This window comes from Pogona vitticeps, chromosome 3 (genome assembly GCF_051106095.1).
Source record: "Pogona vitticeps strain Pit_001003342236 chromosome 3, PviZW2.1, whole genome shotgun sequence".
Classification (NCBI taxonomy): domain Eukaryota; kingdom Metazoa; phylum Chordata; class Lepidosauria; order Squamata; family Agamidae; genus Pogona; species Pogona vitticeps.
Genome location: NC_135785.1, coordinates 141,305,902 through 141,377,990, shown reverse-complemented (window position 1 = coordinate 141,377,990; position 72,089 = coordinate 141,305,902). Strand labels below are relative to the sequence as shown.

Genomic DNA, 72,089 nt, shown 5'->3' with positions numbered 1-72,089 from the left:
AGCTCCACGTTTGGAGAGAAAGGTGAGATATAGATCTAATAACAAGAATACTTTTTATTCCATCCTACAAATCTTATTTCACAGCTGTGTCAAAATCTGCCCTCCAATTTGTTGATTTTTTATTTTCTTCTGAAAGAGCCTTCATTTCCCTTTTTGCCTTTTTGATGCTTTTGAATGTCTTTAGAATTTCTTCTGCTGGTGTTTAGACCTTTCTTTACTTTTGTGAGATTGTCCAGAGTGTCACTCACTTTCTATTCTGCATTTCTCCACCATTCCACAGTCTCCCCAGCTGCCTGTTCTTTCTGACATGAAAAAAAAGCCATGTGGTGGAGCAGTTACATTAGGGTGCCCTCACTGCAGCTACACTGAAATGTAAGAAGCCAGGGAGAACGCTAGAGATATAATTGCACCAACACAGGACATAAACACACCCCTTCTCCAGCTCATAAGCATAGTGAGTATAGGAAACACAAATCCTGCTTTACAAAAAATCCCTGAAATCTTCTCCTGTGAACATCTCCATTTTGAAAACAGCTTCTTTTCTATATAATTAAATGAGGATAGTAAAGAAAAAATTTAGAGAAAATTTTCATCACAGCACTTTTCAGAACAAATGCATGAACTAATGCATGGAGCAACACTCTATGGCTACTGATCTCTAACTGTTACAAAGCAAGAAATGCAGTGGAGAAAAGAAAAGTGCTATTAGGCCAAATTGAGTGGTTTCGATATTTTTGACACATGCCACAAGTTCATATAGATGCCCTCAGGCAACAGAAAACTTAAAAGCTTGTGTGATAGCAAGTTTTTTTTCCTTTTTAACAAATATACTTTGAATTTTATGACTTGTCTCCCACATGAGGCGTAATAGTTTCAATGTTCTAATTAGTACTTGTGTATATTGCCATTACTTTGTCTCTTTAATCACATTATTAAGTCTGTTATGGAGATTCCTTATAGAATCACACTTTATAATAGTGGTTCTAATTTGAATATGTCCTTTTTTATGTTGTCTGAATCTGAAACATCATAAACTCTTTTTATGGGCCCTTTGATAGTAGACACTTTCCTGCTTTATGCTTGATTAGAACATACAGTACTAAGTAATAAAGAAACTTCCTGAAGCTTTGGAATTTTACTGCTAGGAAATATCTTGGCTTCCTCAGGCTTTGGCTTCCCCTTTGACACGATGACATTCAGTCAGAGAAGGATAAGTCTCTGTTTTTCAGAAATGTTCAACAGGAAATTTAAAACAAGGGGAAAGTATTTTTGCTCCTCATTTTCTCTTCCTAAACAAATCTACCTCCATCCTTTGTGATTCATTACATCAAACATATTTGTTTGAAAGGCTCAGAATTATGATGTGGGCAGAGATCAGGATCCTGGCAAACCTTATCCTCTTGTTACTCAATAAAGGAGGACATGCTTTACATGCAGATGTCCTTAGCTCAGCTCCTAGCATCTCCAGGAAGAGATGAAAAAGCTGTGTCCAATCCTGTAGTTATACTACAGGTACATGTCAATAATATCAGGCCAGATGGTCAAGGTTCATGGGTGTGTGTGCATGTTGGTTGGCTTGGTATGCCTTCAGCAGTCCCAGTGGGGACTCCTTAACTGCCAGCTGGGAAAGACTGAATGTTATGCCTTTTGCCTTCCTTGTGTGTAACAAAGCAACAGGATATTAGTCAGTGTAAAGCCTTTTCCTATGTTGATTCCCTTTTAATACAATTAGGATTACCTCAAGGGGAGCACTGAATTTGAGACTGAGGAATTCTGGGGTAGGCCTTTGCCTAACATTTAATGTTTCATTATAAAAAGACTCAGAGCTCTTCCTACAATTTCCCCTCTTCCAAAGGCTTGCATTAGTGGGCAGCCACTGCAGCTGAGAACCTATCATGGAGATTAAAATAACTGGTTAGTATTTAGATTATTAGTTGTTCTTAGTACGCATTAACATAAATGGAGTTTAAGCTGTGTTTTTTTTTTAAAAAAACAACAACACCAATTTCAATAGGACAATCACCTCCTCTGGATGCAATATGATGTTTCTAAGTCTTGGCTTCTTTCAGCCTGCATGCCTCTCTCTAGATTATAGCCTGTGTTTGTATTGCCATTAATTTAGAGGGTTTTGTCCAATTCAAAATATATCTTGAGGCATATTCCTTGGGTCTCACTGCACATATGACAATACTCCAGGAATATGTAGACATGGTAATTATGGTGTTTGTTTGTTTGTTTGTTTGTTTGTTTAGTTAGTTAGTTAGTTAGTTAGTTAGTTAGTTAGTTAGTTAGTTAGTTAGTTAGTGTGTGTGTGTGTGCTTATACTGCCCAGTTAGTACAAGGTGCTACTCTGGGTGGTTAAGAACAAATAAAAAATAAACAAGAAAGGAATAAAATAATAAAAGCAGAACAAATCAACAAACAATATAAAAAGAATACAGCAAGAACATTTAGCAGTAGTCAAACAGGCAGCAGAAATTTGGCGAATTCATAGGAGGATGTATGAGTTCAGTGAAATTATTCCCAGAAAGTGTGGATGGTCCTACAGCTGACAAAATGCTATCACTAAGGATAGATTTTTTTTGGGGGGGGGGATTTTCTGAACTTCAGATATCATAATTCTCCATTCTGAGAGTCCTACCTGCCTTACGGGAACCTTGCAATTACCTGAATGTGATACATATGGGCGAAAGAACTATATTAAATGTCAGCTTTCTTATTTTCTGTTGGAACTATTCTGGAATTTCCTGAGCCTTAAATCTTTTGAATGTGCATTTGCTTCACAAACCTTTTGATTACTTTTACACTTTTTGAAACTGGCTTTTTGAAATTGCTTGTGACATCATCTCTTTTTGATTTTTTGTAACATCTACAATAAAATAACAAAAATCTTAAAATAGATTATTCTGGAATGTTTGTTAGTACTAAAGGACTGCCCCTTTTGGGTCCCTTTAAATTTTATGCCCCTTCTGGGTTGCTTTGAATTTTGTGGGTGTTTTGGTGTTTCTACTTGACAGGGTTGGCATGTAAGTTAAAGCATGCAAGCTTGTGGGTGACTCAGAGTATTGGGTGAGGGTACTGGGCAGGAAAATTTTCTTCAGCCGTCAGCACACTGACCCCCTAGAGCTTACCCACAACAGAAAGGCTTTACTTTCTCTTGACAGTCATCATCATCAAGTCCATTCCTTTCAGGGGGGCACTGTGGGGAATCAAACTCTGAACCTCTGGCTCATCAGCCAGATACCTGGACCACTGAGATGATGATCATGATGGTGGTTTTTCTTTGACATCTGTATTGTTTCTTGCTGATTAAGTGAGGAGGAGGGGGATGCTGATGTGATGACAAATGTGAACTTTGAAGTACTGCTAATGACTGCATAGGTTGGATTATGTTTGATTTTTCTATCCCTTGTACTTTGTTGCTGCCCACTTTTGAAGTAGATAATCGTCTGTTTCCATGATCCAACTCTTCTTGAATAGTTTTGAGGTCTCTGCAAATCTTTAGATGATTGAGCGCTAGAAACCCAAAGGGGGAAGGAATGAAATGAACAAACCAAGAGTCAGATACTTTTCAGTTTATGAAAGGGGCAGGTGCATGAAAGACCTGGAAACAAGTGAGGAACCCCTCCTCCTAAACCCAAATGCAATTTTAAAGATTTTTCCCTGCAAATCTCTGTATCTGGTTAGCAGCTGTACATGACTTTACTGAGATTACACCAATAAAAGGAGTTGCCATTTTTCTGTTGCATTAAAATGTAAGCTCTGCCTGGTAAAATTACCATATCCACTCTGATCCTGTTCATTAATTATAAGGCGATCAGACTATTATATTTCTCCACAGCTGGACCATGACAAATGCTTTCACATGACATAGTAAGCAAGGATGAGGAAGAAATTTGTTTTGTCTGAATTTTTAAATGAGCTTTTCCAACTCACACTTCCCACATGAATATGCAGCTTGAAAGATAGTTCTGATCTTTTGGGCTGCATACTTTCTTGAATTTTGCAATGAAGTTATTGGCTCAAAAACTGCAAACATTCAAATTATATTAGGGAAAATGCATACAAAAATATGTTCAGTATATTAAGGATAAAATATAGAAGAATGTTTATACATGAGAAAATGGCACAGGCAAAAATGTGTGCAGTAGGAAAGGTTGCATTGATATGTTTCATATTCATACACTGCATGAAAACTTGAGGTGCATGTTTTTTAAAACTTCCATTGGAGATGTGTACCTTTTGGGTTGGGACAACTTCTATTAATTAGCATGCCAGTGTAATGATAATAAAATAAAATGATGGACAAAATGAAAGACCTTACAGATCATAACCAACTTGCTTCTAGACGATTTGTAGTCCATTGTATTTGAATATTTTAAAGCATTTTTACATATTTGTATTTATCCAGATAATGAAAAAAAACATGAAAATGTAGAAATTAACAGGTTGTGACATGGGATAGGAGCTGATACTCAACATCATCTACTACTGTTCATCCATCAGGGTGATGGCAAAGCTCCTTCCCTCTCCCAAGGATCTGTGCAAAAGCTTAGGTCCTATTCTTAATGCTGCTGTGTCCCACTCAAATCCCACATGTTGTCACAAATTTTAAAAAATGGATAATTAACTGGATTAAAATCAACGGCTGCCTAAAAATGATGAAGAAAAATTATCCAGTGAACACCACCCTGCCTCCTGAAAATTAAAGTGATGCAGAGAGTAATCACTCTGTGTTCTCCAACTTCCTTCCTTTACAAGGCACTTCCTTCCAGAAACTCCATGGCTTTGTTTTCCAGGAGAGCTTGGGCACTTCATTGGGGTGTGAACTGTTAATCTCCTTGTATTTTGGGCTTCTTGGTTGTTCTATTCACTGTATCACTATTGTTTTCCCAGTGAGTTTTTTTTTAAATAGCTTTTTTTTAATGCCTAAAGAAACATCTGACAACTACACAGCTTTGGGCTTCACTTCAGATCAGTTTGAAAATGGACAACTAGATCTGCTTCACTTCATTTTTGGAATAATTTCACAATATATGCCTGATTTCCACCATGTTAAGGCATGGCGGACATGAGCTGAACAACCACTTTATGCAATCTGTACCTCAGGCACAGAGAAGTGACCTGAGTAAAGATATATACTCAAGGACATGATGAAGCAGCAATTTCAATTCAGGTCTTAATGAAAACATCAATGAAAATTAGAAAAAAAGTATTAAACCCTAGTTCAGTTTGAATAGGCATTGCCCATTTACTTTTATATGATCATTATTGTTCATGGTTCAGGTCTTCTGTTGTGTTCACAATCCTGTTGAACATTAAGGGCCTTCCTTCAAAGAGGGGAGGCTTCAAAGAGCAGGGTAACACATGCCATCTGTCCCCTTTCCCAGTACTTGCTGGAAATAGAGTTTTCCCTGGGTATCTTTACTAGGAAAACTGTAATTTGACCTAAAGGACTTATTTATTATAAATCTTGCTTGTGTATACACTTTATTGAACATGTAAAACACCAGATTAGTCCATAAAGGGGCTAAATTATTAGACCAGGAACTAGCCACTAAGGTTAATGAAAATATAATTAGTGCTGCTACAGCTACATACTGTTGAAAGGAGGGTCATAAATCCCATTAATCCCCTTTTCATTCAAAAATTATTGACCTGACAGGGCAGAGTGGTTTGGTCCATAATGCCCATAGAGTTGAAGGGTCTTCTTCATGCTACAATTTTTCTTTCTTCCTCTGCCTCACAATGAATCACATTTGAATTGAAGAAAGAAAGAAAGAAAGAAAGAAAGAAAGAAAGAAAGAAAGAAAGAAAGAAAGAAAGAAAGAAAGAAAGAAAGAAAGAAAGAAAGAAAGAAAGTTTGTGTCTAATTGTTAGGTAAGAGCCAAAATACATACATACATACATACATACATACATACATACATACATACATACATACATACATACATACATACATACATACATACATACATACATACATACATACATACATACATACATCCTCTTTTGCATTCACATTATTCATATATATATAGGCAGGGCCTCTGAAACTATTGGGATTTTAAAGAAGGCTTCTGAAGATCTTAATGTCTGGTCAAGCTCATTAACAAAACAGGTGGTTCTTTAGATGGCCAAAGTATTTAGGAATTTGATCATTACAATTAACAGTTGAATTGGGCTCATTAAGCAATTGACATCCAAAGCAGGTATTTCAGTATCAGGATCATATGATCATGATATGCATCATAAGTTAGTTACTTAGCTGCTACATGCTGCACCAGTAGAAGATCTGAGACCATCTTCAAGGGTAGCCCGATATAGAACACATTGTAGTAATCAAGATCTTGAGTAACGAAATCATGAGCAACTGTTCCTAACTCTGCAATAGTTACAGCTGGTTCACTAAGCAAAATTGTGTAAACACATTCCTCAACATATGACCACCTACAGTGGAGAATCAAGTACATAGGGTGGTCAAATTATAAACCTGACCTCCAGGGGGAGTGCAACCCTTTCTAGAACAAGACAAACTCAATTTCCCAAATCTGACTTTCTACTGATCAGCAACACCTCTGTCTTGTCCAGATTTGATTTCATCTTGGGCACTCTCATCTAGCCCATTATCAAGTTCAGGTGATATTGAAAATTTTGGAGGACAAAAAGCAGTAGAGCTGGGTGTCATCAGTATATTGGTGACACTTCATTCCAAAGCCAAAGGACCTCTCCCAGAAAATTCATAAAGATGTTAAATAATATAGGGGATCATCATCATCATCATCATCATCTTAGAACTGCAAAGCTCTATAGATCATTGAGTCCAGCCTCTGTCAAGGAAGCACAGTGGGGAATTGAATTCCAAACCTCTGGCTCCACAGCCAGATCCTAAACACTGATCTAACCAGCAGTTCAGAATAAGGTGTAGCCCTGAGGGCCACCACAGGTTATAGGCAATGATGCTCTCCCATCACCACTTCTGGTATAAATCATGACAGGAAGGATAGGAATCACTGTAATCACTCCAATACCCAACATAGCCAGGTTTAGCCACAGAATAGTATCAGTCTGATATCTTATTGTATCTTCCTGCTCAGCCTATCTTCATGGTTGTCTGATGCCATTCCACAGCAAGACAGACTGGAAGGACTAATTGGTAGACAACGACCTAAATTCTGTTGTTATTCACAACTACTTAGACTCTTTTAACAAATGGCATTTACAGACAGTTGACTTACAGAGTCCCATTGATTCAATTGGTCTACTCTAGTTGGAACTAAAAAGTGGATTTAGGCCAAGCTTTCCAACTGAGCCAGAGATTTTTTTCTGGAAAAATCAGAGCCTGGAGATGCTATTCATACTTCTCTCTGCACTGATACGTATTTTGTGGCGTTAAGCAGCTAGAGCCCTAGAAAAATAAGAATAGTGTAGGTATGCCTGTTTCTTCAGTCAGCAAAATGTCCTCACCTTCCTCTTGTGAAATTCTGCACATCATTCCTTAGTTATCCCACAGAAATTTATGCCATTCTTTATAGGATTCTTTATCAGTTGTTGTTGTTTAGTCATTAAGTTGTGTCCGACTCTTCATGACCTCACAGAACAGAGCATGCCAGGCCCTCCTGTCTTCCGCTGCCTCCTGGAGTTTGGTCTTTATCGGTACCTCAACAAATACAGTGGTGCCTCGCACAACGAGTGCCTCACACAATGATGAATTCACATAACGATGTCTTTTTCTGATCAATTTGCTGCCTCACACAGTGATGTTTCCTATGGGGGATTTTCACATAACGATGTCCTTTTTCCCTCATTTAAAAGTGCCTTAAACTGTTAGGAAACTGTTTTAAATGCTTGGCATCGATAGTCCAGCTTGTGAAAGGCATGCAAACTTAATTTGGTGTTGTTCTGAGTCTTCGTTCATTTTTGCTGATTTTTTTTTTCTCCATTGAAATGTATTGGACGGACCGCTTCACAGAACGATGTTTTCACACAACGTTGATTTTTTTGGAACCAATTAACATCGTTGTGTGAGGCACCACTGTATCTACTTTTGTGCAAGTAAACAATGAATGGTAATCAGATTGTTTCTGAGCAACAGTGTTTCTCCGAAAATAAGACAGGGTCTTATATTAGTTTTTGCTCCGAAAAACACATTAGAGTTTATTTTCAGGGGATTTTTTTTTCATGTACAACCATCTACATTTATTCAAATGCAGTCATGCCATCTTCTGGTTGCTACACAATGGTGGAGGGCAGGGTTTCATTCAACTGGGGCTTTTTTGGGGAGAATAAGGCATCCTGATGAGCATCCTGAAAAATCATACTAGGGCCTATTTTCAGGTTAGGTCTTATTTTTGGGGAAGCAGGGTATGCACCAGCATTTGGTGATTTAGGACAGAATAGTGAACAACAGAGGCTGTGATTACTTTCATCCTTCAGAGGCAAATGTACCCAGGTAACAAACATGACTCATTTTTTCATGACTCTTCCTTCATTGGGAAATTTAGTTTGTTATATTATATTATTTCATTATAGCAAACAGCATTGTGAATTTAGGATTATGTTAACTGTCTTGTGATATGGGTCCAAAATAGAAGTAGTTTTGCATTTCTTACTGATTTTCTGCATGAAATTAAGGTTGACAGTCCTGCTGTGCTTGTGCTTGAAATATTTTTCAGAGGCTTTGTCACTCTGATCAATTTCAGGTTCTTCAACTATTTGAAACTGACGAGTATATCATTGAAATTGACAATAGCAAGGAAGATGCAAAAAAATCCTTCAGGCACAAGCAGCATAGGGTCATCACAATTAACCTTATGAAGAAAATTGGCAAGAACGGAGGGGACAGGGGAACCAAGATTGCTCAGCAATTATCTCTGCTGCTACTTCATGAAATCTGGGAAATTTCACTGAGGTGAAAAATTTAAAAATTGTCATCATCATCATCATCATCATAATAACAATAAATGCTGGGTACTCATTAGTGAAGATGAGGTCCTTTTTACCCCAGTGGACATGATAGCATAACCAGAAATGACACTAGGCCACTTACAGATACAATTAATGGGAAAATTTATTTAACACAGAGAACAGAGAAATCATGAATGTCTTAGTTGAGAAAGGATAAAACATTTTCAAGTAGAAATCAGAATAGCAACATTCCATGAAGAGAATGATAGCATTCATGAAAACCAAACCACTTGTTGCACACAGGAATTTCCCCATGCAGAGCAGACTAGGATTCACTTTTTGCTAAAGCCATAAAAATAAATATAATCCTGAACAAACTACATTAACTGTTTTTTGAATGAAATCAGCAGCATGCAATATCAAGGCCTATGAAGTGAGCAGCTGCTTATCTAGCATTACCTAAACTCCCTCCAGCCCTGACTGTTTAATTATTTTTTAATATTTGTATATCTACTGTTTTCAGCTTCTACATATTGTCTTACTAATGATCTAAGCACCCTTGGGTTCTTTTTAAGGAGAAAGGAGAGATATAAATATTCTAAATAAATAAATAACATCCCAGGTTCATAGGGTAACAACTTCACAGGGTCTGGACATCATGTATCCATCTCCACAGTGTCCCATTGTTTTCAATTGCGTCAGCACTGTGACGTTCCCAGCATCCCATTTTCCAGATAGCTAGCATTTCCTGCCCTAAATGGGGGCCAGACCTCCATCTGATCCATCTTCTTGCTCACTTTCCTAGGTTGTTCCCCTTTTGAGCCCCCTGTTTTTGATACATAGGTGTCTTCATGATAGGACCTGAGTAACAATTACACTTGTACAATACCATATCACTGATCTATCATATTCTCCCTTTGAAGATAGGGAAACACAAGAAGTGACAACAATCCCCTTGGTGTTACCTACCAACAGGTAACAGATAGTAGATTAAGCAGGTGCACAGATCTTTTGGTCATAATGGACAGCTGTATTGGACTGCCGATATAACAAAAATATTGGTTATGCTTAAGTGCACACCCTAGGAATGGTAAGGTTTAAACAAAATCTGTGTGGGTTCAAGAAGGTCCTGAAGCCTAATTAGAACTAGAGGATATATATTCTCCACATACACATTCCTTTTCTATTTGGGATTCATTGGCGAAAGAAAAGATTGATCCCATTACCAATAGAAAAGGGTTTTGAATTGGGTCTGGATTTTTTTTTTAAACAGTGACTACACTATGTATATGGAAACCCAGTCATATTTTTGAGTTTCATAGCATGTGATTTTAACCCCTCCACCAGGTGCTGTTTATTTGAACTAGGATGTTATACAGCTGTTTTATGAATCAACATGGGCAGGCAGGGGAAAGAGACAGTGGTGACTGCACATGAGAGGAAGACAAAAAGGTAAGATGCCCAACTCTCTTGCCTATTTGCCAGGTGGAAATCACCCAGCAGGCAGGCAGGGGAGAAGGCACCTCCTTTAGGAAACTGAGAAGGTCAAGGGTTGGATGGATGGGCTGGGTGAAGAAGAACATAATCTGTACAAGAAACATGTAGAAATAGCTTTAAAAGTCCAATCTGAAGTGAAGTGAAAGATTCTGGTGTGCTCTGTCGGGTCCTTAAAAACCAAACAAACATGGATGAGTAGTTATGCTGGCCAATGACTCTAATAAAGATTGAATGAATGGATGGGTAGAAGCCACAAGAGATGTGCACAACAGTTCTAAGACCATGTGCGTACCACATGACTATAAATTCTTTTTATTAGCACTGCAACATATTCTGAGGTATATAGCCAATGCATCTAAGCTCCATGTTATCTTACTTCAGCACTGAAAAGAACTGTAGGCCCAGGAAGCTGATGGATGAAATGATCCTGGAGATCATCATGGAAGCTTTCAGGTTTTAATGAGAGACTGTCCATTACTGTCCTATACAGTAGTTCTTTATGCTAACTGAAAGAAAGTAATTGTGCCAACCAACATCCTTTGTCCATGAGGTCAAAAAATTGTACACAGCCTTAATCTAACAGGAGATTTCCTGGTACTTAGTCATGTTATAATATTTTAGACATATTACCCATCAAATTAGGTATGCACTTAGACATGTCACTGATCCTTTTGAGGATTCAATTGAAATTAATTTAGCTTTGGAGTCAGTAGTGCTTCACTGTTCTCTATTAAATAATAATCATTCATTAATCCAAATGGATCTCTTAATACAAATAGGGGAATGTTCTCCTATCATCATTCAACTGGATCAAAACAGAAAATAAGTTGTGAATAAGGAGCAAAGGTGGGAGTGACTGGAGAAGCACTTTCCTTGAGGGAGCTTCTAAAATTTCAAAGAACTTCATAAAGTGGCTTACCACTTCTATAAAAATAAAGTTTGCAGAAACTGCCATCAAATAGATTCCAGGTGAGTTTTAAATAATTGGTATTGTCTTAGGGCAACTTAAAATGGCCAAAAAAAAAAAAAAAGATTACATATAGATTAAATTCAGGATCAAGGTGAGTTGTATCTTTTGTTTGGTTTAGAAACAAAAAAAAAAATGGAATAGAAATATATTGACAATACCTAAGATCTGCTGTACAGGCCCTCTAGTGCAGAAAGTTGGCTGCCTTACAGTCTCCAAATGTTTTGAATTAGAACTCCCATGGTCCAAAGTCAGCATATCTGACAGACAGGGAGCAAGAGATGCTTAAAAGCAGCAAAAAAACCCAACAACAACAACAACATTCTTCAGGTATATGCATAGTAAAAGATAGAGAAAAGAAATAGTGGCTCAGCTACTCAGTGGGGATGGAAAAATGATGACAGTTAACAAGAAAAGGCAGACGTGCTCAATTCCTCCTTCAGCTCAGTCTTTTACCAAAACATAATCTATGACCCTTCAGGCAAATGTGAAGTACAAAAGGAGGGAACAGGGTTGAAGCTGGAGACTGATAAACAAATAGTCAAGGAATATCTTATTAATTTGAATATGGTCAAATCCCTAGGGCCAGATGAACTTCATCCAACAATATTGAAGGAGCTGGCTGAAGAACTCTTAGGATCTGCTTTAGCCCAGTTGTTTTCCAAAAGGAAACATAAAGACTCTCCAGGCAAATGTGAAATAGAAGTAGAGGGGATATGATAGCATCTTGAGACTGATAAACAAACCATAGAAAAATACCTATTGCTTCGAATGAGTTTAAATTTCCAGAGCCCAATGCACTGCATCCAAGAGTACTGAACGGGTTGGCTGAAGAACTCTCAGGACCATTGTCTATTATTTTCTTGAAATTATTGAGGATGGGTGCAGTACCAAATAGTTTAAGCAGGCCCTATTGTTGTCTCTTATCTTCAGAAAGGACGAAAAGGAGAAACCTGAGAACTATGGAACAATCAGCCTGACATCAATCCCAGGGACAATTTTGGGCAGGTTATAAGGTGGACACACTGCAAGAACCTTGAAAACAATGCAGTAATAACTAGAAGTCAACAAGGATGCTACAAGAACAAAACCTGCCAGACTAAACCTATCTCATGTTTTTGATTGGGTAACCTTTTGGGTAGATGGTGAGGATTCTGTATACATAGTATGTCATGATTTCAAGGAAAGTTTTGACAAAGTGCCCCATGATATTCTGATTAGCAAACTAAGTAGGTGTAGGCTGGATAGGACAACTAGGAGGTAAATACACAGTTGGTTGCAGAATTGTATTCAGAGAGTGTTTATCAATGGCTCCTTCTAAAACTGGGAGGAGGTATCACAAGTCTCAGTCCTGGGCCCAGTGCTCTTCAACATTTTTATCAATGACCTGGATTAGAGGACAGAAGAAATGCTTATCAAAATTCAAAAAGTTCTTGATAGGCTTGAACACTGGGCTGGAAACAAAATAGTGAAATTGAACAGGGATAACTGCAAAGTTTACACCTAGGAAAAGGAAACCAAATGCAGAGTTACAAGATGGAGGATACTTGGCTCAGTAATATGAGTGAGAAGGATCTTGGAATTGTTGTAGATCACTAGGTGAATATGAGCCAACAGTTTGTGATGCAGCAAAACAGAAGTACAGACTCCATACCACATGATGTTTTCCTCTATTTGACACTGGTTAGGCCTGATATTGAATACTGTGTCCAGTTCTGGACACTGCACTTTAAGAAGGATGAAAACAAACTGGAACAAATCCAGAGAAGGAAGACAAGGGTGATCAGGGGACTGGAAACCAAGACCACACAGGCTGGCTCTACTGAGAGAAGGCACAGTGGGGAATTGATCTCCTAACCTTTGGGAGGCATCTTTGCAGCCGGATACCTAAACCACTGAGCTATCCAGCCAGCTCTGGGCATGTTTAGCCTTGAGAAAAGAAGAGTGAGAGAGTGCTGGCATTTTGGAAGCAACTCACTTTTGTGACTGGTTGCTTTTGTAGCAAGTAATATTTTGCAGTAAGGCTCTGGAATAAAGTTTGTTTGGTTTTTTAAATCAACTATGGCTATTACTCATGGGTTTTCAATGCAAAAATTTAGGATGGTTACTTATCACTCCTTGTTGGGTGAGGAGTTTGGCCTGACAAGTGAAGGGGGAAGGAGAAAGAATCTTAGGATGACTTATTTTCTGCCTGCTGTTTTACTTGTCTCTCATTGTTCAGTGAGTGAGGATCATATTGGATGACAATCACAGGGCACTTTTCCCAGGGTGGTAGAGAGCCTTTTCTTTTTCTTTTTCTTTTCATTCTCACCTCTTTCCCCACCTTTGCCTTTTCCATTTCTCAAACTGGGACTGGGACTGGGATTGGGTTACTGTTCAAGTCCTACGCTACTAGTCATGAGTCATGCTCCCACTGAGTTCTATGGGATTTCTATGGGAAGTCGATTCGAGTGCTTTCTTTAGCTAGCAATATTTTCTTCTCAACAAACATCTTGGATCTTGCAGGGTGATTAATGTTAATGATAAGGACTTGATGATCAAGCAAAGTCCAGAATAACCCAACAATTCCTTTTTAAAAGGGACATTTCAAGGTTGCATCACTCTTAATTGTAAGCTAGCATCTCATCACATTTTAGGGAAGGATTTTGACTCCAGACAAAAGCACCAGAGGTTTCAATTCATGTTTTCCTCACTGAAATGTTTGTTTGTTTATTACTTTTCTACCCTGCCCATCTAGTGTCAAGACGCTGCTCTGGGTGGCTTACAACAACAACAAAAATAAATAAAGAAAGAAAGAGCAAAACAGAGATTAAAAACAGCAAACAAAAAAAGAAAGACCCACAACAATAGCACTATCTGCTTCTAAAGAATACAAATCCGACTCTCAAGATGGTGGTAACAGTAGCATCAATAAACAATAGACAGACTGTAACAGAATTACACAATTTAATAAATTATTGAATGGAATAGAATTAAATATGGAGAAGATTTTCAAAGGCCTGAGTAAATCGTTTTCTAAAACCTAGGAATGAGGGGGGCCTGACACACCTCCACTGGTAGAGAATTCCACAGAAATGTAGAATTCGCATCACATTCCCAGTTGTGACAGTCCTGTTTCTATTTGGCATACTTGTCACCCTTGCAAAACTGGGATAGAAGCCAGACTTTTTCCCCATAAAATTAGGGAACCCAAATATGCATAACATGGCAGCTATATTAGAGAGGGAAAATAGGCTTTTGTGCAATAGCTAAAGAATCACACACATGCTCAGAATCCTATACAACTTCTTTGTACTAACTAAAGCTCACTGTCACAATTTAATTTCTTTGAGTCCAATAACAATGTAAAAAAACATCACATAGACTGAGATTTGCCTTTACAAACAAAATAAATTACCTGCTTTTTCAGTCTTGCTGCAAAACGCAAAAGAAGCATCATGGGGTTGCAACTTTTGTGCACAGTATTTAATTAGTCAACATTTCAGAAATCTGCCTTTCCTTTTTTTCCTTTCTAATTTAGATTTTTCCTCCTTGCCATTGGTGACATCTACTTTTTCCTTGCCACAATGATTTGAATGGTGTTTTTTCCTGTGTGATTTTTTGTTTTGTTCTACAAAGGGTGTGGTTTTGGGTGGTGATCTGGTGATGTACTAAGTTGGGGCATGATGTTTAGGACAACAGAAACACTCATCCCCAAGACTCTCCCTAGTCACTCTGAAATGTTTAAAATATTGAGTCTATTCCTAAATTATTGCATTGCTACATTGATTTTATGCTGGTTCACCTCTGCAGAGTCTCTCCCCCCCACCAAAAAGTAAAAATAAAAAATGAAAATGAAGTGTAGACAACTCTGAAGAGCTTCAGCAAACTACTATGTTTCCATGGTATGCGTGTATATGTTTGTATATGTATGGAGAACTTTGGAGAATTATTTCTTTTCCCCTACCCCCATGAAACTTTTCTGTTGAGGATGGAAAGGCTGTCAGGTATATTTTGTCCCACAACTGAATTTTTTAAATATCAAGTTCTTTCCATTCTAAATATGTGATATGCAGGTTTTACTAATATTCTAGAAAGAAAAATTTAATCCATATGTGCTTGTTATAGAGATCAAATATGAAGCTAACCTTGGAAATGGTTGGCAATCTGAACTCTGCATTAACATGGCGGAATACCAGGGATTCATGCAAAGAGCATGAAGAGTTAAGAACTCAAAGCTCTGTGTCTAGATGAGTGAATTGGTCAGTTTTCATTTCTCCCACATTATAACTGGGTTTCTTTCTGTCCTGAATAGAATTTTGTGAAATGCCTATAAAAAGGAACATACATGAATGTTTGTCCTACCTCTATTTCTATCTCTATCTCTCAACCATTTGCTTCCCCATCTGGAATAAGTGTCCACATACACAGATGTACAAGAATAGAGTCACTGCATATATGAAAAGAAGTATGTATAGGTTGACAAAAAGCCTGACACATGATGTTCTCCTCTGCCAGTGTGTATCACTTGGCCGCCCACATGTGATGTTGGAGTGATCAGGGTAAAACAGTACCCTAATGTCAAAATGGAATAAAGATGCTGGATTTTTTTTTGTCTCTGTGTTTTAAAGTTGTGCATACAAAGAAGAGACCCAGATTTACATGGTTATCCTGGTTGTGGCTGGCATAGAGGTCCTGGGCCAGAGGTGAGCGATGCACAGGTCTGGAGATGGCAGGATACTTCCCACGAGGTCTCTTCCCATGATGTTCCCACCAGGAGGCCAGGTGCCAGGGGCGTTTCTCCCTGCTGGTTTGCCATTAGCCTGTGGGACTATTTATTTATTTATTTATTTATTTATTTATTTATTTATTTATTTATTTATTTATTTATTTATTTATTTATATTTCTATCCCGCCCTTTTAGACAAAGTCTACTCCAGGCAGGTTCCATTAAACATTGTAAACTAAAACAGTTAAAAACAATTCAAAACAATAGTGATTAGTAATGCCAAGTAATGCTCAATATGGGAAAACAGAAAATTATAATAAAAATAAAATCAAGTATTGACAGGAGGGAAGGCCTGCCTAAAGAGCCAAATTTTTAATTGGCTTTAAATTTTTATTTTTATTTAAATGAATGAGTGATAGTAGGTGGATTGGAGTGCAGCAGGCTTCAATGCAGTCCACTTGCACAGCATAAAAGCAGAGCTTGGAGGCTGCTACATCATTCTAAGGCCTGTCAGTCTTCCTTTCTGTCCCCTTGTCATGATAGTGCTATGATTATACGGGTTTAAAAAAATAGCTGCCTGGACTAGATTTTGTTTCGGGTGAAAATCAGTGCCAATTCTAGGTGTCTTGGCTTTGGCCTCACATTATCCTTTATTTATATTTTCGCCCATCAAAATACCATTTCTCTTTCATAATGCCACAGTTTTCAGTCCCATCCTGTGAATACTCAAGAGTACGTGGTCCTGTTTTGGTACACCTTTATTACCAGGCAAGTGGTAGTATACATTCCAGTCTCTGTTTGGACCTATGGTTTTCAGGGATTTTTGCAATTAGTGAAGTTTAACGATGGTGCTGTGCAAATTTTGACAGAACTTCTGTAACGGAAGGGAGAGCCTTCTGATGCAAAAACCTTCCCCTCCAATTTGCACTTGGTAGAAATTGGTCTCATACCTATTCTGCATTATTTTACTCCCAAGGAATAACAATTTTACATTCCTGGCTGAATTTCTGACAGCACCTGGCATACGCATAAGCCTTAGAGAAACCCAATACTGGATTATGTGTGGGTGATGCAGAACTGCAATCCAAAGTTGTAGCAAGGTCACTGAGGGCTGTTCCTCAATCTGCCTAATGAGCTACTTACTGTTTCAGCATTCAAATGTGTGGTTGCTGACAAAGGTCTCCTGGATCATGGTTTGTCAGAATTGCTATTCTCACCTGACTTGAAGTGTTCCAGCCATCTGTACTCATTTCTTAGCTTACTGCCCTTCTTGCTCTACAGTATTCCTACATTTATGAATTTTCTCACTTCACAGAACTTCTGTATACCACAGCAAAGCACAGTACCTGAATGTGGATAGCATTAATTTGTGTAAACAAAATTTAATATCTAGGAACTTACGTTAATAATATTATATCTTAAATGCCTGAATTAGCAGCTCCAGAGTGTGTGCTGAGATGAAGGGCGCCAATAGACACACTGCCCTTCTTTCTAATGTTGTGAAATCCTCTTTGTGTAAGGACATGTGCATTTCCCACAACCCAGAAGAGTTGAGGTCCAAGTAGTATTCAAGCAAAGGGCCTTAATCCATTATGAAAATTTGTTCCCAACAAGCTTTTCTCAAAGTCTGGACTTCTGTTCCAGACAAAAACCTCTCAGGCTGCAAAAAGCAATTCTAAGTTCTTTGGCACATATCAAATAACTCTTTGAAGCATGCAGGGCCAGATCCAGTTTTTCAGGGATAAATGGCAGTATATCCTCATGCCAATGAGTTCCATTGTGACAAGAGGTGGGCAGCCACATCTCCTTTCTTGTCCTGTCCTGTTTCTTCCAAGGGAGGAAAACAATGGCAGGGATGAAGAAAGGGAGGCAGAGATAAAGGCTTGGATGAGGAGGCAGAAAGGATGGCATGAGGAGGGAAGCAGAGCAGTTTTATTGCTAAGCTGGAACAATTACTGGGTGCCCTTGGCAGCTGCCTGATACTGTAACAATGCTTCCAGGCTTGGAAGGTGTTATATTTGTATAATTTTGCTCTTACTTCATAAGGAGAACTCTAGATCATCTCTGGGGCATGCACTGCCATTGTAATGAAATTTTCTTTCTAAAAATTATGCTTAGATTCTAAAATCTTAATTAGTTTTGGTTCATCATAAATATTAAACTAAGAAGAGAGCAAGCCAAAAAAAGTCTTCAGACTAGCCAAACAGATGTATAAACACAGCTGCTTTATGTATTGATGTGTAACTGAATACCACCTGCAATTTTTATTTGATTTGTTGAAAGAACAATGTAATTCTGTGATCTTGGAGATAGTGTCCCAAAGGTCATAGGATAGTTGGTTCTCCATTCCAAGGCCGGTGCTAAAGCACTGACCTTAGAGAAGGGAACTGATTTTTGATTCACCACCCTGGCTGCTGGAAGAAGCTACAATTTGGATCTTCCTAACATGGGACTATCATAATCCAAATAATAAAAAGTGGACAGAGCAGATCAAGGGTGCTCCAATTTAGCAATAGAATTGCTCTGCTGCCTTAATTCCTGAGTGATACACAATAGATAGATAGATAGATAGATAGATAGATAGATAGATAGATAGATAGATAGATAGATAGATAGATAGATAGATAGATAGATAGATAGATAGATAGATAGATAGATAGATAGATAGATAGATAGATAGGGGGGATGCAGGGATTATAGAACTACGAGAAAGGAACAATAAGTAGATTGGCTGTCTCCAGTGGGTGCTGCTCTGCTCCATAGAAACAATTCAACCCAAATGTGTTTGAATTTGTAACTTTTTACTGGACATCTCACTATGCATTTTTCTACCACATGTTGGAACATTTGTGCGCAAAAAAGGAGAAAGAAATGAAATTCCATCTTTATGTTTGAAATTTATGGGAACACAATTAAAATGAGAGGGGTCCAAAGGTATCAAGATAATTACATTTTTCTAATCTTACTAAACAAGATAAATTACCTGCAGGCCCTCTTATAAAAGATGAAATCTTCATAATAAGTGAATTAATCAAGCAGCAGCTTGCTACTGCACATGCATTTATAACGGGAATGATTCAAAGAGTTATTTTATGAGCAAATTAATGGAAACCGGCTTTTCATTCTTCTGCACCAATTGAAAACCTCAGCAGCCAGCTGCCCACTTGTCAAGAAAACAGAAAGAAGCTGGAAACAAAGATAAATAAAAACACCTTTTCCCTGGCACTTTTGAAGAGAAAAAACAGCTCTCATTTACAGCAGCCATCTGTTTGTTATTTAATATGGGTGAATTACATGCTGTAATGAGTTTGTTTCTGCATCACTCAGTGCAATGGAACACAAGTTCACTCTCATAATGTGCAGCAGTTTTTAAAAGCTAATCATTTAATTGGACACAATAGTCAATGACAAATGGAGATGTAAAAACTCAGCCAGCTGTAGAGTGAATATGTAATCATTGTGAAATCATATTATCTTACACGCATGAAAAGTCCTTAATCGTAGCCGATGTTGGCCTGCACAACAGAAACTGAGAGAACTACAGAGGTATGATGGAAAGCAGCAGGGTTTTTTTTTTGGGGGGGGGGAATATTGCAAAACAAGACTATGGTCTTAAATATAAAGGGGCCATCATTTGAACCCAGGCTGAAGACCCCATTAGGTGGAGGCAGCTTATCTAATCTCTAAATCATTTTTGTCAACTCCCTCTGTTTCTGTGTCTGCTTTTAATGTTGATGGTTCAGTTGCCATGGTCCACTATCTGAAGAGGTAGAAACTGCTTGCTTTGTATTGCTACAAAATACTGTAGTCTGTATCTCCACTGAGCTACTGATAGTCTTGCACAAGAAGGCATGCAAAGAACTGTTGTTGTTGTTTTGTTTTTGCCCTAAAGAATTTGATATTTAAGGAGTGGTTCTGTCAGTTCCAAGTCCCCTGATGAGTTACCATGTTTGAATAGGTATCTGAATACAAATGCTAGCCCTATTTGTTCCACTATGCTGGGTATCCTACAGTAAGGGTAGTCCTAAGTAATTTCCAACTGGCTGCGAAAGCTTTGTATTTAGCAATGCTTTAGCCTGCCCTTAGCCATCCTGACTAGTTGGGACTGTGCACTTTCTCATTAAAAGTTGTCTTCATTAGTAAAAAAAAATCTAAAAGTGGAAAGAAGACAAAAACAAACTAAGCAAATTCATTGAATTTACATGCAAACTTTTTGTCTTCCCACAGAAAGAAAAAAATGCAACACATACTAGGTGGGATGAGGTAGAATGTGATTTGGTCTCTGTTTTTAATCAGGCAAACTCTAGTTTCACTTCCTGGATTATGTGCGGAACAGAACACAGTTATCCTTGGGAATTCATGTTTCTTTGATTTTTATGATGTTCTCAGTTCAGAGAAAATGTACAAAAGGCATATTTTAGAAAAATTTTAGTTGCATAGAAAATTTGTCTTACGGGGAAGTTGCCTACAACTTTCATGGGAATTCTATACAGAGTTTTTAAAAGGAGTAGACTAATGCAGAAATAGACTAGGTTGTTGACTGAATATATGAGGAAGTGACACAAACTGCAAAAAGATGGATTTGTCTCTCCTTAGTCTGGATATATCTTTAGAATTCATCTTTCATGTTTCTACAAGAATACAGCTAATGCCACATTTGGAAGATTTATAAACTCAGTGAACAACACTTTTGTCAAGAAAAGGACAGCTCAGTCTTCCGTCCCCATTTCACCATTGGAATATCTCAGATAGCAGTTCCTTGACTAAAGTCCAAGAGGAAAATGTTACACCTTGGAGATGGTTTGGAGTATTAGATTAGTGATGTGTAAATCTATCAGTTTACCTTTGTTCAAAGTTTGCAAATTGTGTTAAATTTTGGTAAAACAGAAGGCAATGCAAGTAAATTGTTCAAAGTTTGCAAATTGTGTTAAATTTTGGTAAAACAGAAGGCAATGCAAGTAAATTCTCATCCCTGGATATAGAAGTTCACTGCAAGAATTGGAACTGGTGGAACCACTCAGGAACACACAATGGATTAGTTTAATGTGTGGTTTTTGGTACATTCTCTTATTATTTTGTGTGCAAAACCTTGCATTGTGTAAAAAAAAATACAAGGTTTTTAATGCTAAATGTTGCAGCAAATTGTTAATTAAAATGTGTCAAAATGAAAAAAAAATCCAAAATCTTATCATCTTGCCCAGCAGGAAGAAAACTTCTGATTTTTTTTTTAAAAAATTGCATGCTAAAACAAAATAATTGAAGACTGACATCCTGTGTCCATGTACCTTATTCACAATTGCATGTGAATGTCTGGTGGTTATGCATATTTTCCACTAAATCTGGCTATCTGGATGACATCTGGTGAACTACTGCAATCTGTAGCAAACATACCAGGACTTTTGAGGATATTGGATAGCTCTTAATTTTCTAATGACAGGAGGCTACTGCATCAGAAGAAGAAGAAGAAGAAGAAAATAACCTATGCTGATTAAAAGTTACAGAAACATTAAACATATTGGGATGATTTGTTATTTCACAGAAATAAAAAACATCCAGGATTTCACCTGTAAGGGGACATTCAGAAAGCAATTTATATTTTAAAAAATGTATTTGAGAAAGAATTTATATGTGCAGAGAGAGCAGCCTGAACATGCCAGACTGCCATGCAGGAAGGAAGATAAAGAAAAATACCCTGTAAATTAAGAAAACATTCCAAACATACGTCACAAGTACAATCTCTGGGAAACAAATTGTTCTGTGTATTTCCAGCAGTTGATTAACCGCAAAGTAAACTAAGTAAATCATATGATGTTCATCTTCAGAATAGCTAAAAATTAACTAGAGGGTAGAAACGCAAACACAAATAGGGATGCTGACAAAATCTGTAAAACAGAACATAATGAATACAAGACAGAATGAAACAAGCAATATAAAAGTTACCCACTCATGGAGATAGGTAAAATATTTGGATAAGTTTCACAAACAAATGTGCTGCTTCCATAAATCCATATAGATTCACAGAGCTCATGAAGAAGAAAATTGGACTCCTTTTAAAACTGGTTGGAGAATGAATATCAAGAGGAGAGAACATGTTATTATTTTATTAATTAATTGATAATGTTATTTCATCTCTGAAATTTCACCTCAATTTTGTAGGTATCTTTGGCTGAGATCAAGTGTTTATCAGAGTCACCCAGTGAACTTCAGGGATGATGCAGAATTTTCCCTGTGTCTCCTCAAATTCCAGTTGTGCAATCTATGTACTACATTATATTGATTTAAGTACTCTAGCCAGATTCTCACAAAGAAATATGTACTCAATTGTGATACACTTGGTGCTACGGTTCACTCTAAGATATGCGCATGTGCACGTGTGACTCTGCCCCCCTCTGTGTAGGGCTCCTCCTCCTCCACACATTCATAGTTATAGTTTTCTACCCCTTTGGTTCTGGTTGCCACAGAATCTTACATGGGGGGAGGGAGTTGCATGTGCGAGGGGGGCAGAAAATTAGAGGAAATATTGCTTGGTGCCATTTCATCCAGGCATGTTCATACTTATGGAATGACTTCAACATCAAAGAGGAACTTTCATGCATTAAAGAGCTACCACTGGTATCGCTGAATTCAAGGAATGCTTATGTTATCTCCCCCAGGGTGCTTTGAAATGGAGTCCATTTCACATTCATTGTCAAGCACCAAATGTACCACAGACAGAAATCATTTTTGTGTGTTCACGAGTGAACCAGACCTTGATAACTCCCTGGTGAATGTTAGGGGCTAAGAGGCTTAAGAGGAAATTACTAACAAATGAAACTATAGATTAGGGTGGTTACATAGTGCCTGTAAGTAATGGAACAAGATCAGGATGAGGGGTGGAAATGACCCACCTATGGGGAAAGATGAAGTAGAAGGCAACAGACATCTCCAGGGAAGACAGAAGAAGCCTGTTTGGCCTTCCCCAGTAGGATATGGGACATTGCTGAACATTCTTCTCATTTTGGGAATTATGTGGGTTTGGTTGCCCAGGACATCATCTCCTATCAAAGGAGAGACCAAGTCCCTTCCATCCACTGCCTTGATATCTCATCACTCTTTGATATGAGGTTCAGCTCTCTGTGCTAGAAAAAGCTGAAGAAAGCAGTCAGCAGCTTAAGATGTGAGCAGAAGACAAGGTGTTTGCTCACTTGATTCTGCTTGCTGTAGTTCGAATAATGGTGTTTACTAAATGAATCCTCACAATTTCTACCTCTTGCCCTGTCCCTACCCTTTTTCCACCCCTTCCACTGCCCTTTACCTTCTGTATTCCTTCCCTATCCCCCAATAGTTTTGAAAATAAAAATAAAATAATAATAACTGTGAAGTTATTTGAACACTCTAAGCAATAGTTAACAGGCAAGTTGTATTCTATGCCCTGAAATTTCAAGACAAAAGCCTGAAAACAAGGAGCAGGCCTTTGTGATATCACAGTGGGTAGTCCCTTCATCAACAAGGGTAAAATGCATGTTTGACAAATAGACAATGTAGAGATTCTTGTGGGAAATGTGGAGGAGTGGAGTGTGAACTCCAGTAGCATCACTAGCTAAAAACATGCAACACAGTGAGAAAAGACAAGGGTGTTTCTGAATGAGTAAAAATGGTGTGTCCTACAGCAATGAGCATGAATGTGAATATGTAGGACTGTCAGGTTGGTAACATCCAATTTGCTGAGATTTCAAGGCCAAAGACTGGGACCTGATAACTCTATTTTGAACATCTCCATAAATTTTAAGTACTGTACTAAGTATCACGCATGAAATTGTAGCATGTTGCCTTTTCAGCTACCATGGGATATATGGGTCCAGGACCAATAGGCACTGAAAGTGTAGGAATGAACAATGCTTCGGCGGGCAAGCATCATCAAGTCTCTTCTTTGGCCAATGCTCCATACATCCTAGGAAGCATTCTATGGTCAACATAACTGAATCTTACTACCTAAGCTTTAGTCCTTAGGCCCAGCAAATGAATTGTCAGAACTAGAGTACAGAGCAGATGTTCTAGGGTTAGATTACTGTAGAACTACCAATAGTCAAAAGTTATTCCTACCATTAAGCGGGAAAAGCATGTACAGTGCATTACTAACCTGGGTTATTGCCAGGCCATCATGTGGCTTAGGCTATGGCCTGGAAGTTAATTGGCCATGCAAAAGTTCTGGAGAGGAACTGAGTGAGAACCAGGATTGCCAGCTCAAGCAGCATCACCTTCCATGAAATGTCAGGGTCAAAGCCTGAGACCCAGTGTAGGGCCCTGTTATGTCAGGCAGACAAACCCCTTCATAACAATTACTAAGTGATGTCTATGTGTGTGACAAATGGACAGTGTAATGAAGCATTTAATGGTGAGCATGTGATATATAGCAGCAACAGCTCCAAAGCAAGTAAGGTAATGAAACACACCAAAGTACTTCTAAGCATAGCTAAATGGCATGTCCAAAAACCATGAACATGAACCCTCAAAGCTAAAATTGTCAAGCTGTTAGCAACCCGTTCCCTGAGATTTCAGAGCCAAAGAGTCAGAGATGCAGAGAACAGACCCCAAAATTTAAATCTCAGGGTCAAAACCTGAGACCTGGCAATCCTGAAGGGAACTTTCTTTACTCTGGTCATCAGCAGGGGCTTGGGAAAGGGTTTTGCTTGCATACTATTAGTTTGTCATCTAGTTGCCCTGTTCTATATTTCTGTCACAAGGTCTCACTGTAGATCCTGGAGGCATTGGACTGGGTCAGTGGCAGGTGTGAGGGGAGGGTTCCACATTGCAAGATCCCCACAAGGAATCATGGGATATTGCTCCAAAAATCAATCTAGCTTAGGACTGGCTTGCCTGCCACCCACCCAAACCACATGATGAGCCACTCATTAGCCCATTTACTCTTGCCTAGTTACATCAACATAGCACAAACAACATAACTTTTGGAAACAAATTGCCCCAACTTATGAATTCGTAAGTGATCTTGTCAGCTGTGCACTGAGTTGAATGATTTAGTGTGCAACTGAAGAGATTTACAGTGATTTCTCAATTTGAGGCAATTTTTTTCCAAACATTATGTTATTTGCATGGTTGCAATATATATTTTGGCCACTATCAATTTGCATCGGGTGTGTGTGGCTCTAGATTCCAGCTGCTGCCCATCAACACTATCTCACAACTTCTGTAAGAATCGAGATAATGGCCAGTAGTCAGGCTACCTGATAACTAGATGCAGGAGATGGAGAGAATCTGCTCTAGTGGACCTCTTTCTTTTTAATTAATTGATGTATGGCTATAGATGTGTTTTAAAAGCAAGCTAACAAAATACAGGACAAAGTGGGGGAAATACATAACAAAATGTTGGAAACAGGCATGGACCAGGCTTGGGGTTGGGAAATGTAGGGCATTTGTGGACGAGGATTCTACAGATGCTCACAATCCTATCCTGGATCTTTGTGCTGTGTGTAAGCAATATGTGAGGGCTGAGTCTGTCACTGAAAAAATCTGTGGCCCATTCATCCTGTCTCTCTCTCTCTCTCTCTCTCTCTCTCTCTCTCTCTCTCTCTCTCTCTCTGTGTGTGTGTGTGTGTGTGTGTACTAATTGGTCCTGCACCTTGCCCCATCCATGTTGTTGGTGTTTTTTATGAACACTGGCAGCATAGATGACCTTGAACATGCTCCATAAGATTAAAAAGTGTTCCTTAAACAGCATAACTTTTAATTTTAGATGTTTTTACTTTTGATGGAAGTTGAGATTTTTTTCTCTTTCTCTTTCTATCTCTTTCTTTCTCTTCTTTTCTTTTTTGAGCTGGTCATATTTTCAAGAAAAAAAGATAACAAATTCTGTCTTTTTCTCTTATACCAACATATTGAGTGGTACAAAATCAATATTGGTCCAGATTTGCTAGGTTTCATGATTGATAGTAAAGAGCACAAGCTGAATTTCAGTTATTTGGTATGTTCCTAGCTATAACCAAGCAATGATACAGACTCCAGTAACTTACAGGATTTCTCGTATATTTGAACATCCCATAACTTACCAGCACCAGAGACCATCATGAGTTATATCACAGTTCTGTCCTATCGCCTCCAGAACTTGTAACTCACTGTGAGCTGCAAGCAATTTCATGAATTTAATGTTTTTGTAGGGCATTTTTGGAGATTTTTAAATATATTTTTATAACTTTCTGTTTCCCATCTCCCTTCCTCTCTCTGTTGAGAAAATACATAGACAAACAATAGCAGAAAATGCAAAGCAGAAAAATTTATAATAATTGTCTAAAATGGACAACACCACCCAAAATTGTATCTAGTAAATAATTCTTCAAGATGGATTCTGTTGAATTCAGTCCCTGGAATTTATCAAGAAAAAACTGTTTTCAAATGTTTTATAACCAGAGAGACCTCTCAGAATTAATTTTAACTGCTAATCAATATGTCCTGATCTTACAGTCTTTCAGCAGGTTTCATCACTTCTAGATGACCTAAACAGATGTTATCTTCCATCGCTCTCTCCTGAGCTTGCTATTTGTATGACTATTAAGAACTTTTATGTAAAGTGCATGATCTGTTGCACTAGTTCATACCAGAATTCTGGGTTGCTCAATGCAGATTTATTTACTCATTTGCTTATTTATTTAAAAAGAAATCATCTCACTTTTCAGCCGGAAACACTTCCTCAGGAGGTATATAAAGAATGGCCTTGCCCTCAGGCTTATGATCTATTCTAAAAGACAGGAGAGAAGAAGAAAAGAAGTTGGGAGAGAGGAGGTAAGAACAAGGAAAATGAAGCACCAATTCAGTGTTACAAAGTTTTTTTATACTGTAGGTCAGGGTTATGCAAGGTGGGGCTTGCAGCCTGCGTATGTTGCCCCCAGCCCCCAAACACCACACAGCTCACTTTTAATTTTATTTAAATGCTATACGAATACCCTGGCATCCTTTAAGGATGGAGGGGGACAGTTTTTCCATGGGTATTCATCAGCTGTTTTAGGCTGGGGTGGGGGCTTTTTTCAAAATCACATATATTTTAGATATACCTCAGGAGCCCCCTCCCATGGCAGAAGGGCTCCTTGGACTAATGGATGGGCAAGGGGAATTGTGTGTGTGTTTAGTCGTTTAGTCGTGTCCGACTCTTCGTGACCCCATGGACCAGAGCACGCCAGGCCCTCCTGTCTTCTACTGCCTCCCGGAGTTGTGTCAGGTTCATGTTGGTTGCTTCGCAGACACTGTCCAGCCATCTCATCCTCGGTCGTCCCCTTCTCCTCTTGCCATCACACTTTCCCAACATCAGGGTCTTTTCCAGGGAGTCTTTTCTTCTCATTAGATGGCCAAAGTACTGGAGCCTCAGCTTCAGGATCTGTCCTTCCAGTGAGCACTCAGGGTTGATTTCCTTTAGAACTGATAGGTTTGTTCTCCTTGCAGTCCAGGGGATTCTCAAGAGCCTCCTCCAGCACCACAATTCAAAGGCATCAATTCTTCGGCGGTCTGCTTTCTTTATGGTCCAGCTCTCACTTCCATACATCACGACAGGAAAAACCATAGCTTTGACTATTCGGACTTTTGTTGGCAAGGTGATGTCTCTGCTTTTCAAGATGCTGTCCAGATTTGTCATCGCTTTCCTCCCAAGAAGAAGGCGCCTTTTAATTTCAGGGCTGCTGTCTCCATCTGCAGTGATCATGGAGCCCAGGAAGATAAAATTTGACACTGCCTCCATATCTTCCCCTTCTATTTCCCAGGAGGTGATGGGACCAGTGGCCATGATCTTAGTTTTTTTGATGTTGAGTTTCAGACCGTTTTTTGCACTCTCCTCTAAATTTGGGGGGAGTCCCCTAGCAGATGTGGCCCTCCAAGGTCTAGGCTGGGTGTATGTATTCTCAGGAAGCTGCCCACATCGGGAAGCTGTCCACCTAAGGTTTTTTTGTTTTGTTTTTGGTAGGAGAAGGTGAAGCAAACAAATTGGGAAGACAGAAAACAGTGTCCAGTATTTTTTAGTTCCCAGCTGATGGAAAAACATGGGGTGCTATCCTTGAGAGCCAAGGCAAATGCCAGATACATCTGATACAATGAGGATATTGTGGCAGCAGTTTACAGGGTGGTGGTGGAAGCAAGAGGTTTGAGGCAGCAGCCTGAGTGGGAGTACCTGGGAGCAGGGTGTGTTTTTTATCTTTTTTTTTCCTGCTTTGCAGTTATTGTTTTCCCATTGTGGAGTAGTTTGATTGGCTAAGGAATAGTCCATTTATTTACCCCTTCCTTTGCAGTGACAGAAGGAGAATCTCTCTCCTATTTATTTGTTTGCCTTTGTCAGTCAAATACAGGCTACTGTGAAACAGAGTGAACATGGAGTGAATTATTGTCATTGCAACCATGAAAACTGTTGTTATGATTTTTCAAGAGAGCAGATGAGAGGTCAGGAGGGAGACCAGAGTTCTCCGTCCTGAGCTTACAGCACTTTTTTATTCCAAAGAAAACTTCTGTTGCTCTGTAAAAGTTCAGTGTATGAGCTCCGCTCTGCAATACCCTATTTGTTTGCCAGGTGGTGGCCTATCAGGTATCCTGGAAGTCACCAAAGTTATGATTTAAAAATTCCCTTTATAACTCTGAATTATCAGTAAAGATTCTTGCTTCCGAAAGAAAGAAAGAAAGAAAGAAAGAAAGAAAGAAAGAAAGAAAGAAAGAAAGAAAGAAAGAAAGAAAGAAAGAAAGAAAGAAAGAAAGAAAGAAAGAAAGGAAAGAAAGAAAGAAAGAAAGAAAGGAAAGGAAATGTTTACCTTTAAAGAAATAACTGAATATCCAACCTGAAATGGTCACTAGATGTTTAGATTTGCCTTGTTTAATATTATAAGAGTCATGAAACAAAGGACTGCATCCTTTTAGCTCTGTAATTTATTGTGGGATTCGGTAATAGATTTTTTTTTCCTAGGGCAGAAAAATTTGCTAAGGTGAGCAGGTTTGCATTTTTTCCCCTCCCTTTTAATAAAAGCTTGCCAAATCCATGAACCATGATGGAATATATTAATTAAAGTCCATGTAGAAATTAAGACTGAGAAAAAAAAATTCAGAGCTCAAGAAATAAATTAGCAAAACCTGTAACATAAGAGGAGCCCAGGAGGCCCTGGAGTATTGAGAGAGTAACGAGCACAAGAAAAGATGACCATCAGACTGGAGAAGTGCACCAAGGTGTAACAGATGAGGTGGCTCTAAAAGAGGAATGTTGAAAATATTGGCCGTATCAAGTTTTTCCCCTTTGGATGAAAATGAAATTTGCTTTTTTGGTGGGGAGTTTGAAATATGCATGTGGTTCCAGTAGGGAGTTAACTGTGTTTCCGCAAAACAGAAAGCATCCTAAAGAGAGAAAGAAAGGGGCTGTACTCAGGAAAAACACAAAAATAATTCCCCTCAGACACTCTTTATCTCACAGATTTGGAAGGAGTGGGTCAGGACATATTTTCTTCCTGAAGCAGCCTGCCTTGTCCCACCATCTCTGGACAGCTGAACTACAACTCCACTTATCTCTAGCCATTTCAGTCTGCTGGCTAGACATGATGGTTAATTGCATTCCAACTCATCTGGAGAACATTAAATCAGAGGTTGCTATATATTTGATGGTGATGCGTTCCCCTTAGTGTGCTCATAAACATGTTCATTTGATAAATATGCACAAAAATGTGGGTAGGAAACAAAATCTGCATGAATTTGGCATAGTGTGGCTGTAGAGTTGGAAAAAGAAGCAATCTATGGCATTTGAATAGATCTTCCCATCTTTACAGTGCTATTTATGATACCGTGTTTCTTCGAAAATAAGACAGGGTCTTATATTACATTTTGCTCCAAAAAAAGCAGTTTTTTTCATGTACAACAACCTATGTTTATTCAAATACAGTCATATTATCTTCTTGTTGCTGCACAGTGGTGGAGGGTGGGGTTTCACTTAACTGGAGCTTATTTTGGGGGTAGGGCTTATATTACGAGCATCCTGAAAAATCACACTAGGGCTTATTTTCAGGGAAACAGGGTACAAACAGAGCAGTCAATTAAAAATGCTTCTTTAGATTTAAAAATATCTTCTAGGAAGGCAAATTTTGAGATATGAGTTTTAAAAATATATAGTAATCTGTGTGGATTACTTTAAAACAATTATCTCCACAATATTTGAGTGTGAAGATTGGATGTGGAATGAGGATAGGACAGAGTTAAGGACAAAATTGATATGGACAGGAAGCATATCAGCAAGACATACAAAACAAACAGAAAAAAATGAAGAAAAATGTACATGTCTTTGTGCCTTGTTAGGTTGTCATATTTAAAATTCCACAAAATTTAATATTGAAACATAGACAATCTCATACAACATGAAATAATTCTTCTTGCCTTTATGCAAATGATTTACTATGAAAACCTTTGAGAATACATTGATTTACTATGAACTTGATTAAAATTTGGAAGACTCACCAGGGCTCAGATATTACAATTTGGGGGGCCAGGCTTTGTGTTGACCATTCTTGGCCGGAACAATACTGAAGATCAGTCTAGAACTCTGCAGATGTTTCTCAGCCAGGCAGCTGTGAACTTCCCATTGGGTTGAGGCAACCCTTATTGGCCTTGGTAACCTATACTTCTCTCCCAAGCAGTTCCATCAGTAGAACAACTCTACCCCATCCTTCTGAAAATATGGGGAAAAAACACGACATGTATTCCCACTCATACATTAAACTGACATTTATTTGTTCATTCCAACTAAAGGATTCCAAGATGGCACAGAGGCTTACATTTTCTTTTGAATAAAACACAGAGCTGCCCATAATTCTTCCTGGGGACCTACTGAGGATTCTAAAATATTACACATTTGATAGTTTTGTCTTAATAGCTCAAAGACCAGTGATTATTTTCAGCGAAGGCCATAGTATCTGAAATATTCAAATCAGCTTTTTAATGTTAGGCAAAGATGCTCAGACTGCATGTACCACTGGGATATTTTTGCACATTAAATATTGCTTTTTATAAGAAAACACACAGTAATAGGGGTGTGCTCCAAAGCTACACATCTTTAATGCTTTGAATTACCATCAAAACATAAAATAGCGTGTCTTGCTTTGCTCTAATCAGACTCATTTTTATGTGACTGTTGAAAGACCTTTTACATTCCTTTCTATGTCTGGAGGTCTGCGTATAAAACTGATTTGGAGGTTGGGGGAGAGCAAAGTGAAGACACCTGCTGGCTTATAACACAAATACTAAAATATCTTAGAGCCTGCTGAAAGGAGAATTGGAACAATATGTCATTACTGAAGGCTCACTTGCAAGTTCTAATGTATTATAATGAAAACAGTATGACAAACCTAATGAGACAGTGAAGATTTGGGTAATTGTTCCTGCAATGTATGGTAACTTTTCCAGCCGTTATTGGCAAACATAAAACCTAATGAGATTTTATTAATTTAAATGCACTACATCTGCAAAACATTTCTTTAGCTTCATTCTCTGATAATTGTCCTTTCCACATATACTTGATCTTTTCAAGTTAATTGTTCTCTGTCATACATTTTATCTGAATCTAGTACGGACCTATTACAAATGCACATTAAACTAAATCTTTACTTTTTTGAAATGAGATTTCTCGTGATTTGATGTGTCCTCCTTCTCCTTCCAACAAACATTTCACATTATCAGTCATTACTGTGGTATTAGTTTGCTGTACATATACAGTATGTCAGGAATAGTGGTGGTGGTGCAGAATTTCTTCCAAGGAAAGATATGAGCATCATATATTTCAATTTCATGTCATTTCCACACAAACACATTTCTAAGTCTATTCACCTTCTATATTAATATTCACACCCTAAAAAATCTGTCCCCCACATTTAAACACTTTAAAAGTGCATTAAAAATCAATTTTATGTGTTTTGGGTTGTGTTTTCAGAACATTTGAGACCCAGTGGGTTCTGTTTAGTTTGTTTGTTTTTTGTACGCCCTGCTCCAAAGCTCAAGTTGCTGGCCATACTTCTAAATGGATACTGACAGTAAGAAGCATAACTCCAGATTTGCTCCAGATTTTATGATTAATAAAACCTGCAAAATATTTCTTTGGCTTCATTCTCTGATAATGCATTTATGATTAATAAAATCAGGGCAAAACGTTAGCATTTCCTCCTATCCTAAAAACCCAATAGTGTTATCAAAATGCTTTTGACTTTGGTTGTTGTGGGATGATACTAATCATCCCATCTCACAGCCATAAATACTCCTAGCCAAACTACACCAGAGCACAGTTTGCTGTCATCTGAAGATGCTGGCCACAGAGACTGGCAAAACGTTAGGAAAAACCACCTTCAGAACACGGCCAAGAAGCCTGAAAAACCCACAACAACCATTAGATCCCGGCCATGAAAGCCTTCGCGAATACATTGCTTTTGACTTTCCTAGACATTCATGCCATACCGTATTTCACAAAACCCAAGGTCTATTTTGAATATCATCTTCAGTGTAATTTTAAAGTTGGCTCATCAGTAAGCAGAGTCACCATTAGTGATACAAAGTTAAACTTTGAAGTCTGTGCACTTCTGTGACAATTGCCATATTCAAAGAAAATTTAAAAACAGAGGCAGCTCTTTTGATCCATATCAGCAAACTAGCTGTAGTACTTCTCATCTTTATAAGGAGCAGGTCAACTGTAAAATTTTCCAAGCCTGAATTGTCCATTTGGGAACAATTTATCCACAAACATGTTCTAGTCATATCTGCAGACATTCTTCTGAGCAATTAATGCATTAAATACATTGTTCATGTCAGACTGGCCCACAGCATATAGTTTTCAATTTTCCTGAAATAATAGAATGGAGTTGGAAGCGGCCTGTGAAGCCATCAGGTCCAACCCTCTGCTGAATTCCTTCTTGGAATTCAGTTATATAATTGATGTATAAGATTCTTACAATAAACACACAATTTTTAAAACTTTGTTTAGCAGGGAGCCCCTGAAATACTACAAAGCAATACATCAGGTCTCCCTCACTGTGATTAAATACTTGGAACATGGAATTCTGGATGATTTACAAACATATTTTGTCAAGCCCCTCTCCCGGTACTTTGGGATATTAATTTGACTTCAACTTTCAATGGTAGGTTAACATTTGGGTGACCGAACTGGCAATGTTTCTCAAGTCAGCACTATTGCTTAACCCATTAGAATATATCAAGTACTTTAAAGTGTGTTCATTCCATGACAAAGTTGGGTTCTTCATTAAATCCTCTGAAAAAGAAATCCACATATGTGTAACTCAGTCTTATCATAATCACTACAATATTTGTGATATAACTCTCATCAACGCCAACTAACATTTATTTGAAGGAATGTTTACAAAAGTACAGTGGTATCTCGCAAGACGGGCACTCCATTTAACGACAAATCCGCATGACAATGAGGTTTTTGCAATGACAAAAGCGATCGCAAAATGACGTTTTCAATGGGAATTTCGCTGCATGATGATCAGTTCCCTGTTTCGGGAACCAATTTTCGCTTCCCGACGATCAAAACAGCTGATTGTCGGGTTTTGTCACGTTCTCGGGGGTTACAACAGCCAAAGTCCGATAAACCAGTCCAGGGTCAGGAATACCAAGAATGCAAAGCCAAAGTCCATAAACCAACTCACAGAATGCAGTCCAAGGTCAGAGTCCAGAGTCCAATACACAGCATAGTCTAGGGTCAGAGTCCAGAGTCAGGAACACGGTTCAAGAAGCGTGGATGCAAGCCAGGGGTTTTGACTCATTGCTTCCACAGAAATTCTGGCTGGCTAGGAGCTGTTTTATAGTAAAACAGCTCCTTGAGCTGCTGGAAACCTTTCCATCCTGTTAATACTCAGGACTAGTTGAACGGATATTTCTGTGGACAGCCTTTGAGTGATCCTCTGACCTTTTTGTCCTATGTCTTTCCCAAAGCCTGACCCAAAGCTTGTCTGCTGGGGAAGGAGAATCTGGAGGCGGTTCAGGTGTTTCTGATCTTTCAGCATTCTCTTCAGCCTCAGTTAACCCTTCTGGTTCCAGGTCTTCGGCTGCACTCATGGCAGGTTTTCAAAATGGCTCCCCGCTGTGTTTAGGAGCCATTTTTCGCTGCACAGGCACCTGAAAATGGCCGTCCCATGGAGGATCTTCACTGGACAGTGAGTTCTTAGCCGACTGGAATGCATTAACCAGGTTTTAATGCGTTTCAATGGCTTTTTTAATTTTCACTTTACGACGTTTTCGTTCTAGAGTGATTTCGCTGGAACAAATTAACATCGTAATGCGAAGCACCACTGTACACTTATACCACTAAGATTACCCACTGCTATGATTTTCCTTTTCTTGGCCAACATGTCCTAATGGAATAACAGGAAAAGCATTTCCATTGCTGGAAAAGATGAAAAAACATTTCTAAATGAACTCTTCCACAAGAGGACCATTTCCTAATGCGAACAACAATTGCACTGTCTAGAAGTTCAAAAATTGTATTGACTGCTCTAATAATAAAATGTTGTGTGGGCCCCCTTGAATGTAGCACACTTATTACACATCAAACACATATCCTACTATTTAAGTTCAATAAAATTCAGTGGAAGAAATCTGGAGTACTGATTTTCATCTGATTATATATATATTTAAAAATGCAAACCTGCAATTCTATATATGCTTATTTTGGAGTAAATCTCATTAAAATGATTTAGACTTATCTCTCAGTAGGTATCTATGGGATTGTCCTACACATTTGGCTGGATTGTTCTTCAGCTTTCTCAAACTTTTAGGCTACAGTCTTATACATGTCTACTCACACATGTATGGGTAAAGGTAAAGGTTCCACTTGACAATTTTGTCCAGTCATGTCCGACTCTAGGTGGCGGTGCTCATCTCCCTTTCCAACTCATAGAGTTAGCGTTTGTCCACAGACAATTCTCCACAGTCACATGGCTAGTGTGACTAGACACGGAACGCCATTTACCTTCCCACTGAGGTGGTGCCTATTTATCTACTCACATTTTTGCATTTTGCATGCTTTCGAACCTCTAGGTTGGTGTGAGCTGGGACAAGTGATGGGGACTGACTATATCATGTGGATTTGATTTTGTGACTGCAGGTCTTCTGGCCTTGCAGCACAAAGGCTTTAGCGGTTTAACCCACAGTGCCACCACGTCCCACACATGTCTACTCACCCACTATTTCTGGGTGTATAAGCTAGATTCCTGAAACCCAATCTTTAATAAACATGGGGGTATAACTGAAACCGAAACTTCACAAAAATTGCAGGGCTTGTAGAGGAGAGTCATGGGGAGCTTTACGGTCATTTTGGTGTCTGTAGATCCTTGGGGGAACATTGTATAAAGTTTTAAATTCAAAAACAAATTAACAAATTGAATCATTGATTTGTTGTTGTTTAGTCGTTAAGTCGTGGCCGACTCTTCGTGACCCCATGGACCAAAGCACACCAGGCCCTCCTGTTTTCACTGCCTCCTGGAGTTGGGTCAAATTCATGTTGGTAGCTTTAATGACACTCTCCAACCATGTCGTCCTCTGATGTCCCCTTCTCCTCCTGCCTTCACACTTTCCCAACATCAGGGTCTTTTCTAGGGAGACTTCTCTTCTCAAGAGATGGCTAAAGCACTGGAGCCTCAGCTTCAGGATCTGTCCTTCCAGTGTGCACTCAGGGTTGATTTCCTTTAGAATAGATAGGTTGGTTCTCCTTGCAGTCCAGGGGATTCTCAAGAGCCACCTCCAGCACCACAATTTAAGAGCATCAATTCTTCGGCTGTCAGCCTTCTTTATGGTCCAGCTTTAACTTCCATACATTGCTACTGGAAAAACCATATCTTTGACTAAGCGGACCTTTGTCGGCAAGATGATGTCTCCGCTTTTTAAGATGCTGTTGAGGATTGTCATCACTTTCCTCCCAAGAAGCAGGCATCTTTTAATCTCGTGGCTGCTGTCACCATCTGCAGTGATCATGGAGCCAAAGAAAGTAAAATTTATCACTACCTCCATATCTTCTCCTTCTATTTGCCAGGAGGTGAAGTGATCAGTGGCCATGATCTTGGTATTTTTGATGTTGAGCTTCAGACCATTTCTTGCATTCTCCTCTTTCACCTTCATTAAGAGGTTCTTTAATTCCTCCTCACTTTCTGCCATTGGAGTGGTATCTGCATATCGGAGGTTGTTGATATTTCTTCTGGCAATCTTAATTCCAGCTTGGGATTCCTCCAGTCCCGCCTTTTGCATGATGTATTCTTCATATAAGTTAAGTAAGCAGGGAGACAATATACAGCCTTGTTGTACCCCTTTATGAATTTTGAACCAATCAGTTGTTCCATATCCAGTTCTAATTGTTGCTTCCTGTCCCACATATAGGTTTCTCAGGAGATAAAGTGGTCAGGCACTCCCACTTCTTTAAGGACTTGCCATAATTTGCCATGGTCCACACAGTCAAAGGCTTTTGTGTAGTCAATAAAGCAGAAGCAGATCTTTTTCTGGAACTCTCTGGCTTTTTCCATAATCCAGCGCATTTTAGCACTTTGGTCTCTAGTTCCTCTGCCCCTTCAAAATCCAGCTTGTACCTCTGGGAGTTCTTGGTCCACATACTGCTGAAGCCTACCTTGGAGAATTTTGAGAATAACCTTGCTAGAATGTGAAATGAATGCAATTGTACCATAGTTAGAGCATTCTTTGACACTGCCCTTCTTTGGGATTGGGATGTAGACTGGTCTTTTACAGTCCTCTGGCCTATGCCAAAACTACTGGCATATTGAGTATAGCACGTTAACAGTGTCATCTTTTAGGATTTTAAATTGTTCCACTGGAATGCCATCACCTCCACCGATCTTGCTTTTAGCCATGTATTCTAAGGTCCACTTGAATTCACTCTCCATGATGTCTGGCTCATGGTCAGCGACCACGCTATCTGGGTTGTTTGGTGTATTCATAAGGGATTTGGTTTACATTATATCTGACTAATCCAGTGGTTTTTCCTATTCTCTTCAGTTTAAGCTTGACTTTTGCTATGAGAAGCTGATGATCAGAGCCACAATCAGCTTCAGGTCTTGCTTTTGCTGACTGTATCGGGCTTCTCCATCTTTGGCTGCAGAGAATATAATCAATCTGATTTCAGTATTGCCCATCTGGTGATGTCCATGTGTAGAGTTGCCTCTTGTGTTGTTGGAAAAGAATGTTTTTGATGACCAGCTTGTTCTCTTGACAAAACTCTATTAGCCTTTGCCCTGCTTTATTTTGAACTCCAAGGCCAAACTTACCTGTTGTTCCTTTTACCTCTTGACTCCCTGCTTTAGCATTCCAATCCCCTATAATGAGCATCTTTCTTTGGTGTCAGTTCTGGAAGGTGTTGTAATTCTTCATAGAATTGGTCAATTTCAGCCTCTTCAGCATCAGTGGTTAGTGGATAAACTTGGATTACTGTGATGTTGAAAGGTCTGCCTTGGATTTGTATTGAATTCATTCTATCATTTTTGAGATTGTACCCCAGTACAGCTTTTCCCACTCTTTTGTTGAGTATGAGGGCTATTCCATTTCTTCTATGGGATTCTGGCCCACAATAGTATATATAATAGATAATAGTCTGAATTGAATTTGCCCATTCCCAGTCCATTTTAGTTCACTGATGCCGAGGATGTCAATTCTCGGCATCAGTGTTGATTCTTACCATCGCCTGTTTGACCACATCCAGCTTCCCGAGGTTCATAGATCTTACAATCCAGGTTCCTATGCAATATTTTTCTTTGCAGCATTGGACTTTCCTTTCACTTCCACACACATCCGCAGCTGAGCATCCTTTCGGCTTTGGCCCAGCCACTTCATTAGCTCTGGAGCTACTTGTACTTGTCCGCCGCTCTTCCTCAGTAGCATGTTGGATGCCTTCCGACCTGAGGGGCTCATCTTCCAGAATCATATATTTTAGCCTTTTGTTTCTGTTTATGGGGTTTTCTTGGCAATGATACTGGAGTGGTTTGCCAGTTCCTGCTTCAGGTGGATTGTGTTTCATCAGAACTCTCCACTATGGCCTGTCCGTCTTGGGCAATCATCTCAAAATGAGTGTTCTCCCTTGCCTAATTAATGTACTTTGGACTACTCCTAATGCCATACAAAAATAGATGTTCAAATAAATACTCAAGCCCCTTCACCATGATAAGGCAGCAATTTGTGAAGGGGGATTTATTGATTATTCAGGGGAAAAATCATGAATTCATAATTTGTCAACCTTGTTGAATCACGAACCAAAATTAATCACCATTTTTCTGATTTGTACCCATCTGTAATACATAGTAGGGAATCAAACTCAGCATCCAGCCAGCTGAAATGGTAAAACCTCTCCTTAAATATCTCAATTACCATGAGCCCCAATAGGATAGACGAAACACAGCACACACAATAGGTTCCAAAACTTGGTGATCTAGCCAGTTTTAAATCAACCATTGAGAAGTCTAGTTTAATCATTAGTATTTGTTGATACTCTTGGTTCCAGATCTTGACAAGCAAGTCAAAACTAATGTTCTTGATGAAGCACTTCAACTTCCACTCTACCTCTGTCCTAATCTCTGTGCATTTAAAACAATTTTGACTTTTGTAGTGATTGCAGGTCTCATGACCTGGCTAGAATAAGGTCCTCTAACAATGTGATGGATTCTGAGGCACCTGGAGTGGAACAGCCCCATACTGAACTTTACAGATTGTGCAATTCAGGTATTGCCCATCAGCACCAGACTTTGGAAGAAAAGCATTACAGTGTTGCCTGTGATAACATTACTTTGTGAGATGATGGGGAGAAAAAAAATTTTCTTTCCAAAAGCAATGTGGTGGGTTGTTAACATAGTTACTTCTGTATATATAATAAGTCAATATTTACTTGCTATCTTTTCTTATTAGCTTTTGGGAGCAGAAAAATGTTCAGTTTTATTTCTAATTTTAGGCCATTTTCTTACTTCTTTAGATGGACTGTCTTTTAATAAAATTGAATAAAAATTAACAAAAATATAATGAACGACATAGCAAGTGGTATAATGAGAACTGAGAAATATGAAGAATGAGTTGTAGTAAATAATGGGATATGGTAACAAGTCCTTTAAGAAAGTAATTTTGCAAGCTTCCAACATTCCTTGATAATTGGTAGTCATTTTATATTCTCTCATTGACTTTAGCAGGTCAAAGCTGGAGAGTCGTTTACCTATCCTGCTTTGTCCAAGGAAAGAGAGAGCCAGCAATCTTCTGAGAGGGATTACACCAAATAGTAAACTTCTTATGTGTAAATGATCAAGCTGAAATCATCTTGTCAGTTTGTGCCAGATCTCTCAAGCAAACTGAATAAGGGGTGAGGACATTTCTAATTTGTTCATATGGGAGGATCACCACAAAATTCAGTGGGATAAAGGTTTTTTTTTTTTTTTGGAATCCCTAAAAATTAGAATATTGAGACTCAATACATGATCTGGTCATTTGCACATGACACCAGTTATGCCTTTACCTACAGAAAATCAAAACTTCCCCCTTCTACTGACAGTTTTTCTTTTGGGAAAAACCTTTGAGGAGCGGAACTGCATAAAAACTCTGAAGTTAATTGGAGATTATTATTTATTTGAACATCTATTTTTGTATGGCATTAGGAGTAGTCCAAAGTACATTAATTAGGCAAGGGAGAACACTCATTTTGAGATGATTGGCCTTGAATATTCAGTGTTAAGGCAGCCCATCTTCCAACTTGTGTTTCAAAACTAGTATTCTATGCAGCCCAGGAGATAGCATAAGATGGGGTGGGTATAAGTACAAGTTGAAAGCCTCTCTGGGAATGTGGATTTTTTTTCCAAATTCCGTAAATTTGAAAATTTGAACTAAATTTGAACTGAAAGATCATGTTGATCTATGGGAAATACTCTAGTGATTTCTATTAACATCTATACTTCTTATCCATATTTTAAATCCTCACCAATAAAAAAAATACATATAATATTATCAGTATTATCTGAACTTGTGGTCAGAGTCTACAATTATAGTGCAGTGTAGTCATTTGATAGTATAATACTTGTGAATACTATTTTTATGACCTTTATTAGAAAGTTAAGCAGTCTGATGCTTTAGAGATTTAACCCCTTTAAATCAAGAGCAGATGATTGCTTGCCACAACCAAGACTTCAAAAGGGAAACAAAATCCCCCCCCCCAATTCACTGTGAGACCTCTCATGCCTAATCCACATGCTGTTTTTATAGTAGTGGAATAATGTGTAATAAATTCATAGATTAAACAGCACTCTATCCAAGTATAATCAATCAAAAATGACAGCTGATTGATTTCTTTTGTAAATGAGAACATACTTATTGTTTAATTGATTTCCGTGTTCTCCAAAAGGTGATTTGAAAGTCATAATTCAAATGAAGCTTAGCTGTACTTTTAGTACGATATTTTACATAAATAAAAATGTTGCTTCTTGATAATTCTGAATGTCTTTCTCCCCTCCCCTTTTCCTAAACTCCGTAAAAAGAGTATTTATAAGTCTTATTTAGGCTAGAAGGCAGAAAGAATGCTGGTTTTTGCATGTTTATTGTGAGGTTAATGTTTCAAACTCTGGGAATATTTTCGTACTTGGAAACGTTCTGTTTTCGCATAACTTTGAATGAACATCTGAGTGTAAGTTATATCGTTATGAAAGAAGCCTCCCTTGGGCCTTATGACTGTAGAATTTAGGTACCATAAAAAGCAAGAAACAGATGGCAATGCAACACAAAAGCATTTTAAAATAAACATTAATACAAGTTGGGATACACATCTTATTATGGATGCAGTTTTAATCATATTAACTGTTGTTGACATTGCTACTTGAACTGCTTCATGGGCCTGGTGGAGAAAAATCCCTAATTACAGTGGAATATGATGCATGTACACCATTAACATATATCATTAACTTAAAAGAGTCATCTTTTTTTGAAAAAGATAGTACAATTCTGATTTCTGTAAACAAAAATGATAAATATTTCTAATTACTCTTATATTTTCCATCTGGTTGTTGCAAATGTCTCACAATTCCTTCCTTTTAAAACAAAGAGTGGAGCCTGTGCCCACCAGATGCGAGATTCCAGCTCATACCTGCCACAACTGCTATTGTTCATTGTCGGAGTTTTTTTTTTTTTTTTTTTTTTTTTTTTTGCTTCAAAATGACTTAAAGGGTACAAAAAGAAAGAAGGGATAGAGAAGGGAAAATGGTTTTGGGGGATAGGAGAGCATAAAGTATAACATCATCCAATCAATTCATATTACTAATATATATCAACTTTTTGCTTTTTCACAGTTTGATTACCCTCCTGCTTTTATCTTATCATTTAATTTTAATTTTATTCTATGTTATTCCAACATTGTCTGGTAGCTGCTGCCATTTATACAATACATCCCATCGTTCATTTTCTTTTTGAATTGAACAGTCTTTCAGCCCATCTGACAGAATATCCATTTTTTTCACTTCCCATATTTTCACCATAAGATTATCTGGTTTCAGTATCTCTGCCTCCTTAAGATTTTTGTCATAATGCTTTTTAATTTTGGAGGCTGCATGGGTCACTGGATAACTCTCTACTGCATTCATATTACCTGGTGTCATATCTAATACAGACGATTCTAAAGTTTGTACAACTTCATTTGAGTTTTGTTTGACATCTACTGTCCCCTCTTTCGTCCCTTTCATCAAATCTTCTATTTTGCTAAGACCTGCATTCACTTGCTGGAACCCTGATAATATTAGCCTTTGTATATTAATCTGCCATTCCTTTTCTATTTCTTGCACCACTATTCCAGAACTTTGGGGTTGAACAGACCAAGTCTCCATTTGTTCTTTTGAATTTTTGGGGTCCATCTCAGGCTTTGGGGTTTGTATAAATACCACAATAATCACCCCCTAGAAATCCTTCCACAGTTTCCACAATTTTATCAACAATTCAAACCCCTCATCATAAACCTCCCCCCAATCTTTGTCCAAATATTGTAGTATAAAAATCAACTTTTAGCCCAGCAAATACAATATCAATTAGAACCGTGACACAGTTATTTCTTCTTCTCCTGAGTTCAGCAAGCTTCTATTATTAGACTCACACGCGGGCTGCAGTCCGACAAACTTAACAACAGTCACAGAGTCTCAAACTGTCCAGTAGATTGTCCTTGGAGCTCGTCTTGTGATCTTCATTAACCCCTTAATGCTCCTTAGTCCAGTCGGCCACGTCAGCTCCTTCTCCCGAAAACCACCAAATTCTATTATTTATAGCTCCCAAAGTCCAGAGAAGGCAAAGAGTAACGTATCCCAGCCACACTGCATCCACTGAAGTCTCTTAAATCCAGTCAGACGGTGTTGCTGTCTGGGATTCTTTTCCAGAAACATAAGATTTATTTTTCCATCTCAGACTCTCGGCTTTAGAATCAGCCTGGCGTTTTAACAGTTCACTTGGAGAAGCTTAGTTTCGCTTTTGAGTCAGACTGATAAGATAAACCCGCCGCTGCGTTTATTCTTTCAGCCAAATATTTTCATTCTTATTTCAGCTTAATGAGGCTGTTTCATAAATCAGAGGCTTCGGCTTACTTACTTGTTATATATTATTAGTTTATATTGATTGCTCTCCTCTCCCCCGGTAAAGGGTTCCTCGCGGCTCAGTGCCAAAAAATGGCGCCCGCTCCAGTCCGTGCACGGTGATTTCTTCAGAAGAAAAAAGTCCGGGTCTGCCTCCCTTTCTTCTCCTTCTGCTGCTCACCATCTGCTTCAGAGAGACTTCTTCTAGACTCTCCTTTGATCCCCATTTCAAAAGGGGGATCCCGGGCCAGAGGGTTCCAGTTTTTTCCAGAGAGCTCCTCTCTGGAGTTGCTGGCAGCACCGCAACAAAGCCCCGCCTCCTTTCATTGTCGGAGTTGATGGGAGGTAAAGCCCAACAGCATTTGAAGGGACACAACTTTAACGATCACATTCTAAAACGTTTTAACACTTTAGCCCTGTACCTTTTACTACTTGAGTGGGAAGGAATGCTAGAGCTCTTAGATCAAGTGTAGAAGCATTTTAAATTGATTCTCTCAAGATAAAAATAGACAAGCCGGGCTAAAACACATAGTATCAGTGGTTTAGGTATTTTGATGCGGAGACAGAGGTTGGTAGTTTGATAGAGGCTGGACTTGATGTTCTGCAGTTCTAAGATCTACACCCAGACGTTCTGATGCATATGCAGAGTAATTTGCAAAATGATTTTCCACATTCATTTAAGTGACATGAATTAACTCCCAAGGCTAGAAACTGGGCAACGTCAGATGGATTACATCAATTGCCAGTAACAAAGGTTGAAGTCAGTCTCCATTTTGTATCAGATCATTATACTTGTTAGTGCTATAACATGTTTCTTATTATTATAACCAATTTCTGTTGAGTTTCCTTTTCAATATAAGGTGGTTTTATATATTATTCTCTACACATGAAAAGGCAGGGTCTAAATAACTTGTATGCAGTGGAAATGAATGCAAAATCTGCTCCAATTTTTGACAACATCCAGGGAAGGATTTCTTGCAATTATAGACCCGGAACACCAGATGGCAATAGATTAGGCTGCTCATATGTATGTGGATGGTTTGCCTGTGGGATATACAGTATGATATCAATTGCATAAGCATTCAGCCTATTCTGATCAAGAAGTCACAACTCAGGTTGTGCCCCCATGAACCAGATTCCTGACCCATTGAACCATGGCTTCCAGTGTGTATAATCATGGAAAGAAGACAATCCAGAGGGATATTTTACTGCTCAAACAGCATTGAAACTTGCACTGAAATAAATGACCAGTGGTATGCAGATGGTAGCCGTCTTCCACATAATCTTGTGTATTATCCTTGTGCTTTGAGTTTGGTGAGTCAAATGAGTCATGATGATTCTGGCCGATTGGAGAAATGTTGAAGTGGAGGTCCTTCAAGTCAGATAGCATTTGAATTTGGTCATTGTTGAAGATTCAGTTTGGACATCAATTTGAATTGGAAGGGATAAATAAACACACAAATAATTTGTTTCCAAAATCTTCACTCCAAGATATTCATCTGAAGAAAACAGTGAGAAGGAAGTGAAGAAATATAGTTTTGTGATTCATCTTCATCTTCTTATAACAATGATTGGTTTGGAGAGGAATCGTGAAGTAATATATAATGGGACAGACCCAGTGTTAATTGCTTTTTTCTCTATTCCTCTATCAGCAATAGGGATGTTCAAACATTTTTAGTGGAGTCTTTGGGAGCTCCACAAAAGTATTTATACAATTGCTTGAACTTTGACAGGCATAATCTTCTCCTAAGGGGCTGAAGTTGCTGTGCCTGCAAATTTCATTCAGTTTTGATGAAGGGAAAACAGTTACACCCAATAATAAGTGGAGAGCACAGATTTATCAAATTTCAGACTGAGAGTCAAGACCAAACATTTGTTGAATCAGAAGGCTTCTGGATCAGCAGTTTTTAATTGGGTAACCTCTCTATAGACAGAAGGAATGCTGTAGACATTGTATATCTTGACTTCAGTAAAGCTTTTGCCAAGGTGTTCCATGATGTTCTGATTAGCAAGCTAACTAGGTGTTGGCTGGATAGAACAGCTATCAGATGGGTACACAGTTGGCAACATAATTATACTCAGAGGATTGTGATTCATGGTTCTTTCTCAAACTGGGAGGCGATAACTGTTGGAAAAAAGATTTGAGACGCTGATATAAAATATAAATAATCTTTATCTAGTTCTCTTAAGAAACAGGTAAACAGGACATCCCAAGAAAACAATAAAAGTACTAAAACTACATAACAAAAACATACCAAACAATAAAAGGAATTGAGGTGGTGGCAGCTCAGGAAACGCCCACAAACTCAGGCAAGTACACACAATCTCTGCCTCGCTCGGTCAGTCAGCACCATTGAAGGGTGAAGTGAGGGAGAGAGACAAATCTTTATAGGGCCTCATTGATTATAAGGGGCAGGTGAGGTCTTTCTTTTGACTTACCACATTTAGAAGCATCAATTCCACATTCTGTCAATAATTTTTCAATACTTTGCAAGTTTCTATGTACCAATTTTGCATGCCATGAATAAAGACAAGATTTATGATCACAAGTATCTTGCCTAGTTTGACATACAGATCTTCCTTCATCTACTACAGTATTTAAATCATCAACTATATAATGGAAACCATCATTTTCATCAGCCTTAAGTACTAGACCATTTCTGTCATTGATAACTTTTTCTGAGTCACCTTTAAGTGTTATAGTATAACCATTCTTTATAATCCTTTTAGTGACAAGTAAATTATTTGAGGTTTCAGGGACAAAAGCAACATTTGTTACTGTAAGGCTCACCACCTCATTTTTAGAAGTGAGAACCTTTAAAGGTACTGTTCCCGTTCTAAGCACATTTGATATTTGCTGGTTTGCTTGTAATATCTTTGGTCTGTTTTCTGTATCAAGTCGATTGAAGCTTTCTCGAAATTGACAAATATGTATGAAACTGCCACTATCAAGAGGGAAATGTCTGTCATTCACACCATGAAAATCAGATATTTGGAACACTTGGTTATTATTATGAGCATTTTTGCCATCATATGATCTTTGCTTGTATCTTATACTTGATCTGCCTCATGGTGGTCTGAAATTTCTATGACTGCTAAAATGTCCTCGAGCACTAGGGGCTGCTCTTTCAATATACAAACACTTGCACACCTGGGTATTTGAGCTCCTGCATCTTTAAATCTGGCATATTTGGCAATGTGCCCAACCTTTGAACAAGTGTAACATTGCCTTTCTTTAAGATCAGGTCTCATTCTTAATGCAGGCATTTTTTCAGGCATGTTATCTATTGCCCTTTTAAGTCTGGAGTCTCTCAAGTAGGCAATTGCATAATCCAGGTCCACCTTTGCAGTACAGTGGGGTCTTGACTTAAGAACGGCTTGAGTTAAGATTATTTTGACTTAAGGACCGCTCTCATAGGAAAATATTGACTTGACTTAAGTACTTAGATTTGAGTTAAGAACTAAAAAAAACACGTGGGAGGCAGGGAAAGTGCAAAATTTGAACTTTCAGTTAACTGTTGGCCAGTGAAAAGGGTGCCTGTCTGCTTCCTCACTCCTCCCAGCGTTTAGAGAGTGGATTGGGAGACAGTCTTCGGACTGCCTGGTACTGCACTGCCTGGACTGTATTTTCCCTGCCTTCCCTGAACCTTTCTTGACCTAAGAAAAAAAAGAAACAAAATATCCCCCTCTAGTGGTCGAAGGCGGAATAGCAGCTTCCCATTAGTTTCTATGGACGGAAAAGAGCAGCTACGGATCAAATGGTTTTCAATGCATTCCTATGGGAAATGCAGATTTGACCTGAGAAATTTTTGACTTGAGAACCGCCTTCCAATACGGATTAAGTTCTCAAGTCAAGCCCCCACTGTACACTCAAACATGGCTTTCTGATTTGCAAAACATTGTTATAAGTTGAGTAATATACAAGTATAGAACTTGGAATCAGATATTTCTGCCCCTCCAGATTAAAGCTCTGTGACAAGTTTCAACATTTTATCCAAATGCTCATCAATTCTAGTTCCTTCTTTCATTCTCATGCTGTATAATCGTTCCTTCAAAAATATTACTTTCTTACTTGATCTAGTGAAGTATTTTCGTTTTAGAGCACCATATAGTTATTTAGCTGTTTTATACTTGGTTACTAATGGAGTCTCATGGTCTTCTCTATACAAGAGTATAATATCATTAAAGCCTTTGCTTCTTTAATTTTATGTTCAATCTGTGCTGGCTGACTTTCAGGTATATCTTGGTCTATAACATTTAAACAGTCCTGTACTTGAAGGGAAACTCTTAATCTTGCATTCCACATTTGAAAATTGTTCCGATTCAGCTTTGAAATTGCAAATATGCCACGGCTGTTACTTACACCCAGCTGAAAACACTGAGCGGATGCATTAGCTTCTAGAGTAGTAGCAGAAACTGTAGACATTGTGTTACTAATAAATGTTGTTTTCCAATAAGGCAAAAGTTAAATTATCTTCTCTTCACAACTTCATTTTCAGTTTACTGATGATTGTATGACTGCATACAAAAATTGCCTTGTTACTTTAAAAATGTTTTGCAGCCTCCTATCAACTCAAAAATTTACTCTCTTTAGTCAGAGGCAAATACAACACATTCCCCAATTTGAAATGAAAGGACAGTTGAACAGAGTGTTTTTGGCAAACATTCTGTTCAACTATCTGAACTTCAAAAAGATAAAGTAAAAAAAGTTCACACACAACAACAACTGTCAGTGTCTCAAAAGCAGCTTGTCAAAAATGCAACCATCATCTGCTACCAAATTTGTTGGAAAAAGGTTTGAGACACAGACAAAATGTAAATAATAATATTTATCTAGTTCTCTTAGGAAAAAGGTAAACAGGACATCCTAAGAACACAATAGAAGTACTAAAACTACGTAACAAAAACATACCAAACAGTAAAAGGAATTAAGGCAGTGGCAGCACAGGCAACCCCCACAAACTCAGGCAAGCACACAAGTTCTCTGCCTCGCTCGGTCAGTCAGCACCATTGAAGGGAAGTGAGAGAAAGAGACAAATCTTTATAGGGCCTCATTGATTATAAGGGGCAGGTGAGGTCTTTCTTTTGACTTACCACAAGAAGAGCAAGAAGGATCTTGGAATCATCATAGACCGCAAGCTAAATATGAGTCAACAATGTGATGTGAATTTTTTTAAAAAGGCAAATGCTATTTTAGTCTGCATTAACAGAAGTATAGTCTTCAAATTCTGTGAGGTACTAGTTGCCCTCTATTCAGCACTGGTTAGGCCTCATCTTGCGTATTGTGTCCAGTTCTGGACACCATACTTCAAGAAGAGGCTGACAAATTGGACCAGGTTCAGAGGAGGGAAACAAGGATGATCAAGAGGCTGGAAACCAAGCCCTATGAAGAAAGAGTGAAAGAACTGGGCATGTTTATCCTTGAGAAAAGACTGAGGGAAGATATGATAGCACTTTTCAAATACTTGAAAAGCTATCATGCAGAAGAGGGACAGGATCTGTTCTCAATCATTCTAGAATGCAGGACCTGCAACAATGGGCTCAAGTTACAGGAAGCCAGATTTTGGTTCAATATGAGGAAAAGCTTCCTCAGTGTTATAGCAGTACAGCAATGGAACCAATTACCTTGAAAGGTGTTGAGTATTCCAACACTGCAGACATCCAAGAGAATGGATCCAAGAGATGGTTTAGACAACCATCTATCAGACCTGCTTTGATTTGGATTCCTGCATTGAGCAGGGGCTTGGCTGCAATGGCCTTGTAGGCTCCTTCCAACTTCATTATTCTATGATTCTAATAGGACTGTGTTCCAATGAATGTCCTTAATATGTGTCTGTATTTGTATTACCTTTCTTTGCTGATTCCTTGGTTGGAACCTCTCTGTGTGAATGGACTGTGCATATATGTACTTTATCCTTATGGTTGTGCCATTTAAATACACCTGCAGCTTGATGGGAACCTCTCCTCTAATTGTCTGGATAGCAATGAAGATTGGTTCAGGATTATGGAAAGCTCCCTGTGGGACAGGAATGGGCCAGATATGAGAGTCCTTATGAGTGCCATGCCACTCCTAAACTAAATATGTTTGATACTGTTCTTGGTTCCACAGAGACAAGTGTGGGTAAAGTTCCATCAGTCTAGAAGGATCCCACTTGGATGTATACAAAAAGGCTGAAATCAGACATGAAGCTATATCTCTGAAAGGTTAAAGTGTTTCCTGTGGAAAAAGTACGTCACAAATCATCTAAATTCAAGGAGGAAGGCAAAACTGTAGTCTCTAGTGCCAGAGATGAAGTCCTAACTGCCTCTTCCATGGAAATTATTAGTTTGGACAATTCAGACACTACTTCTTGGGGAGATTGTTGGGGCCTACTTGCCTCTGCCTTCAGAAATTCTTAAGTCCTCCTTTGACAGAGAAAGGTTAGGGCTTTATGTCATGACAGAGCGGCTGTCATGCATCACAGGCAATATATATAGGGCTCTTCATCCACTGAACCTTTGTTGAATTCAGTGGGATTTAGAGCTATTCCTTCAGAAACTGCACATGCAGCTGCTCTACCTTTCGCTCTTTCTCTCTTTTGTGCCCCCATCAAACTCAATCTATACAACCATGCAACTGTTCTGTAACTCTTTCTGTCTCTTGCTTTTCTCTAACATGCACAAACACAGACACTCAAACAGATGAACACTTAGTCATAAACTTTGCCACATCTCATATACAGCTGCCATTGGTCAACTCATCATGTTAATACTTTTGTCACTAATAGCTTTCCTTTTATTCAGGAGAAAAAGGTGTTCTAAAATATATAGATTAGATGAGATGACACTCATGATGCCTCACAGTGAAGGGGTGATTTGAATTTAGTCTATCAGAGGTGGAAGATAGGGCATGCTTGCAATCTATTTTTCCAAGATTGCCTGCAACAAGATTAAGATTACAATTTTGATGAAATACTGATGCCATTGCACAGACATTTTTGGACAATTCAGAGTTAAAAATGAGCATGTTATTTGCATTAAAAAACATCTGTATACATCTTGGAGTGACATATGTGCTTATGCACTGCAGAAATGTGCCTCTGAGTGACAGGGGCCTTGAAATGTTGTTTATGTGTTTGGCTTCCAGTACCAAGGGCATGATTTAGTAGGAAGCTCTCCTGTTAACACCATTAATAGCATCTTTGCCAACATTTATAATCCCATCCTGAAGAGGATCATATCCCTCTTTTATGAGGCAAGCACAAGGTCTCCATATTTAATACCCACAACTTTCTGTTCGTGCTATCAAAAGTTAAAAGGTACTCAGTTAAAACAGTCATCGCCAAGTTAAAGAAAAGGATTAATTGATGAGAAATTCTACATTGCAAACATGAAGGAACAGACTCTCTTTTTTTGTAGTTCTTGTCATTGTCGCAAAATCCTGCTTGCATTTTTCTATTATTAAAATGAATGTCAACATGCAGAAAGGTATGCTCATGCTGTCAAGGGGTGTACACTCAGACTGCAACTGAACTTTGTTTTGCAGGAAGAAACATTCAATGATTTGATCACCTGTCAGAATCATCTCTATGAAATGTCTCATGCAGCTTTCAGTTCTTTCCCCACTACCATCTGTGAAGCAAAAGAACAAAGCCCCCCTTCTCCCATCCACTCCTCTGCCTGGCAAGTATACAGGAGCAGAAGAATTCAACAAATATCCATTTGGAAGTTGTAGAGGCATGCAGTTGAGCAGTAGCTGTCCATAGGGATATTGTGCTCTATAATTCCCCTCCTGGGCATACCGCTGCTAATAAAACATTTTACAACTATAGCTTTCTAAAGACTTCCCTTATATCTTATTCTTCTCTCCTCCATTTTATAGGTGTACAATACCCTGCATCCTGATGTAATAGTCTACACATCTTTCCAGGTAAATATTTTCAACCAAACTGTACAACGACATATTTTAATTAGCTTCTCATCAACTGGACAGTTAATACACATGCACAGCAATGTTTTGAAGTGTTTCAGCTATTTTTTCTTGCTATGGATAATATGTGCTCAGGTTAGTTGACTGTGTGGTGGAATGAATTGTTTGAGTGACAGGTGAGTTCTGGGTGAGTGACAGGTATGAACACTATAGCCATTGAGAGAGGGAGAAAATGCCTATAGAACCCTATTTTCATTGGGTGCTTTTTCCAGCCAAAGGGGGAGGCAGTAGTGTGCATATAAGAGCAGAAACATAGACATATTTTGTTTCAGTCTTCTTAGCTAATAACTATTCCACACAGTTTTGTGTCATCTACAAATCTGATAAGTATTCTTCATACCCCCTCTTCCAAGTACTTAATGAAAATGTTGAAGTGCACCAGGCCCAGGACTGAGTCTTGTGGTACCTCACCTTTTACCTCCTCCCAGTTTGAGAAGAAGCCATTGATAAGCACACGTTGAGTATGGTTCTCTAACTAACTGTGTCCACCTGACACTTGTTCTATCTCGCCCACACGGAATTAGTTTGTTAATCAGACTACCATGGGACACTTTGTCAAAGGCTTTGCTGACATCAAGGTATATTACATCTGCATCATTCCCAACATCTATCAGGAAAAAAAAATTGATAAGATTAGTCTGTCAGGATTCGTTCTTAAAAAATTCATGATGACTTCTTATTACTGCATGGTTTTTAACTTACTTGCAGATTGACCGTATTATTTGCTTCAGAATTTTTCAGGCTGACCGGTCTGTAGTCCCCAGGTTCCTCTTTTTTGCCCTTTTTGAAGATAGAAACATTAGCCCTCGTCCAATCATCCAGAACTTTACCCATCCTTCATGATTTCAAGAAAATAATAGATGGTAGTTCTGATAACTCTTCAGCCAGCTCCTTTAATATTGTTGGATGCAGTTCATCTGGGCCTAGGGATCTGACCTCATTCAAAGCAATAAGTTATTCCTTAACTATCCGTTTATCAATCTCCAGGATCAATCCTGTCCCCTCCCTTTGTACTGCACATAATTACTTCTGCCTTTTCTCTGCCATCATCTTTGTTATCATTTTCCCATCCCCACTGAGTAGCTGGGCCACTGTTTCTTTTCTTTGTCTTTGCCAGCCTACCCTGTAATAAAGACACAAGACCAGAAAATAAGGATTAAACACGGGCCACACTTTACTGAATTTAATCATTGTTGCCAATCCTTTGGCAAAGGGGGGTCCTGCCATAGTGCAGATTCAGGTTTCAAAGATGTAGGTCTAAACGGACCCTTCTAACTAACCCATGTGCGAGTACCTGGCCCAAGTTCTCTCAGCCCTGAAGACATCGAGAAACTCTGCAATTCCCAATTTGGCCACCCCAGACCTCGAGCCACTCTCACCTTGTTGAGTGTTGGTCCAGGTGTATCCCTAGTGCATATTTTCCCCCCAAGCACTGTAATAGCACAATCTGCAGTGCTGGGAGTTCGGATGATCACTGCCGGGCCACCACCTCCTCCCTTGACCCTTGCCTGGCCTGGCTAATCAAAGCAGCCAGGCCGATAACAACAGAATGGGCCACAGCAATAATAAATGGGTCTTTCCTTGAGGGAAGATTTCCATCTGCCCCCAAGGAGACACTCATTGGGCCCACAAGAAAAAAACTGAATGTGGCGACAGACGAAATTGGCAATTATAGGCCCGTCGCCAATGTTTCTTTCATGAGCAAAGTGGTTGAGAGGGTGGTGGCTGATCAGCTTCAGGCCCACTTGGATGAAACAGATGCCCTGGATCCATTTCAGTCGGGCTTCAGGCTGCGCCACGGTACACAGATGGCATTGGTCGCCCTGTATGATGACCTGTTGAGGGAGGTTGACAGGGGTAAAATGTCTCTGTTGGTCCTTCTCGACATCTCAGCGGCCTTTGATACTGTCGACCATGGTATCCTCCTGGGGAGGCTCTCTGAGTTGAGAATTGGTGGCTCGGCATTCGCCTGGCTCCGTTCCTTCTTGGGGGACCGTCCCCAGAGAGTGCAGCTTGGGGAGAGTGTCTCGGCCCCATAGAGTCTCAATTGTGGGGTTCCACAGGGGTCGATTATCTCCCCAATGCTGTTTAATATCTATATGAGACCGCTGGGAGGGGTCATCAGGGGATGTGGCGCATTGTGTCATCAATATGCCGATGACACACAACTCTACATCTCCTTTTCACCAACTGCAGGTGATGCTGTTCTGTCCCTTCAGCGCTGCCTGGGGGCCGTACTGCAATGGATGCAGGAGAATGGGCTGAGGCTGTGTGTTTAGTCGTTTAGTCGTGTCCGACTCTTCGTGACCCCATGGACCACAGCACGCCAGGCCCTCCTGTCTTCTACTGCCTCCCGGAGTTGTGTCAGGTTCATGTTGGTTGCTTCACAGACACTGTCCAGCCATCTCATCCTCGGTCGTCCCCTTCTCCTCTTGCCGTCACACCTTCCTAACATCAGGGTTTTTTCCAAGGACTCTTTTCTTCTCATGAGATGGCCAAAGTACTGGAGCCTCAGCTTCAGGAACTGTCCTTCCAGTGAGCACTCAGGGTTGATTTCCTTTAGAACTGATAGGTTTGTTCTCCTTGCAGTCCAGGGGATTCTCAAGAGCCTCCTCCAGCACCACAATTCAAAGGCATCAATTCTTCGGCGGTCTGCTTTCTTTATGGTCCAGCTCTCACTTCCATACATCACGACAGGAAAAACCATAGCTTTGACTATTCGGACTTTTGTTGGCAAGGTGATGTCTCTGCTTTTCAAGATGCTGTCAAGATTTGTCATCGCTTTCCTCCCAAGAAGCAGGCGTCTTTTAATTTCGGGGCTGCTGTCTCCATCTGCAGTGATCATGGAGCCCAGGAAAATAAAATTTGACACTGCCTCCATATCTTCCCCTTCTATTTCCCAGGAGGTGATGGGACCAGTGGCCATGATCTTAGTTTTTTTGATGTTGAGTTTCAGACCGTTTTTTTCACTCTCCTCTTTCACTCTCATTACAAGGTTCTTCAATTCCTCCTCACTTTCTGCCATCAGAGTGGTATCATCTGCATATCGGAGGTTGTTGATATTTCTTCCGCTGAGGCTGAACCCGGACAAGACGGAAGTTCTGAGGGTGGGAGGCCCCGTGGCTGGTGGCTTGGGTGACTCTCTCACATTTGGGGGGGGGGTGACCCTGGCCACGAAGAGTGGACCCAACACTCACCATGGAAAAGCAGTTGGTGTCGGTAGTCCGCACCGCCTTTTTCCACCTATGGTGGATTGCCCGGCTGCGGGCCTATCTAGACACGGGGGCACTCACTACCTTGGTGCATACTCTCGTAATCTCAAGATTAGACCAATGTAACGCACTCTACGTGGGGCTGCCTTTGAGGCTGATGCTGAAACTTCAGGTGGTGCAGAATGCGGCGGCCAGGCTCCTTACTGGAGTGAGAAAATACCAACACATTTCTCCAACTCTGGACGCACTGCATTGGCTGCCCATTCGTTTCTGTGTTGTCTTCAAAGTCTTAATGCTTACTTATAAGGCCCTAAATGGTTTAGGACCTCGATATTTGGCGGAACGCCTGCTCCCACCAAGGTCTACCCAGATCACCTGTGCGAGTCAGGAGGTGAGGCTGAGGAGCCTGATGCCGAGAGAGGCCCAGAAGGAGAAGACATGAAACCGGGCCTTCTCGGCGGTGGCTCCTCGCCTATGGAACAACCTCCCTTCGGAGATTCGCACAGCACCTACTCTGGGAATCTTTAAAACCCATTTAAAAACATGGTTATACATCCAGGCCTTCCCTCCAGTCAATACCTGATTTCTTTCTATTTTCCTTTTTTTTTTCTTCTACTTTATTACAATTGTTATTGAATGACTATGCACATTCTTGAGTTTATTGTTTTATCCTATATTGTAAGCCACCTAGAGTGGATGAGTAGTCCAGATAGGTGGGATAGAAATAAATGAATGAATGAATGAATGAATGAATGAATGAATGAATGAATGAATGAATGAATGAATGAACGAACGAACGAACGAACGAACGAACGAACGAACGAACGAACGAATGAATGAATGACATCTTGTCAGTAAGCCAGAATGATCCATGGTGAATTCTGCGTTGTTGTTGTTTTTGTACACCTGGCCTTAAAGGTAGAAATGGATATTAAAAATGCAGCCTTGCAATGAGAAGAGAAGGAAACATATTTAGGTGCAAAAACAATGGAAGCATTTGATGCCATATGACATAACAACATTTTATAGTTTCCTTCCCACACCCCGTAGGCGTTAATTTAAAAGAGCAGTGAGATGCCCAGTGTAAGAATGCCACGCAATGCGTTTCCCTATTTACAAATTATCAGAAAGAAGAGGAGTAAATGTATGGTTACTGTTTTAACTTGTGTTTTTAGTAACATCAAGTTTCATCTAAACATTAAAGTCTGATAAGCAGGCATACTCTTGTTTTGTGTTGTATTATCTTTAGCCTTCAGTTGAAGATAAGTAGATTATCAGGAAATGAGTTCATTGAAACAAAGTGCATACCAAATGCCTCTACTGTGTGTCTACAGCCACCTTCTGGATTTCTAAATGTGAAATCAACATTCAAATAGGATTCTCTTTATTTAAATTAGACTTATTAGAAATTTAAAGCAGATGAAGACGCTTTCAATAAAATGAATAAATAATTAAGGCAAATCTGTATACTTGTCAGAAGTTCCATATTAAGAATTAGGAGAAGAGAGACAGCTTTCTGACAGTTCTGTCCCATTTTTTTTTAAATAAAGAAAGGTAAATTTAAAAGAGAGGGGGAGAGAGAGTGAGAGAAGCTTGATGTTCTTTTCAAGTTTGCTTGATCAAACCCCAAACCCCAAAATGGTGCCAGATAACTTCGCTGATAATAATCATAGCCTTTAATCACAGATAGTAATAAAAAAGCAATGCCTATTATTTATTTATTTATTTATTTATTTATTTATTTATTTATTTATTTATTTATTTATTTATAAAAGGTGAGGGTGGAGGAGAGACTTAAGATGTTCTGCCTGCAGTAGTTTTAAACATTGATCTGTTTTTTGAACTACAATAACAGATTGCATGTTAGAAACTGGTCAGTAAGCAATGCATTGTCAGCAAACTTAGACAATAATCCTTTGAGTGTTGTAGCACTGCAGCCGTTAATAACAGAGCTTGTTAGCTAAAAGCTGGCAAAGCCTCAAGTATTTAAGAGGATTACTGCTATAAACCACACACTCACTCACTCTCTCACACACACAAATTCAGTGCCATTGTCACAATTTGTGACAGAGCTGTTTTAAAAACTGGTTTCCATTTTGGTTATCCATGGTTTTGATTTTGTAATAACCATTTTATTGTTTGTTTCTATCTGTAAAGAATTTAGATACTTGGTTCTCCTTGAGTGCGAATGAAAATCGAAGAGTTAATTCAGTTTAAATTCATTGACAGTTCTTATTGGAGCTGATTTAGATAAATAGTTTATAGATATGCCCAACATGTTTTCCCATGGATGGCTTTGGCATTTCTAAGAATTTCACAAAATTAGAATAAAACTATTGTTCCAATTTGGACTGAGCTCACCAGGAAAACTCTGCCCAGTGCTGAGCACCACAATTTGACAAACAAGAATATATCCAAGAGGGTGTCTAAAGTCATAAAGTGTTGAAATGAAGCCCTGCAAAGAACAGTAGAAGGAGTTAATTCAGTTAATTCTTCAGCCATTTTCAAAAGTCTGAAGAATTGTCAGATGGAAGATGGAATAAGCTTGTATTTTGCAGCTCTAGATGTTAGGATCAAATCAGAAGGCAGATGAGGGACTAGAGATACAGTCTGTGTGGAATGCAATGCATTCTCCCTGAAAATGTAGGTTTGCTGCCTGGTTGTACTCTTTCATTCATCCCTGAGCCTTGATGCCCAGGTTTAGATGGTAGCCAGAAGCGCATTTGCACAGTTAAAAATAGTGTGCCAACTGCTCCTATTCCTCGGGGTGTCTGTTTTGGCTACAGTGACACATGCCTTAGTTACATCCTGCTTGGCTTATTGAAATGTGCTCTATGTGGAGCTACCTTTGAAGACATTTTGGAAATGTCAGCTGGTTCAAAATGCAGCAACCAGATATAGGGAGCATATAACACTGCCACTACAACAACTGGACTATGTCCCAGTCCCTTGCCAGGCTCAATTCAGAGTGCTGGTCATTACCTATCAAGTCTATACGGCTTGAGTCCAGGCTACATGAATTGCCATATCACCCCATATGAGCATTTTCAGGGCTTAAGATCATCAGAGGAAACCCTCCTCTTGGTCCCATTGCCAGCACAGGCAAGATTGACGGGGACATAGGAGTAAGCCTTTTATGTGGCTGTTCCTAGGCTATGAAATGCTCTCTCTTGGGGGGTCAGGTTGGCCCCCTCCCTTTCATCCTTCTGTTTTAATTATTTGATGTATTTTAATCAGTTTTATATGTAAATAGTTTTCAATGTATATCTTACTGTATTTTAATTCTATTCTTTTTAATACAGTGGTGCCTCACAAGATGATTGCCTCGTGGGACGATTAATCTGCAAGATGATGGGTTTTTGCAATCTCAGTGGTGCTTCGCAAGACGGTTTTTCCTATGGACGATTTTCGCAAGACGATGTTTGGGTCTACGCTTCACAAGACTTTTTTTTTTTGACCGATGTTTCGCAAGACGGTTTTTCCTTTGGACGATTTTTGCAAGACGATGTCTGGGTCTACGTTTCGCAAGACTTATTTTTTTTAGACCAATGTTTCGCAAGGTGGGTTTTTCCCCCATTGGAACACATTAAATAGATTTCAATGTATTCCAATGGGGAACTGTGTTTTGCAAGACTTTTTTTTTTTAGACTAATGGTTTGCAAGACTTTTTTCCCCCATTGGAGCACATTAAATAGATTTCAGTGCATTCCAATGGGGAACCGCATTTTGCAAGACGATGTTTTCGCAAGACAGCGATTTTCACAGAATGAATTAACATTGTCTTGCGAGGCACCACTGTACTGCGAGCCAGTTTGAGTCCCCATATTGGGAGAAAGCAGCCTATAAATAAGACAATAAATAATAAATAAATTATCAAGGGTCCTGTAACATGCAGGTATAGGGCAGTTTTGGACACCTTGTCTGCTATGAAACTTAAAAATACAGAGACTCAGACCATTGACCTCTCTAGTCTGTTATTATTCATAACTACAGTAATGGTTTCAGGGAGGATTCTTTCCTGTCTTTACCTGCAAATCCCTGCTATTCTCCAATTGTTTCTAATTCAGGCTCTAACCACACCTGATATTGCTTAGTTAGAGTTCTGAGTTCATATACAACCAGGTGAATTCAGGCTGATTGGGTGAAGATAGGCTCTCAGATTATAGCAGATGATGGCTAGCCTATATACATCCAGTCAATGGCCAAAACCATACAGACATTAGATATAAACCACATAAGACATTAGGTTGGGCTGCCTCAAAGAGCTGCTTGTGACTTTTCTGTTCTACAGGTATGTCTAGCAGGCATTCTGTCAGAGGCAGTGTCCAAGTGGTATTTGGCCTCATTCATGTTTCAGGGCACTCTCTGAACCTTTTTTTTGGGGGGGGGGAGGGGGCAAGGTACAGGGCAGGAGGCTGGTCATGTGGGTGTGGAGGAAATCTATAATCCCATTGTCATGCATGGATAATTACTTGGTGGGATTCAGACCCTCTATGACTCAGAACTTCTGCAGGGATGGAAGAGGATTAAGTTGGCTTTAAGGAAAATGGCAAAAATATTTACATAATCTGAAGAAAATGCAGAATAGTCAGTTCACATGAATGTATATGCCTAGTTCATGATTACTCTTTGTATAACCCATTTGTACTCAGAGGGTGATGATTAATGGCTCATTCTTAAATTGGGAGGGGATAATAAATGGAGTACCCCAGGGCTCAATATAATAATAATAATAATAATAATAATAATAATAATAATAATAATAATAATAATAATAATAATAATAATAATAATAATAATAATAATAATAATAATAATAATAATAATAATAATAATAATAATAATAATAATAATAATAATAATAATAATAAAGTGCAAATTATGTGCAAAGTAAGTGCAAAGGAAAAATAAGCCGAATGCACAGTTACAAGATGGGGGCACCTGGCTCAACAGTACTATGAGTAAGAAGGATAATGGAATCCTTATAGATCACAAGCTGAGAATGAGCCAACAGAAATATAGTCTCCAAATCCTGCAAGTTATTCGTTCCCCTCTATTCAGCATTGGTTAGGCCTCCTAACTGTTAGTGAAGTATGGCAATGGAATCAATTACCTCAAGAGGAGGTGAGTGTTCCAACACTGGAGGCATTCAAGAGAAATTTAGACAACCACCAGGCAGGTTCCCTTTGATTTTTATTCAAAGGATATTGGGTTGGACTCAATGTCCTTATAGGTCCTTTCCAAATTCATGATTCTATTAACAAAATGGCTGAAAAAGAAAAGAATCACCATGTTGCAGTGGCCCAGTCAACATCCAGACCACAAACTATTTGAAATGCTATGGCTGGACCTTATGAGAACTGTGCAGGAACAAATGCCTGCAAACCTCAATGGACTGAAGCAACATTGTAAAGAGTGGGCCAAAATTCCCCCACAATGTGAAAGACTAATGAAATCATACAGAAAATGATTACTTCAGCGTATTGCTGCTAAACGTGGTTCTACAAGCTATTGTATTAACACACACCTAAATGCTCCAGGCCAGCAAACTGCTAAAATTTTGATTTTAATAGAGGTGGTCACACTTCCTGACGATCAGTTACCCAAGGACATTTGGTTAGGGGCACCTGGCTGCTACATAGCATCTTAATTCCTATGGAAACAGTAAGGATGTACTTGGTTTTTTACACATGGCTTCTCCATTTTGGTTCATTTTTGTAAAATACAGTAAATCATGACGTGGTGTAATATGTCATGTGTTGTTGCTCTTCTGAGGTTGTATTTACCTAATTTTCGGACCTTCTAAGGATCATATGATTTTTATTATGTCCTGGTAGGTAAAACCATAGAATTCAAAGAGGGTGTACTTTCTTTTTCACATAACTGTAACTGCTAGCCAACTTCCATTATTCCACTCTTGGGCAAGATATTGGAGTGAACAGTGACTTTTCAGCTGCAATGATTCCTGGGTGAGACAGATGGTCTCTAGATCTCTTTTAATCTGGATTCAAAGCTAGTTATAGGACTCAACAACTTTACTCACCGTGGTGGACAATCTACTCCAGACGTGGGCAGGAGGAGAGTGTCGCTGTTGGTTTTTCTTGGTCACTGGTGGCTTTTGATACCATCAGCAATGATAACTATCTCTCTGAGATGGGTCTTGGGAGCTATTGATTGGCTTTCAGGGTGTGTCTGTTGTGAAAACATTGTAAATATTACTTCAGCAGTGATAAATCAGAATGCATTTTAAAAGAATTGCTAGCCTTTGTAAGGAATTTAAAAATCTCTTTTTAAAAAGCAAAACATAAAACACATCCTGGTAATAATTTTTTAAAACATCACCTTTGTTCAATTACTTTGCATTCAGGGATTTTAATTGCTGCAGTGTGCTCTGGGATTCAAATGAAGATGAAGCCTCTTTTGTTGTGCAATGATTTATGCTGACACTACACACCTCATAGCAGAATCAGGAGACAGAAGTGTCTCACCATCTGCAAGGGAGTATTTGAATATCTGAATGCTTCAGCCCCACTAAGTGTGCAGCCACATATGACTTACAGCTTGACATTGTCATCTAGAAATAACGTTAGTACTTGATTCTGCTATGACTCAGGGATTGCTTCTGAAATATAAAGACAGAGACAATTTCTTCTCTCATTTTGGAAGGATGTGAAAATATCCTTTTTGGGTTTTTCTTCTGTGGTAAGATTTTTAAGCCAGTTATTCTTGCTGGGGAAGGTGAACTTATTATTCTAAAGCTCTGCTTTTATTGTGTTGCTATTTGTTTCTGTCTTTGGTTATGCTTCTCACTTTTTTTACTTGAATAGCAGCAACCTGATCCTCAAAGTCACACATGTGAGACAGCTGTCCTCCATCTGTTCCATCAATAAGACTTTCTGCAGCAATGGGACTGTTGCTCCCTATGCTCCATTGCCTAAGGTGAGTACCCCACAATACCAAAGTGGAGGACTGGTCCTGGATGATTTGTTACATTATTATTATTATTATTATTATTATTATTATTATTATTATTATTATTATTATTATTATTATTATTATTATTATTATTATTATTATTATTATTATTATTATTATTATTATTATTATTATTAATCTGGATATTTTTATCTCATTTTAGCATAAAAAATCATCTTGGGTGCCATTATGGCTGAAAGAAGAAATGTATGTATTGTAGGGGGTAGGTGGATAGAAAGAAGCCCAACCAAGTCATTATTAAACTGTGGGTCAGCTACACATTGTAACACTCCTGTTTTTGTATCAGATTTAGCAAGACTGAAATTGATTTAAAAATACCTTCCTGCATAACATAGAACTAAACATACATGGTTTTGGTTGGGTGAATGATTTTGGTTGGAAAGTGAGGGGTTGTTTATTTTAACTTGATTCTGAGTGTGATTTATTTTTAATTTTTTGGACATGTGTAAACACTTGTGTTGGGGTAAATTCTGTCTGTGGGGTTTGTCAAGTATTGGATGCCAGGATTACAGGTTTTGAACTGCAGGATACCCTGAAGTCCAAACTCTTTCTCTCCCGCTCCCACATCTGTTTCTAATTTACCATTGCATCACGCTTCAAATTTGCCAGCGGGAATGTAGCCCTCAGCCTGACATCAGGAAGGGGCAGCTGGAAACCTCCACAGGGCTCAATGCCATCCGAGCCCCCATGTGGAAGGTGAGACAAGGCCACATGAAAGTAAGCAGGGAGAGAGCAAGCACGAAAGAAAGAATTTAGTGCAGTTTCAGCTCCTTTCAATACGTCCACATCAGTCCCCTTTCCTCCTGTACTGGCAAACAAGCCACCAGCCATAATAATAATAACAGTGAGAGTGTATCCTAAACTGAGAGCTGGCCCTCATTCCACTTCCTTACTCTTTTGCAAAATTTCCTTTTTGGCACTATAGTTAGTTCAACTGGTGCATCATGGCACACCATGATGCACCAATTCCTTGTGGTGCAGTGGTTAAACTGCTGTACTGCAAATAAAACTGTGCTCACAACATGGGGTTCAATCCCAGGTAGCCGGCTCAAGGTTGACTCAGCCTTCTATCCTTCCGAGGTCAGTAAAATGAGTACCCACGAGGCGGGGGGGCAATTTGTAGCCTGCATAATTAACTTGTAAACCACCCAGAGAGTGCTTGAAGCACTATGGGGTGGTATATAAGCAGCATGCTTTGCTTTTATCATATTGATGATGATTGATGTCAATGAAGGGGTAGCCTGTTTTTGCACACTGAATTTTCTGTTGTATTTTAAAATCAGCTCTCTGAATTCTCTCTCTCTCTCTCATACAATATGAAGCAGCTGCAGGGAGACAGGAGACACATATACTCTGGTGATCTCACTCTGAGCTCCCCCAGGGCTCCCAACAATTGAACTGCCCAGAAGATATTTGAATCTTCAGTGGTAGCTCACATTCCAATCTGCTTCTTTTGTGTGGCTTCCTTCTTCTCCCAGTATTTTAACCAAAATGCTACTACAGAGCAAATCTTTGTGATCTCTTCAGGTACCCAGTCATCCTTGTGGCAAATATATTGCTGTGACTTTAAAAAAAGCACAAATAACTTTAATTTCATCTACAGTATTTTGCTACATTTCTCAGAAGACAGTTTCTTGTTGTGAGCTAACTTGTTGCTTCCAATTTATGGCAACTAGAGATGGGCATGAATCAGAAAAATTGTGATTAATTTTGATTCGTGATTTGTCAAGGTTGATACGGTATATCATGAATTACAAATTTGATTTTTTTTCTGATAAAAAATGACAAATTGATATGTCAATCCGATTTTTACTTTAAAACTCTATAAAACGCCCCCTCCCCAGCACCTAGACATCAAATTTGCAGGCAAGCTTCTCTGACTATTCTCTATAAGCCCTGCATGTTTGGTGAAGTTTGACTTTCAGACATCCAAGTTATACACCCACAAAGTAGATCCCTTCAGGAAAGGGCTGTTTAGCAGCTGGCCTGAGGAAACCCAATCTTCACCAAACTTGGAGGGATTGTAGAGGAGTTATGGGAAGCTTCTCTGTGATTTTGGTGTCTGTAGGTGCCTGGGGGAACCTGAGGCACCTAGGGGCTATATATGGGTGCATAATGAAACCCAATCTGAAACCCAATCTTCACTGAACATAGAGGGAATGTAGAGGAGGGTCATGGGATGCCTCCCTGTAATTTTGGTGCCTTGGGGGCTATTTTATAGCCAAACATCAACAAATCAAAAATGGCTAAAATTCATTGATTTGTATTCATAGGGACATTGATTTTTATGAATTGATGAATAAGCAATTTTTGAATGAATTTGGTGATAATTTTTTAAATTTGTGTGCATCTCTGATGGCAACTTTGTGAATTAATGACCCCTAACACTCAAGAATATTTTCTAGTCAGCTCATAGCTGTCCTTCTCAGTCTTCCTCTCATTTCCTGGCTGCAGTCTCTGGCTGAATCACCAGATGAACCAATGTTTCCAGCCTGTGATGTATTGTTCAGTTTTTCACATTTGTTGGCATTTGTAGCTTGAAATAATTCTATTGCTATCTAATCTACTCCCGGTGATTTGCTTCTTCCAAATGCTTTGAAATTCTCATGAATGTCTTGTCACTGCCCCAAGTTTATCCAGTTTATCCACAAATGTTATTACAAAATGCACTTGAGGGTGTGGCCAACAATACATGCCTCAGGCTGCAATTCTATAGACACTTATCAGGGAGCAGCTCCCATCAAACTTACTGGGTTTACTTCTGAGGAGACACATTTTCATCCTTATCTCTTTCTTTTCTTTTCCTTATGGTATGCCATCTTGATAATGTCTTGGTTGTAATCAATTGCTATAATTGTAATTTTAATAGTAAATTTTTAAGAGGTTACATATGTTATATTGCTGTGTTTTATTTGTAAGCTGCCCCAAGTAGACACTGTCTAAAGGAGTGGGGTAAAAATCAAATAAATAAATAAATAAATAAATAAATAAATAAATAAATAAATAAATAAATAAATAAATAAATAAATAAATAAATAAATAAATAAATAAATAAATAATAGCACTGAATACTATTCAGACACACAATTGAATAAGGACAATCACACAAGCATCCCCCCCTTACAGTCTCATTTTAGTGCATCCCTAGTATTTGCTGAAATGCATCATATACATCCAGAATTAAAATTTATGAGTCATAATTTAAAGGTACTAAATAAGAGGAAAATATTTAAACCTTCCCCAGGATGAGAAATTATCTTTGACTCCAAATTAACATAATTGTGGAGATATTAAACCCAGCTGTTCTTATATGTACAATACCTCTGGAAAAGGACACAGTAAAAGATGAAGCTTCAAATTATGAATAGGATTGTGTCACCAGACATTTTATGCATTCCCAGAGCTATTGGCTCTGCTCTTGCATTCAGACAGTACCACTGGCAGCCAGGATAATTTTCAGTTCACTCTTCATGACAAATGGAGGAGGAGAACAGAAGAGAGACATCTTTGTGCAAATACTACAATGAATGGTGAAAGGCTTGCCTCCCTTTTCCCTCTACAAGAAAAGAGATGTTTATGTAAATCTGCAACTTGAAATGAATCTTCATTAAGAACATTGAGATAGAAAGATGCATAAGAGCCTTTTTCCTTCTCCTGCAAAAGGATATCTATCAGCTATATCTAGAGACAAAATTGAAATGCATTTAGATTTTCCCCATCATCCATTTTGAGAAGTTATTTATAATTGAAAGAAATAGTGAAATTATGGGACGTGGTGGCTCTGCGGGTTATACAGCAGAAGCCTCTGTGCTGCAAGGTAAGAAGACCAGCAGTCGTAAGATCGAATCCACACGATGGAGTGAGCTCCCGTCACTTGTCCCAGCTCCTGCCATCTTAGCAGTTTGAAAGCCTGTAAAAATGCGAGTAGATAAATAGGTACCACCATGGTGGAAGGTAACAGTGTTCTGCGTCTAGTCGTGCTGGCCACGTCACCATGCAAACTGTCTACCGACAAACGCTGGCTCTATGGCTTGGAAATGGGGATGAGCACCGTGCCCTAGACACGACTGGACTAAATGTCAAGGGGAACCTTTACCTAATAGTGAAATTTATCTAGAATAAACAAGAAGGTAAAGAGGCTTAAAATATTAATTGATCAATATCTTTGCAAAATCAGAAACTGTAACCTGATGCAGACAATCAAACAAGACAAATATCAAGATGTGAAAGAGGTACATGGAGACAGAACAGTGTGCAGTATTCAAGTGTGTGTTTTTTTTTGTTTTTTGTTTTTTTGCTCAAGCATTTGTGCCCTATGGCCTGGCCCTTTAAATAGAAATGTGAGGAATACTTAGTATTTTTTTTTATTTTAGCATGCCACAGTGCTCTACTCATGATCTGTGTTCGATCCCAATAGATTCAGGTAGCTGGCTCAAGGGTGATTCAGCCTTTCATCCTTCTGAGGTTAGTAAAAGGAATACCCAGCTTACTGGGTGGCAAAGAGAGTGCTTTAGTACTATGTACTATGTAGTATATGTTGAAACAACAACACCAATGTCTTTGTTTGGGCTTTCAGACTTTCCTTTTTCACCACTTGTTGGTTAATGTGATACAGTATCTGATCTAGCTGTGAAAAATTGAATTCTGCAGCTGATCAGTTTTGTTTGGCAAACTAAATAATTGTAACATATAAGGCACATGGAAATAATATCCCGTGTTTATGGACATATTCCATGAAGTTTTAAGCATTGTTCTAGGGCTTCACTTCCTTCTTCATCCTAGCTTGTATTTGTTGACTGAATTCTAGTTTCTGTACATGAAATGGCCCTATATCCCGTACACATTATCACATATATGGAGACATAAAAGATCTGCATTTTTCATTATAAGCTATGATACAACAGTGGTACATACAGACACAAAGCACACAAAATGTTTATACATAGCTTATATAAATGTCCATTGTACCCTACTAAAAATGCAGACCTGACTTTGGTGGGCTTTTATCCCCACCTGAAACACAGTCCCCATTAAACAGCACAATGCTGTCCTTCGGATTGAAATGTACCTGTGCCATTGCCTTTGGTGTATAAGAATCTAGGCATTGAATCATAACTATATCTTCATGTATCCAACAAGTCTAATAGCAAACAATTTGCTTTTCCAGAAGACTTTGTGCAAAGGCAAATGTGTGATATTCTCTTCATAGGAGCATACTAGATATTTATGGCCACCCAGGACTGTGATTTCTTTCTTCTTCTTCCTTCCACCTTCTATCAGCTGCGATTTCAACATTTCTTTATAATTAGTGAGCCTTGTCAAGCTGGTGCAAAGTAGCAGAGCAGTTGGCAGGTGGCCTAAGAGCAAAAGCAAGAATAGAAAATTCTTGGAAGTAGAGACAGGAGCAGAAGTTAAACCACAAGACAAATCCCTTACAGTTGGCTCAGTCTCAACTTGGCAAACCTGAAATGTACATGGGGGAGGGAGAAGGAAAAGAAGGGGGATGCAAGGACAGGATGTATTTGTGTGTGTGGGATACGAATGATAAACACACAAATTAAGAAAACTCTTGATAGCTTTCAGTGTTTGTTAGTGACAAGGCATGCTTTTCCCAAATCTTCAAGATTAAATTTATAATATAAACATTTCCTCCCCCCCATTCATCAGTATTATTGAAGACATTACCCCTTGCATGCTGCCTTACACATCGTAAGCTGTAACAACAATTGCACACACACTGTCACAATAAGTAAGAACATTTCCCCTGTTCTAGTAGCAAAAGCTGAACTCTGAAAACATTCCCCATGAATGGAAAGTGGCATCAAGCCAAACCAGATGGTCTTTTGCTACATAGCATCACAACTAGATATCACATTGTGGCATAGCTAATTGCAAAACTTGAAAAATGGCCATTTTGGATGGGTTTCCTGGAAGCTGTAGTCCAAAAAGTAACTTCTTCAAGCACTGTGTAATTACAGGAGTGCCAGGTGGGATAATATAATGCACAGGAATTTGTCTCCTTTCCTCTTAGCAGTATTTAGCCAATTCTGCCTCAATCCCTAGGCCTGGAAAGGCTTGAACATTTAAGAAAGAAGGCCTTGTTGGCACTACACACAATGTTTCCTGTATGCATGTCACCCTGTCCTCCCACACATGCCTGTAATCAGGTATGCCAAACAACTGATAATGTAAGCTTACATAGATTTATCTAAATTGCACGCCCCATCTACTTTATTCCAGTTGTCCAAATCTTGGCACTCTAAATGGCATATTATGCAAATTAATCATTTTATATCATGTTAATTGTTAGGTTTTTTTTTTCCTACTGATATATTTCAGCCTTAATATCAACTGAGACCTGAGAGATGTAATAGAGTGTAATGGTTCTAGGGTTGGATTTGGAAACGGGAGACCTAAGTTCAAATCTCTGCTTAGTTCTAAAACTTACCTGGTACAACTACAGCCTAATCAAACCAATTTACAGTTGCTTTTGCGACAAAGTGGGGAACTATGTATAACAGTCGTGTATATCACTGGTGCATACAAAGAAAGAAACAGTGGCATTTAGCCGTGTGCATAGCCTTCTTTCTTTGGCAGTTGTTTTTTGCCATCAGGTTTTGATAATAGAAAAATAACTTTTGTAGGTCTATGAAAGGACTACATAAATTCCCTATGACTGACACAGTGTCATCTTATTTGAGGAAAACTGTAGGGGGAAGTAAGGGCAAACTGCAGCAAAGTGTCATTTCCTTCAGAAATATGGTTATACAACTAGAAAATTTCTTTAAGCATATTTTATTTTTTGTACATGCACGTGGACACCCACACATTCGAGTTCATACACCTATATAAAAACCAGGTACCAATCCAATGTGGCACCTCCTTCCTCAGCAATATATTGGGACTGTTTTGTTTCACTGCAATGGGCTATACTGTAGTAGTACAATTCACTGCAGAGTCTGAACATTCACCATTTGCACTGCACCATACAAATTCCCTAGGCCAGAATGGCTACTGACCCCATTGGCCAGGAGATTCTGGGAACAGCAGCCCAAGGAAGTAACTATGCTAGTTTCACCTTCCTAGTAATATATCTATATAAATTTCCTATGCACATTTACTGAGATGTAAGACCTATTTAATTTAGTATAATATATAGCTAAGAATTCAAACAGCAATAGCAAGACAATAGCAGAGCTCCCACTCTGTAGTGGGAAAGATGTCACTGGCAGTGACTGTGTGCAACTTGTATGTAATGGAAAGGAGCTGTGCACACTCCAAAATAACTAATAAAAAAGAAAATTTTAATTCCTCCAATCTGCCACTGCAACGTACAAACTGCCACTGCTGCTAATGTTATTCTTATTGTATGGGTGGAGCTCTGGAAGAGGGTATTGGCCATTAAGAACAACAAAAAAAGATACTTCTTTATGTCCTCCTCTTCCTCCTTCTCTTCTCTTGTTTCCTCTGTTCCTTTCTTCAGGGCTGTACCGAGATTTCAACTGCCTGCAAACCACCTAACAACCAAGCATTCCCACAACTGTAATATTTACTCATAACCTTTCGTTTATTACAAGTCTACCAAAATCTGTTAAACTGTGGGTGGCTTCAGTCATTGGCTGATCACACAGAAAGGCTTGTTTCTTTCAAAACAGAGGATGCATGTTTTGCTGCAATTCACTAAGAGCAAGAGACTCTGAGAAATGAAAGTTCAGAACCTGAGCCAGCTGGAGGTCTAAACAAGCACCAGGTGGCACGTCTAAAACATGAGTAAACTCCAGCCAATTAGGTAGTGTGAAAACCCTAATTTAGTTGAGTTTAAGCTTTATTCCATGTGATGGTTGAATCTCCATCTTGGTTGTACCACCTGAGTATGCAGATATGAGTTCATAGGATTCAATGCTCCTCAATACAAAATAATTCCATTAATATAAGAGGCTAGCATCTCTGCATATTGGTTTTCTATGTGGAGGATGATAGCTTGAGATGATAGCTCCATCCTTCACCATGGAGGACTGTTCAAATACATCAGCCCTCAGATGCAACCATGAATCGACGCCACAGGCCATGCAGATGTATCTTCCTGGGAAGAAGTAGGCCACAGTTACCTCTTCTAACTGGCCTTTCTGTTCTGCCTTCATCCTACCAGAAAACAGAACAAATTTTACCACTTGTAACTGCTCCAACATGACTTTTTGTTTTTCAATACCTGGCAATGTGTGTGTGTGGAAGAGAATGAATGGAAGAACAGCATGGACTAGGCTGGTATTTACCTAGGCCTTTTGTGGAATGTCCAATTAATAATGTGCATCTTAAAAGGATTGGCAGCAGAAGTGCAGTGTTTCATACTTTTGTGTGTGAAATAAACTGTGGAAAGTGCATAATATGTAACAATCAGTTTTGCAGTTGAAGGTTTGTGAGTATTAGTTTTCCCAGTGGTTTAGCCTGCTTCTGAATGTGTTCTGGATTTGTCCTGTGTTATTCTTCTAAAAATAATGACCATGGAAAAATAAATTTGAAGGACTCTTTTGGGCAATATTTGGCAGCTGCTTTCTTTGAAGACCTTTTTATGGCTCAGCCTGGAGACCAAAAAGCAGTTCATAACCACTATTTATTACAATAAATTTCAGCATAAATTTCAACTCCTGTTAACAGCTACAAACAGATCTCCCTGGGCAGAAAAAAACATATGCTATCCTTCCTATTACCTTTTTCAAAACCATAACCGCAGACTGCAAACAACTTCTGTAAATCAGATTTCACTGCATATATCAACTGCATTTGGAATCAGCAGCCAACAGGTGGATTTATTTTTAAAAAGAGAAAACAAGAACCATGAAATATAATAAACTTTCTGTTCTGCCAGCATTCCCTGTTTGAAACTGATCAGATGTTATTCCATTTTTAACTCTCTAATTGCATCTACATATTGTAATTAGACCTCTATGGCTGTAATCCATAAATCTATTTACTCCAAGCATTTGATTCTAAGGTAATTTGTCCCTTCTGAATAGACTTGAGTTAAATGGACAAATTCCAAATTTACAATACAATATTTTTGGACATGAAGATAGTTCAGAATAGTGAGATCAAAAGCTTATGCACAAAATATTCATTTACTTACCCATTTTTTTGTGGTGGATCTTTAATACTCTGTTTAATATTTGAAGCCTTGTTTCCTTTGCCATTCGAGACTTCATACATTTGCCAGCTAAAGTATTAAGGCACCTATTAGAAGCAGTAGCGCAGCCAGTACTTTGTACTGCTCTTCCTAAAGAAGCTCACTATGGCCCACTATTTTTGTTCTTTAAAAATCCTTGGGCATGATTTTTCTCTAGAAGCCATAGACTCACATTACATCCTCATGTTCTACAGAAAAAAATAGTGATTACCACTGTTATCAGTTAGTAGCTTCTTTCTACTAAGCTCTTGTGAGGTATTACTGAAACTCTTCATTGCCCACAAAATCTTCCTCCACCATTTTGTCATACCCAGTTTTGAGCCAGACCATTGTTTGTATGAGAGCTTTCACCTATGCTTTTGTTGAACTTTTTGAGAAATATGTGATAACATTTATCATTAAAAAGCAAAGCATGCTGCTTATATACTTCCCCATAGCGCTTCAAGATAATTATGCAGGCTACACATTGCCCCCCCCCCCGTGAGCTGGGTACTCATTTTACTGACCTCGGAAGGATAGAAGGCTGAGTCAACCTTGAGCCGGCTGTCTGGGATTGAACCCCAGGTTGTGAGCACAGTTTTGGCTGCAGTACAGCAGTTTAACCACTGCATCACAATTAACAATCACCATCAGAAAATGCTAATTACTCTTTTACATATTCAGTAGCAAAATAATATAGAATGATTCGATTTGTTTAATTTTATTTGTTATTTAGACAAACACACACACACACAAAACAAAACTAACAGTCCTGCTGGATTAATCTAAGGATGTGTCTAGTCCACATGGTTAAGGGCTCACTAGAAAAATGATGAGCTAAGGATGTGTTGGTCATCTCTTTCTTGATTTGGTTGCAACAGGCTGTATCTACATGGAAATATAGCCTGTCAAGATTTTTCCTACACACATGGAAATTCTTGGCACCAGCAAGACAAGTGCTTTTTTCCTTTTTCCTTTTTTTTTGCACAATATTTTTGCAAAATACCTTTTCTCTTTGCAAAGGGAATCACTTGTGAAAGGAGCCCTTTATGAAGGGACCACAAACCTGGACTCCTTGGAGCTATAGCACAAAACATCTGGAGTTATATCATGGCATATGGTAGTCCAGCTCCACAGAAACATTTCACAGGGAGAAGAAATGCAGGACTAAGATATTTAGTGCTTTGTTGCTTGATGCTGACTTAAGGAGGTGAGCACTCATGGAACCCAGTAGAGTGGATCAAGACGATTTTATTTGTAGACAACAGTAAACAGTAAAATAAATAATTGCACTTGTGCAACATAGATTGCACTTTATTGATTGATTTGGGGTGTGGTTACACTGATTTATATCAGCTCTGATATATTTTAAATCAATTTACAGTCACATGATTTTTGTAGCAGTGTGCATATTCACAATGAAAATTATACCCCGATATAAAGTAAGGGCTTAAAACCTCTTCAGGAAACAACAACTGAGATTTTAAATTGTTTCATTAACCAGCATGTTTGCAGACCATGTTTTCAATGCTGTAATCCATTTTTAAACTGTCTTGCATATCAGTGGAGGGGGCCACATGGGCTATTAGAATTGTTGCTTTTGAGGCTTTGTCCTACATACACCTGCCCTCACACTGGCTGCCTCCCACAGCCATTTGCTACTGCTGCTGGGGGTTTGTTTTTAATTTTTTAAAATTTCTTTCCAAGTGGAATAATGATAGTCTGACATGGCAGCAGAGAGAGAAAGGGAGAAAACACTCCCTTTTTCACAAAGTGAAACAGACTAGAGAAATTTACATGGTCTGGAGTTTCTAGCTTAGCAAACTTCAGATCCAACCCACACAGAGAATCATATTTGGCAAGAGTAGCATGTAGCACTCATAGGTCCTGAAGTGGACCCAGACATAATTACAGGGCTCAACCTTTCCTCAAGAGGCTAACTTACCATGTCAAGAAGACTTTCTCATTGAAAACAGGTAATTTGATAAGGGTAGGTCCATTGAACTAGTGAAGATTTGGTTAGTCAACTCCTCTGTAAGTTCCATGGATTCAATGACCTTAATCCAATTTCAAGTTACTACACTAAGCAACAGAAGTTCAGCC

The 72,089-nt window shown here is 38.9% G+C and overlaps 2 long non-coding RNA genes across 2 annotated transcripts in view; one reads left to right on the top strand and one right to left on the bottom strand.

The window, feature by feature from the left end:
• Positions 1-28,411: 28,411 nt before the first annotated feature.
• On the bottom strand, positions 28,412-51,898 carry LOC140705816 (uncharacterized). Its single transcript, XR_012085348.2, has 2 exons — positions 47,562-51,898; positions 28,412-44,774 (listed from the first exon to the last, which is right to left on the bottom strand). It is a non-coding gene; the product is annotated as an uncharacterized LOC140705816 (long non-coding RNA).
• Positions 51,899-60,370: 8,472 nt separating this feature from the next.
• Positions 60,371-72,089, top strand: part of LOC144588289 (uncharacterized) — a 23,747-nt gene continuing 12,028 nt past the window's right edge. Inside the window, exon 1 of the long non-coding RNA XR_013543785.1 lies at positions 60,371-60,769. This is a non-coding gene — a long non-coding RNA (uncharacterized LOC144588289). The remainder of the gene's footprint in view (positions 60,770-72,089) is intronic.